The 71,665-nt window shown below is 49.7% G+C and overlaps 1 protein-coding gene across 1 annotated transcript; it reads right to left on the minus strand.

The window, feature by feature from the left end:
- Positions 1 to 3,569: 3,569 nt before the first annotated feature.
- Positions 3,570 to 56,822, minus strand: LOC145339342 (protein arginine N-methyltransferase 8-like). The gene is made up of 10 exons (XM_080183773.1): positions 56,507 to 56,822; positions 37,351 to 37,614; positions 28,234 to 28,389; positions 24,641 to 24,704; positions 22,637 to 22,779; positions 21,561 to 21,648; positions 18,548 to 18,663; positions 16,461 to 16,611; positions 14,127 to 14,248; positions 3,570 to 4,709 (listed from the first exon to the last, which is right to left on the minus strand). Exons 1-10 carry the CDS (start codon positions 56,576 to 56,578, stop codon positions 4,626 to 4,628), a joined length of 1,260 nt encoding a protein of 419 aa, XP_080039899.1. The 5' UTR covers positions 56,579 to 56,822; the 3' UTR covers positions 3,570 to 4,625.
- Between the last annotated feature and the right edge of the window lie 14,843 nt (positions 56,823 to 71,665).

Here is a 71,665-nt window from a genome sequence, read left to right on the forward strand (position 1 = left end):
CACATTGCAGCCTGTGGTGGAGTAGTGAATGGTAGACCACAATTTGAGGATTTTTTGTCTTTGGTTAACAGAGAAAAGCAGAGATGGGGATTATTAGTTGAGAAATTAATAGTGCTTCCTGCATTAAAGCAGTGACTACGCATCTGAAAAATTGCTTCTCTGGTTCCAAAGCAGCAGCTGAATTGTACACAGCAAGATCCCACAATCAATGGTGATAATGACCACGTAATCTGTTTTCGAGTGCCGTTGGTTGAGGGTTAAGTAATAGGTGGGAGCGTTCCCCTGCCCTTTGAAATTGTGCTGTGGGATTTTATTTATTCACCTGTGGTCCAAGGGTGTCGCAGGCTGGCCAGTGAGAACCAACCACATTCGGTGGGCCAGACCATCTAAGGATGGCAGATTTCCTTCCCTAAAGGGACATGAGTGAACCAGATGGGTTTTTAACAATTGCCAATGGTTTCATGGTCGTCAGTAGGTTCTTAATTCCAGATTTTTTTTATTGAATTAAAATTCCACCATCTGCTGTGGAGGGATTCGAACCCCGGTCCCCAGAACATTAGCTGAGTTTCCGGATTAATAGTCTAGCGCTAATAACATTGGATCATCGCCCAGCCCCACCGCCACCACTGAGGGCTGTGGCCGCACCCAAAATTCAGAAAAACATCAACACAAACATGTTAAACTTTGAACGGCTTCGCATTTAGTCCAAACTGAAGTTGTTGTTGGACTTCCACAGGGAGATGAAGGTTGTATATCTGCCCTGACCAACACCAGTGGAATAGGCAGGAGTGAGGCCAGGAATTCCCAACACTCGGATTTTCCACATCAGTGATGCTCAGGTGGATTTCCCCATGACTAACAGTGGAATACCCGGCCTGTTGGTTACTTGCAGTGGGCTCCAGCTGAGGGTTTAGGCTGGATTATGATCTGGAAACCCACCCACCCGAAGTTTTGAGTCCACATTGTAAAATACCGTGCTTACACGATTGTTTTAAGGGACTTTGAAGGGGCACCTGGACAAATACACGAAAAGGAGCAGAATAGAGGGATATGGTCCTGTGGAAGGGTAGGGAGTTTCAGTTGGGCAGCATGGTCGGTGCAGGCTTGGAGGGTCGAAGGGGAATGAAGAGCTTGTCGTATGAGGGATGGTTGAGGACTCTGGGTCTGTATTCGTGGGCACTTAGAAGGATGAGGGGGGGGATCTTATTGAAACTTACAGGATACTGCGAGGCCCTGGATAGAGTGGATGTGGAGAGGATGTTTCCACTAGTAAGAAAAACTAGAACCAGAGGGAACAACCTCAGGCTAAAGGGACCATCCTTTAAAACAGAGATGAGGAGGAATTTCTCCAGCCAGAGAGTGGGGAATCTGTGGAACTCTTTGCCGCAGAGGAGGCCGGGTCATTGAGTGTCTTTAAGACAGAGATAGATAGGTTCCTGATTAATAAGGGGATTGGGGTTATGGGGAAAAGGCAGGAGAATGGGAATGAGAAAAATATCAGCCATGATTGAACGGTGGAGCAGACTCGATGGGCCGAGTGGCCTAATTCTGCTCCCATGTCTTATGGGCCTGTCCCCGTGCTGTAATTTTCTTTGTTCGAATTCAAACCAACCCTGGGTGGGAGCGAGGGAGGGGGGACAGTGTGGGGGGGGGCACCTCAAGTCCACCCCCACCTGGACATGAAAAGCTATGGCAATGGGGGAGGGCTACCCAGGATGGTTTAATTGGGGGGGGGGGGGGTGTTGCTGCCAACGTTTACTGTTCTCATACACATACATGGAAACTCCCTAACCTGAGTGAACAACCCTGGTACGTGGAGATATATGAGAACTCGGAGGAGTCCATTTGGCCCCTCAATCCTCTTCCATTGGAGAAGATTATGGCTGATCTGACTGTGGCCTCAATTACAGTTTACTGTCTGCCCCTCTTTCTCCCTCCTCCATATAACCCTTGACCTTAAATCTGTCCATTTTAGCCGTGAGAGTATAAGTTAAACAACAGCAACTTTTCAAATTGCTTTGACTGCACCTTCCAAACCCAAATCTAGAAGGACAAGGGGCAGCCCGCCACCACCTTCAAGTCACACACCATCCTGAACTTGAATTATCTCAACTTTTCCCTCACTGTCACTAGGTTAAAATCCTGGAACTCTCTTGCAAACAGCACAGTGGGTGTACCTACACCTCAAGGACGGCAGTGTTTCAAGAAGACAGCTCACAGCCACCTTCTCAAGGGCCAAATGTTGACCTGGCCGGTGACGTCCACATTCCACGAACAAATAATAAATAGCACTAAGTTACCATTGCCACCATCCTGAGATGTTTCAGAGGATTATCAAGCAAGTATACATAGTATCTCGAGAAACAATACTTGGCCCAACTGCTCTACGTGAGGCTCTTTCCCATTCCACATTCATCTCATCACACCAACATAGTTCTGCTATTCCTTATGTTTGTCTTTGGAAAGGAACAATGTGTAATGTTATCCTGTTATACGGATGGCAGGTGTTGGGTTGCTCTTTGGACAGATCACCGCCCCTGGATTCCAATGAAAGGGTCACAAATGGTGAAGTTCATAGAATTCCTACAGTGCAGAAGGAGGCCATTCAGCCCATCGAGTCTGCACCGACCACAATCCCACCCAGGCCCTATCCCCATAACCCCATGCATGTACCCTAGCTAGTCCCATTGACACTAAGGGACAATTTAGCACGGCCAATCTACCTAACCCGTACATCTTCGAACTGTGGGAGGAAACCGGAGCACCCGGAGGAAACCCACGTGGACACGGGGGAAAATATGCAAACTCCGCTCAGACAGTGACCCGAGGCTGACATTCTACCCCTCAGCTGGGTGTTGCTACCAGCCAGCTGCTATAAGACAATTTATTGTGGTTAAATTAAGGGGGACTTATGTAGTTTCAAGGAGAACACCATTACTTGAGAATTACCCTCCAAGTCACATACCTGAATTAGAAATATATCTTTCTTTCCTTCACTGTCAAAAAACAACCCAGCACGGGAAACAGGCCCTTTGGCCCAACGAGCCCACGCCACCTTAACAACGTGTTTTTCCTCCTCCATCCTTGACCCATGTCTATGCTTATGGTACCCCCATTGGAAACCAGATTAAGGGGAGAATAATTTAGGAACAATTTGTTACACCAATCAGCCTAAGAGCACATCTTTGGGGTGTGGGAGGAAACCAGAGCACCCAGAGAAAACCCACGCAACCACAGGGAGAATGCGCAAACTCCCACAGACACCGGCCCAAATCCATATATCCGCACAGCAAACAGTGATAGTCACTGAGCTGTCGTGTTGCCCATCTGCTGGTCCAGTTTAAGCGTACACTAACGACGCAAAGTACTAGGCTACTCTCGAAACTTCCAAGAGCAGCCCACGCACGACCCACCGCGTGTACGCCCCTCGTTAGACAACAAGGTGTCGCCGGGTCAAAATCCTGGAACTCCCTCCCTAACGGCACTGTGGGTGTACCTACACCTCGGGGACTGCAGCGGTTCAAGAAAACAGCACTACCAACAAATAAAAACGGAAATACCACCCGTCGTTTCGTTGGCCAATAAATAAATTTATAGCATTTTAAAAAAAGACGTAATTCTTTAACAAAATATATTAAGTAAGTTAAATGACATGACTCGAATAACACAGAACAAACATGAATGAGAAAGGTTACCACCCAACCTTTGGGCAATTTTTTTCCATTGCAGACACGTGCTGTGGTCACTTGGTTAAAACACACACACACACACAAAACACTGTCATTCTCGATTCAACACAGCAACACTAACCACAATCTCTTTCTTCTTTTTAATGCCAGATTCTATCAAGCAACACTTGCAACTTCACTGCGTTCGTTTACAGAAATGTGATAATTAGAAACAAATTAAATTCTATTTTTGTAACCTGCTGTTCATCAGTAACCAAATAATTTACATTCACAAAGTGCATTATACGTGAGAGAATCCCCTCGGCAAAATCAAAACTCAAGGTAAACATTCTGCCCTTTAACATTCAAAAGAAAGCGAGAACTGGGAGATTGAAGATGATTTGAACCTAATCTGAACCGAAAAGCATAAAAAAATAAGCGAGACGGACAAGTGTGTGACCAGTTCTCCCCCAGGGGATGGTGAGAGGAAATTCGCGGGATTTAATTTCTAAGGTTGCGCAGGACACTCGAGTCTTTTCTATTTCTAATCTTGGCAGACGTTGATTCTTTTGGCAAAAATAATTTCAGCAATTCTCACAAGCGGGTGGGAAACAGCCGTTAATATCTGTCTACATGTTAGGTTTCTCCTGGTATCCATTCTGTGAACTCTCCCTGCTAGAAACAGCCAGGCTCTTAAAACAAATAACAGCTTCGCTCAGCAGTGCCAGTCGAGTTCCAGTTGCCGGGACACATTGTCCCGGTGGCGGTACCCAGTGCTGGTTCAATGGAGGGTACCGCTTTGCAATCAAATGGTAGAAAAGGACCCAAGCGGCTTCATCTCGATTTGCAGGAAGGTTGTTGGCTGCAGGATTTCATTGTCTTTAATATTTGTTAAGTCTAGAATCACTTCAAGTGTGACGTCCGGCTCCGGGATGTGACAGTTCCACTGGAGGACTCTTAACGCATTTTGTAATCATGGGATAGAGACGCTTCGCACAGCTGGCCTCTGAAATCCAGCTGCAGGGTGAAATCCAGATCACGCTGCCAAAACAAAAACCAAATTAAGATTCTTTATCTCATCCAATGTAATTATTACAGAACCGCAAAATTGAGTTTTATCCCTCCAATTGAAGCTAAACGACAAGTCTGCGGCTTGTGGGGGGTTGGCAAGCGCGGTAGTGGGCAGTTGGGAAGGCAAATGCAATGTTAGCATTCACGTCTAGAATACAGGAGCAGGGATGTACTTCCGAGGCTGTACAAGGCTCTGGTCAGACCCCATTTGGAGTATTGTGAGCAGTTTTTGGGCCCCGTATCTAAGGAAGGATGTGCTGGCTTTGGAAAGGGTCCAGAGGAGGTTCACAAGAATGATCCCTGGAATGAAGAGCTTGTCGTATGAGAAACGGTTGAGGACTCTGGGTCTGTACTCATTGGAGTTTAGAAGGATGAGGGGGGGATCTTATTGAAACTTACAGGATACTGCGAGACCTGGATAGAGAAGATGTGGAGAGGATGTTTCACTAGTAGGAAAAACTAGAACCAGAGGGGGCACAACCTCAGGCTGAAGGGACGATCCTTTAAAACAGAGATGGGGAGGGATTTCTTCAGCCAGAGAGTGGGGTATCTATGGAACTCTTTGCCACAGAGAAGGCCGGGTCATTGAGTGTCTTTAAGACAGGGGTAGATAGGTTCCTGATTAAGAAGGGGATCAGGGGTTATGGGGAAAAGGCAGGAGAATGGGGATGAGTAAAATATCAGCCTTGATTGAATGGCGGAGCAGACTCGATGGGCCGAGTGGCCTAATTCTGCTTCCTATGTCTTATGGTCAGCTTGGTTGGCCAGGTGTGGTGTAGATTAACAGAGACAATGTTGGTTTAAGCCCCCAAAACCGGCATTGGTAATTCATAAAGGCTTATATCACCTCGCCTTGTCTTGAGCTTGATGTAGAGAGTGGCAGCGGGCTGGAAAAGCCATGATGAAGGTATAGATGCAATGGGATGAGTGTGTCTTTAGTGCTGGATATTGACTATGCAGACTCAATGGGCTGAAGGGCCTTTCCTACACTGTACGACTCTATAAAGCTACCGGTCCCAGCGATGGCCTTCTCTGCCGAATTGTCCGGGAAATGGAAACAAAAATATTGGAAGGGGACAGGTCCCAGTGGTGAGGGAGACCATCCCACCAGCAACTTAGTTCTTTAAGCAACGACGTACCGTTTTAAATGATTCACAACAGTAAAAATAGAACCCCTCTCCTCCAACCTCCATCACCCACTGCCCCTCAGCCCACCCACGCCCAGCACTGCCTCCTGCCACTGTCCAGGTATGACCCTCTTCGCCACCGCCCCCCCCCCCCAATCCCAGACTGATGCAGCCCCCCCAGACTGATGAACCCCCCCCCCCCCCCCCCGTCACTCCTCTCCTGATACGTTTATTCACCATTTCTGGTATCATTCTGATTTACCACCACCACCACCCCCCCCCCCCCCCCCCCCCATGCTGCTGTAGCTCTTTTACAAATAATTTGGTGACCAGGATTGGACTCAGAGGCTGGAATTTTACCGGCACGCCCACCCCGATTCCGGGGGTTGGAGGAGGCTCGGAGAAAGGCATTCTCCTCAGGCGGGATCGTGCGAACTCTGGGTGAACCTGCCAGTAAAATTCCACCGAATATTGCGGACACGGGCGGCACAGTGGGTTAGCACTGCTGCCTCACTGCTCCAGGGACCGGGGGTTCGATTCCCGGCTTGGGTCTATGTGGAGTCTGCACATTCTCCCCGTGTCTGCGTGGGTTTCCTCCGGGCGCTCCGGTTTCCTCCCACAGTCTGAAAGACAGGCTGGTTAGGGTGCATTGACCCAAACAGGCGCCGGAGTTAAGCGACTAGGGGAATTTCACAGTAACTTCATTGTTAATGTAAGCCTAATTGTGACTAACGAATAAATCTGTACTTTTGTGTGGACTGACACTTTTTTTTTGTTAACTGCCATCCAAATCTCCAGTGTCCATCAGGCCCTTGCTTCTGATTAAAAAATACAAAGTGAGAACATGAAAAACATAGAGAGACCCGCGGCATTAACTCTCATGTTTATCTCTGATAACATTGTTCTGACAGTTTGCACTCTCCACAGGCAGTTGCTATCTATCCCTGGCACCCTGACCTTGGTCTCGGGGTGGGGGTGGGTCATTGTTCTCCTAAATCATTTCCAATCTAATTACTCCCTCGGTCTTTGCCAAAATCTCTTCCGTTGCTTCACAACCGCGCCGTTAGTTTTCTCACGGGCTTTGGTTCTCCCTTCTGTCCAAGGCAGTTACCATCCCTCACTTAAGCTTTCTTCCCAATCGCTGCTTCCCTCCTTCCCAGATTCCGGAGAGATCCATTTTTTTGTCATAATTCAGTCCCGAAAGGTTAAAATCTCGGTAAATCCAGCAAGGATGGCAAGGCACTCAACTCTCAGAGTCAGGATTGGTCTCCTTATCTGAGGAAGGATATTCTTGCTCTATATAAATTGATTTATTAGGCACAATTAGGCTTACATTAACGCTGCAATGAAGTTGCTGTGAAATTCCCCTAGTTGCCACACTCCGGCACCTGTTCGGGTCAATGCACCCTAACCAGCATGTCTCTCAGACTGTGGGAGGAAACCAGAGCCCCCGGAGAAAACCCACACAGACACGGGGAGAACATGAGAAGAGAATGAGGATAGCGTTATGCTGAGACTTAGAATCCCTACGGTGCAGAAGGAGGCCATTCAGCCCATCAAGTCTGCACCCACCACAATCCCATCCTGGCCCTATTCCCATAACCCCACATATTTACCCTGCTAATCCCCCTGACACTAATTTAGCACGGCCAACCAACCTAACCCGCACATCTTTCGACTGTGGGAGGAAACCGGAGCACCCGGAGGAAACCCACGCAGACATGGGGAGAATGTGCAAACTCCACACAGACAGCGACCCGAGGCTGGAATTGGCCCTGGGTCCCTGGCGCTGAGAGGCAGCAGTGCTAATCACTGTACCGTCCTATATGGGACACAGGGAGGGTTTAGGTTGTTGGGATGGTGGGACTGGTACAAGGAGAGGAGACGGTTCGGATTATATTCACTGGAGTTCAGAAGAATGGGGTAGTATGAGAGAGTAGCTCAGTGATAATATCACTGGATTTATCTAATAATGTCTGTGATACCCTCCACATGACCAGAAGGACGTGGGGGCCTTGGAGAGAGTACAGAAAAGGTTCACCAGGATGTTGCCTGGTATGGAGGGTATTAACTATGAGGAGAGATTGAATAAACTGGGATTGTTCTCTAAGACGGAGGCTGAGAGGAAGACCTGATAGAAGTTTATAAAATTATGAGCGGTGTAGATAGGATAAACAGTTGGAAGCTTTTTCCCTGGGCAGAAATGACAATTACAAGGGGGGGCAAGTTCAAGGTAAGGAGGGCAAGGTTCAGTGGAGATGTGCATAAGAACATAAGAAATAGGGGCAGGAGTAGGCCATCTAGCCCTTCGAGCCTGCCCCGCCATTCAATAAGATCATGGCTGATCTGAAGTGGATTAGTTCCACTTTCCCGCTTTCTCCCCATAACCCTTAACTCCCCTGTCTATCAAAAACCTATCTAACCGTGACTTAAATATATTTAGCGAGGCAGCCTCCACCACTTCAACGGGCAGAGAATTCCAGAGATTCACCACCCTTTGAGTGAAGAAGTTCCTCCTCAACTCCGTTCTAAACCGCCCCCCCTTTATCTTGAGGCTGTGCCTTCTAGTCCTGTTGTCCTTTCTGAGAGGGAAGAATCTCTCTACCTCTACCCTATCCATCCCTTTCATTATCTTATACGCCTCTATAAGATCCCCCCTCATCCTTCTAAACTCCAACGAGTACAGACCCAGTCTATTTAGTCTCTCTTCATAGTCCAACCCCCTCATCTCCGGTATCAGCCTAGTGAACCTCCTCTGCACTCCCTCCAAGGCCAAAATATCCTTGTGCAAGTGCGGTGACCAAAACTGCACACAGTACTCCAGCTGCGGCCTCACCAGTGCCCTGTACAGTTGCAGGGAAGTTTTTTTACGCAGAGGGTGGTGGGGTTCTGGAATGCACTGCCAAGTGAGGTGGTCGAGGCAGACACGTTAGTGACATTTAAGTCTTACCTGGATAGACAGATGAACAGAGGTGGAATAGAGGGATACAGGTGGTTGGTTAGATAGGTCAATGTGATTGGCGCAGGGTTGGAGGACCTTTGTAGATACAAGTTCTGGAATTTCCCCCTCCAAATATCGATCTGTTTAATTTGAGGAAAGGTTGTGACTGGCGAGAGGTGTTTCAGAAATTTGTTATTACTTTGTCTCCGAATTTTTCTGTCTTTGTGACGGGAATGTCAAATCTGCCGGCACCAAGTAATCCAAACAGTCGGAACTACAACAGCTGCCTTTATTTATTGTGACAAATGGAACCACTTCCTGGCTGTCTGTCTCAGTAAACGGACTGTCGGTGGATTGCCTCAATAATCCGACAGCAATCACTCGCTGCAGAAAGGAAGATTCACCGCTCGCAAACATTCCACGGGAAATAAAGACCCAGGCGTGATATGATTTTGCAAACTTCACCAGATGGTTGTCTCTGGTCTAATCACCGAGTGAGTGGCGGCCTATCCGATCTTGATTAATGAGGGGATCAGGGGTTATGGGGAAAAGGCAGGAGAATGGGGATGGGAAAAATATCAGCCGTGATTGAATGGCGGGGCAGACTCGATGGGCCGAGTGGCCTAATCCTTTAGAACATAGGACACTACAGCACAAATAGGCCCTTCGGCCCACAAGTTGCGCCAATCATATCCCTGCCTACCAGGCCTATCTATAACCCTCAATCCCATTAAATCCCATGTACTCATCCAGAAATCTCTTAAAAGACCCCAGTGAGTTCACCTCCACCACCACCGACGGCAGCCGATTCCACTCACTCACCACCCTCTGAGTGAGAAACTTACCCCTGACATCTCCTCTGTATCTAAACCTGTGTCCTCTCGTAGTGACCATTTCAGCCCTGGGAAATAGCCTTTGAGAATCCACCCTATCTGTACCTCTCAACATTTTATAAACCTCTATCAGGTCACCTCTCAACCTTCGTCTCTCCAGGGAGAAGAGACTGAGGTCCCTCAACCTATCCTCATAAGGCATGTCTCCCAATCCAGGCAACATCCTTGTAAATCTCCTCTGCACCCTTTCTATGGCTTTCACATCCTTCCTGTAATGAGGTGACCAGAACTGAGCACAGTGACTCAGAGAGTAGTAAGGGTGTGGAATGCCCTGCCTGCCACAGTAATGGATTCACCAACAATAAGGGCATTTAAATGGTCATTGGATAAACATATGGATGATATTGGAATGGGGTAGGTTAGATGGGCTTTAGATTGGTTTCACAGGTCAGCACTTCTTCACTCAAAGGGTGGTGAATCTCTGGAACTCTCTGCCCGTTGAGGTGGTGGAGGCTGCCTCGCTAAATATATTTAAGACGCGGGTTGATAGGTTTTTGATAGACAGGGGAATTAAGGGTTATGGGGAGAAAATGGGAAAGTGGAACTGATCCACGACAGATCAGCCATGATCTTATTGAATGGCGGGGCAGGCTCGAAGGGCTAAATGGCCTACTCCTGCTCCTATTTCTTATGTTCTTACAACATCGAGGGCCGCAGGGCCTGTACTTCGCTGTAACGTTCTATGTTCTAATTCTACTTCTATGTCTTATAAATAACAGCCACACATAAGTCACAGCGCGATGGCTTAAATACAACAACTTATATTCATATAGCGCCTTTCACACAATGAAACATTCCACGCTGCTTCACAGGAGTATTACAGGGCAAAATCTAACACGATGGGGTGGATTTTCCAGCCTCGCTTGCCCCCAGACTGGAAAATCCTGCTCGAGGTCAATAGGCCCTTACATGGTCCTTGCCCCGCCCGCTACGTTCCCCGTGGTGGGGGCAGGACAGGATAATTCCACCCATTGTGTCACCAAAGGAGAGATGGGGGTCAGATAACCAAAAGGAATTTCCGTTATTTAATCATTCACGGGATGTGGGTCTCTCTGGCAAGGCCAGCATTTGTTACCCATTGCCCTATGAACTGTCCTGCTCAGGGGACAGTTCACATTGAATGAACCTCACTGTCGCGGATCTGGAGCCTCATTTTTGTTAGTTCATTCATGGAAGGCCAGCATTTATTGCCCATCGCTAATTGCCCGTGAGTGTCACACTTGGCCATGCCAGAGGACAGTTAAGAGTCACCCACATTGCTGTGGGTCTGGAGTCACGTGTAGGCCATGCATCTTTATCTTTTCATATCTTGCCTTATAGGAGAAAAGTAAGGCAGAGACAAAGCGAGATTGAGGGAGGGAATTCCAGAGCTCAGGACTCAGGCAACTGAAGGCACTGCCACCAAGGGTGGGGCTTTTACAACTGGAGATTATCAAGAGGACAGAACTAAATGGGCGCAGAGACCTTGGAGGGTGGTGGGGCTGGAGAGGAGTGAGACCAACAAAAATGTTGTCAATTACTAAGGATTAAGAGCCTGACATGAGGATGGCAGCATGGTGGCACAGTGGTTAGCACTGCTGCCTCACAGCATCAGGGACCCAGGTTCAATCCCCAGCTTGTGTGACTGTCTATGTGGAGTCTGCATGTTCTCCCCATATCTGCGTGGGTTTCCTCCGGGTGCTCCAGTTTCCTCCCACAATCCAAAGATGTGCAGGTTAGGTGGATTGGCCATGCTAAATTGCCCCTGAGTATCCCAAGACGTGTAGGTTAGGTGGATTGGCCGTGCTAAATTGCCCCTGAGTATCCCAAGACGTGTAGGTTAGGTGGATTGGCCGTGCTAAATTGCCCCTGAGTATCCCAAGACGTGTAGGTTAGGTGGACTGGCCGTGCTAAATTGCCCCTGAGTATCCCAAGACGTGTAGGTTAGGTGGATTGGCCATGCTAAGTTGCTGTTTAGTGCCCAGAAATGTGTAGATAAGGGGACCAACAGAGTAAATACGTAGGGTTAAAGAAATGACGTAGAGATGGGCCTGCGCAAGTTGCTCTGTCGGAGAATCGATGGAGATTTGATGGGCTGAATGGCCTCCTTCTGCACTGCAGGGATTCTATGATTATAAAATTATAATTATTCGAAGTAAATTACAAGGATGAGAGACTTTGCAAGTCGAGCACTAGCTGGGCCAGGCCCGGGTTACACACGAGTCATTGTACACCAGGTAGCTTCAACATATGGTAGGATGCAGAAAATAGGTCACTCAGGAATGACCTTGAGTTTTTGAGTTGGGCCCAGGTTCCCATTGAGAGGCTGGTCAGTAAGGGAGACACGCTGAGTCACAAAACGCTCGACAATCTCGCTGCAATGAAACCAAATAGCAAACCTCAACTAAAACCCAAAATACTCAGGGCTGCGACAGAATGAGCGTATAATTGGCAAGTGAATTTCAACATAGATAAATGTGAGGTATTGCAATTTGGCAAGAATAATCAGGAGGTTGGAAGTCGCGTAGAAATTCAGAATCTAAATGGGGAAGCAAAGGAATCTCTCGAGCACAGTTACATCACTCGCTAAAAATAGCAACCACAGGTTGACAAGGCCACAAAAAAATCAAGCCAAGCTCCAGGCCTCGTTTCACGAGGGTTAGAATTGAAATATGGAAATTTTAAAACACTTCTTTCACGGGATATGGGCATCGCTGGCTGGGCCAGTATTCATTTCCCGTGTCTAACTGCCCTTGAGCTCACTCGGCCATTTCAGAAAGCGGTTAAGAGTCACCCACGTTGCCGTGTGCGATACATGTCGGTTGGGATGCATCCTGCCCCTTTAAGATCTTAGTATCCCTACAGTGCAGGAGGAGGCCATTTGGCCCATCGAGCCTGCACCGACCACTGTCCCACCCAGGCCCTTTCCCTGTTACCCCACATATTTACCCTGCTAATCCCCCTGGCACTAAGGGGCAATTTAGCAAAGCCAATCCACCTAATCTGCATGTCTTTGGATTGTGGGAGGAAACCCACGCAGACATGGGGAGAATGTGCAGACTCCGCACAGACAGTGACCCAAGCCGGGAATCGAACCCAGGTCCCTGGCGCTGTGAGGCAGCAGTGCTAACCCACTGTGCCACCGTGTCGCCCATCTGACTACGTCAATCCCGTTTCCCAGCATTTGGCCCACAGCCCTGGAGGCTACGGTCGCGTAAGTGAATATCTAAATATTTCTTAAATGTTACGAGAGTTTCTGCTTTAACCACCCTTTCAGGCAAAGAGTTCCAGACTCCCACCACTGTCTGGGTGAAAAAGATTCTCCTCAACTCCCCTTTTAGCCTTCTCCCCCTCAGTGTAAACCCCGATTAGTGACCTCTCTACGAATGGAAAAGATGCCTCCATCCACTCCCTCATACACCTCGATCAGGTCCCCTCCTCTGCTCCCAGGAAAACAATCCCAACCTTTCCAATCTCTCCTCACAGCTCTGACCCTCCATCCCAGGCAGCAGCCCTGGTAAATCTCCCCTGCGTCCGGTCCACTGCGAACACATTCTTCCTAAATATTATTTCATCGCTGCTTCAACACCAGGACCGTTGCCGAATGTGTTATACCACAGCCCCGAAACTGAACTGGACTGGCCATAAAAATAGCTACCAGAGCAGGTCAGAGGCTGGGAATAACTCACCTCCCCCAGAGCCTGTCCACCATCTACAAGGTACAAGTCAGGAGTGTGATGGAATACTCCCCGCTTGCCTGAGTGTGGCTCCAACAACACTCAAGAAGCTCGACACCATCCGGGGCAAAGCAGCCCATTTCATTGGCACCCCATCCACAAACATTCACTCCCTCCACCACTGACAGGCAGTGGCAGCCGTGTGTACCATCTACAAGACACACTGCCTCGGCTCCTTCAGCAGCACCTTCTAAACCCACGACCACTACCATCTAGAAGGACAAAATCCCGGAACTCCTTCCCTAGCAGTACCCGAGAAAACACTACCACCTGCAACCTCCACTCCAAGCTGAACGATGGTTAGCACTGATGCCTCACAGCGCCAGGGACCTGGGTTCGATTCCCGGCTCGGGTCACGGTCTGTGCGGAGTTTGCACATTCTCCACGTCTCTGCGGGGGTTTCTTCCCTCTTCTAAAGACATGCAGGTTAGATCGATTGGCCATACTAAATTGCCTTCTAAGCCACTCACCATCCCAACTCGGAAATATATTGGCTGTTCCTTCACTGTCACTGGGTCAAAGTCTTGGAACTCCCTCCCTAACAGCACTGGGGGTGTACCTACACTGCAGGGACTGCAGCGATTCAAGAGGGCAGCTCACCACCACCATCTCAGGGGGCAATTAGGGATGGGCAGCAAGTGCTGGGCCCAAATCCTGTGAATGAATGTAAAGATATGTCTGTTGCGCTGAACTGTTTAGATTTAACTTACGTTATTTTTCGCATTGGGATTCATTGCTATGGTGCCACTAATTTCCTCTCCCTGTTTGACCGTCAGGTAGTCTTCTAAGTAAAACACAGTCTGTTTCCAGTGTGTATACGGAGCATCAGGAGCTGTGGAAAAATTACAAGTCAGCAATGTTACTCCCAGTCTTAGTAAACACTCTCCAAAAATGTTTCATAAATAATTAACTGCAATTTATTCAAACAGGCCAGAAATAGAAACAGGACATTTACAGCACAGAAGGACGCCTTTCAGACCATCCTACATATGCTAGCCAAAAAAGAGCGATCCCGCCAAATAACCCTTTCCAGCGCTCGGCCAATAGGTTTTTAACCGCGATGAGGATCCTGCCTCTCCCACCCTTTCAGAGAGTGGGTTCCCATCACCCTCTGGGTGAAAAAAAAACTCTCCTCAACTCCCTTTAATCCTTTCTGCCAATTAATTTATCCACGACCCCTGACCTCTCTACTAATGGGAATATGTCCCTCCCAGCCAGGCTGGTTAGGCGTCTCAAAACCACCCGTGATGCTACTATGCCTTTAAGAAATGTATTTTTATCATACTTCTTGTAAGGGGTATGTTTAAAATTCAGCTCTGTTTTACATGGTGCCAGTTTGTCTGGGTACCAGACAGCTCAGATGTTGACAATACGGGATAATGCCTGATTGCAGCTAAAGGTATATTTGTTTAAATGGAGTTGATGCATTTGTGTTTACTAGGGTTTTTCTTGGGGTTTCAGAGTAGGGTTTTGATTAGGTTGACCAACAAGAAACAGAGTTGTGTGCTAATGGGAGGAGCTAAGCTTGCAGGGATGATACACAGTTTCTCTTTTATTTTAAAACAATCAGGTTTTGCGTGATCCCAAAAGAAACAAGAGGTGCCCCTCTGTCTCGCTCTCTCCGAAGGCTGTTGTTTGGGGCTGTCTGAAGGCAGGTCTTGCTCTGTCTCCCTCTCTCCCTCTCCAGAGGTATTTAAAAAGCTCAAGGACTGTTAACAAGTACAAGCACATAAGCCTGTTTATTGTGAACTGATTTTGAAGAGGGGTTTTAAATCTGTAAGAAGAATTTGCTTGAATTAGAACTCATAGGGATAGGTTAGCAGCTAAGATTTTTCTCTTTTCGTATTAAAGCATTGTTCAAATGTTAAATGTTAAGCTAATTCATTTGTTGTAGTTAAACTGTATGGTTAAATAAAGTTTGTTTTGACAAAAGCTTTCCCGTGTGTCAACAGAATCACACTTGGAGTGAAACACCTTTTCCTTACACTATTGCCAACGTAGCAAATAGTTGGGGTCTGGTCTAACTCCTTAATATATCTTGGGATTTCGGCTCTCATGAGTCCTAACTTCTCCTATCTATCCACGTAACTGAAATTCCTCATCTCTGGAAACACTCTTGTGAATTCTTTTTACACTTTTTCTAATGTCTTGTATTTTCCTTAAACTGTGGCACTCAGAACTGGACACATTCCTGCAGCTGAGGTCTAAGCAGTGTTTTATACAAGTTCAATATAACTTTGCTCTTCTACTGTGTGGCCATATTAAACCGAGGATATTGGATACTTTATTCTCTCAACATGTCCTGCTACCTTCAATGACGTATACACAGAGACACCCAGGTTCCTTGGTACTGCACCCCTTTTTGTATTGTAACTGTTATTTTACATTGTGTCTCCAGGTTCCTCTTAACAAATGGAAGCCCAATCCATCACGCAAACCAACCTCCCATCCATTGTCTCTGTCTATACTTCCTGCTGCCTTGGAAAAGCAGCCAGCGTAATCAAGAACCCCACGCGCCCTGGACATTCTCTCTTCTACCTTCTCCCTTCGGGAAAAAGGTACAAAAGTCTGAGGTCACGTACTAACCAACTCAAGAACAGCTTCTTCCCTGCTGCCAACAGATTTTTGAATGGACCTACCTTGCATTAAGTTGATCTTTCTCTACACCCTAGCTATGACTGTAACACTTCAGCCTGCATTCTCTCCTTTCCTTCTCTATGAGTGGTATCCTTTGTCTGTATAGAGCACAGGAACAATACTTTTCATTGTATATTAATGTGTGTGACAATAATAAGTCAAATCAATATCAAAAAGGAATTCCAAATGGCAATTGGATATGGATTCGAAGGGGATTAACTGGCAGGATCCTGGGAGGAAAGCTGGAATGAGGGATTAAATTGGACAAGTCTCCGAAAGAACTGTATCGACACATGGTGCTATTGAATTCTGCGAATGGGCTTGAGAAAATATTCCGGTTTACCAGGATTCAGAGTTATCCACATTCCATTTCAGTTTGATTAAAGATAACAGTTGTTGAGGATTACCTGTAGAAAATCCAGTCTTTTTGTGGCATTTTGTAAACTCAATGTTAAAATAAGTGACCAAAGCGTGAACATACTCATTCCTCTGCACTTGCAGACAGAACGTGGAAATAAAGGACAGGTCCTCGGGCTTCACGTTGTAGATATCCACCTCCTGCATCAGGAAAGAGTTCAGTTATCAGCACCTCTCTCCAAACAGCAAACCAAACACTTTATCAGCATTTCAGCCCCAAATTACTGGGGGCCATTTGGAGGAAGGGGGTGGGTATAGATGGGTGGAGGGGGTGGGTATAGATGGGCGGAGGGGCGCTGGCCTAGGGAAGGGGCACAGGTGGCAGGGGGCAGATGTTCAGTGGGGTGTTCACATATGATGTGGGGCTGCTGGTGTTGGACTGGGGTAGGCAACAGTAAGAAGTCTCACAAAACCAGGGATGAAGTTCAACGGGTTTATTTGGTATTTCGAGACAAAGGGCTGGACAGTTGCTGTCAGCTCAGCGGGAGAAGAGAGGCTGAGGCTGGCACGAGGCCGTTGAGGGCCAGTCTGGGATACGAGAAGCTGATGTGCGGTGGTGGTGGGGCTGAGGGAGTGGGTGGGTGAGAGGGGGTTGAGTGCGCGAGAGAGGGTGGAGGTGGGTGGTTGAGAGAGGGGGTGGGTAGAGATGTGTGTGAGGGGGGGGGAAGGAGTGAGAGAGGGTGGGTGGGTGAGTGAGAGATTGGGGGGGGTGGGGGCGGCTGAGGTGGTGAGGGAGTGAGAGTGTAGGGGAAGGGGTGGGTGGTGGGGTGAGTGGGGGGTGGGTGGGGGAGGGTGTGAGGGAGTGGGAAGGGGGCGAGAGGGTGAAGGGGTGGGTGGATGAGAGAGACAGTGGGTGAGAGGGGGGGTGGGGAGAGAGGGGGTGGGGGAGGGGGGAGGATGTGAGGGAGTGGGGAGGGGTGAGAGGGTGAAGGGGTGGGTGGAGATGGTTGAGGTGGTGAGGGAGTGAGACTGTAGGGGAAGGGGTGGGTGATGGGGTAGGTGGGGGGGGTGGGTGATGGGGTAGGTGGGGAGGGTGGGTGATGGGGTAGGTGGGGGGGGTGGGTGATGGGGTAGGTGGGGGGGTGGGTGATGGGGTAGGTGGGGAGGGTGGGTGATGGGGTAGGTGGGGAGGGTGGGTGATGGGGTAGGTGGGGGGGTGGGTGATGGGGTAGGTGGGGGGGTGGGTGATGGGGTAGGTGGGGGGGGTGGGTGATGGGGTAGGTGGGGGGGTGGGTGATGGGGTAGGTGGGGGGGTGGGTGATGGGGTAGGTGGGGGGTGGATGGGGGAGGGGGGTGTAAGGGAGTGGGGAGGGGTGAGAGGGTGAAGGGGTGGGTGGGTGAGAGAGGGGGTGGGTGGGTGAGAGTGGATGTGGGTGAGAGAGGGGGTGGGTGAGAGAGGGGGTGGGCGAGAGAGGGGGTGGGTGGGCGTGTGGGTGACTGGGTGGGGGGAGGGGGTCTACTGCTCCTCATGGAGTTCAGATGGACAGGACTGACAGTGACGTCTCCAAGCCCCTCGGCCCCTCTCTCCACAGCCTGTCGCAGAGGCCATGCCGGGGGTGAAATGCATGATGGGAAGGTGGTGACCTCAGCCTGACGGAAACCCCCCCCCACCCACCCACCCACCCCGACCCCTGACCCCCCAGCCGCCATTCCTACTGGAGAGAGGGGTTCAAACCCGAGTCTGAGCTGGAAGTGGGGCTTGGGCATTTCTTACTGAAAGCTCTGATCAGATCTATAGCGATCGAGCAGGTGGTTAAACATTCCCGTGTGTTTTTGCTGATCCAACATGGCGGATGCTAGATTCCCAGCATCCCGGCCAATCACATTGGAGCTGAGTAACAAGCCAGGGGCACGTGGCTCCACTTCCCAACTCTTGGGATTTTGTTTTTATTTGGGATTAGGAAATAAATCCCCGGCCAGGATCGTTCCCCAGATTCCTATCCCGATACCCAGGGGAGGGGGGAATAGGGCAGCGGGTACGGGGTTGGCACAGATCTAACTGATTGCATTCATGTCATGTCTTGCCACAAGCAAAGTGAATCTGATGGGGTTGGGGTTGGGGGGGGCCTCACCGTACCTTGATGAGACAGGCATTGGTAACAACTTGTTTAGGATCCACAATATCCACGAGAGGCTCCTTAATGGCGACATTCCTGATACACGTCATGTCGAACCCATAAACATTTTCCCACCCTAAAGGAGAGAAACAGATCCGGAAAATCAACTCCAACTGTCCAAGTCAAGGGATCAAACACCAACTCACTGGCACATGGGGAGTGGGAGGGGAGTGGGAGGGGTGGGGGGTGGGGGGCGCAGGGAGACTGTATCGGAGGGAGTGAACCACACGTGGATGGGAGAGAGTACGTGAGGGGCGGGGAGAGTGGGTGAGGGGGGTGACGAGGGGGGTGAGGGGGGGGGAGTGTGGGTGAGGGGATGACAGGGGAGAGTGGGTGGGTGAGGGGTAGAGTCGGTGAGGCGGGGGGGAGAGTGGGTGAGGGGGGGTGTGGGTGAAGGAGGCGATTGGGTGAGCGGGTAGGCAGAGAGGAGTTGGGGGGAGAGTGGGCGAGGGCGGCGAGTGGGCAAGGGGGAGAGAGAGGGTGAAGAGTGGGCTTGGGGGAGAGTAGGTGAGTGGAGGGTTGTTGAGAAGTGAAGGGGGAGATGGGGTGCGGGGGGAGAATGGATAGGTGAAGGGGGTGAGGGTTGTGGGTGGGAAGCATAGGTGAAGGGGGTGAGTGGGCGAATGGGGGGGGTGAGGGGATGTGGGGAGAAGGGGAGAGTGTGAGAGGGGGAGAGTGGGAAAGTGGGTGAGGGGAGGCGGATGGGTAGGGAATGAGGAGCTCACTGATTGGGGAACTTTTTCAGCACCAACTGCTGAATTTCCAATTTGCTTCCCACATCTGGTGGCCACTCTGTCCATTTCCACGGCCAGTAATTCCCGGGACGGGTCACTAGTCTATCGCCAGGGGGGTTATAGCAGCAGGGGCACCACTCCCCATCGAGTGTGGCTGTCCAGGCTCTCTCCCACCCGCCACTGGAGCGTTTGGAAGGAATTACAGGGTGACACTCAACCTGTTTGGCCGCATTGTGAACTTTCCTTGGCCACCACGTCCCGGGGATGGGATTCGAAGGCAGAGCCTTCCAGCTCAGAGGCAGGAGTGCTAACCACTGCACCACAACCAGAGCCTTCCGGCTCAGAGGCAGGAGTGCTATCCACTGCACCACAACCAGAGCCTTCCGGCTCAGAGGCAGAGTGCTATCCACTGCACCACAACCAACCGCTCAAATACCCTGGTTCATACAACAGTGACTATCATTGTAAAGTGTCCGATTGACTCGAAATCATCTGGGAAGCTTTGAACGGAATTGCAAACTCTCTCTTTCACCATTCGGGTCTGCATCTGGTGCTGTGGGGGATGGGGTGGGGGGGGCCTTTAATAATGAGAGTTCCCCCTATTAAAGACTGAGATAGGGAGGGTTTCTCTCAGACGGTTGCCAGTGTGTGAATATGTTCCAAGCTGTGTTAGATTTCTGACCTACTCGGGTGTCACACACTGAGGAGGGGGGGGGGGGGGGGGGGGGGGGAGGAGTTGGGGGCGGGGGAGGGCACAGGAAAGTGGAGTTGAGGTCAGAATCAGATCAGCCATGATCTTATCCAGTGGCATAGCAGGCCAGATGGGCCGAATGGCGGTGAGCTTGTGGGAAAGGAGCCAAGCGGAGGGACGGGGGGTGGGGACGGGGGGGGTGGGGTGGGGGCGGGGGGTGGGGGGACAGGGGTGGGGGTGGGGGGGTGGGCGGGGGGAACGGGGGACCGGGGGGGGGGGGTGGGGCGGTGGTGGTGGGAGACGGACAGTGTTTCTGCAATCGCTCTTACCCACCTGCCAGGGTCGTGTACCTCCCCCCCTGGGGTGGGGGATTAAACCTGACCCTCAGGCAGCTCTGAGTGATCAGAATGTAAACCAGTGGTGAAACCGCGGCGTGGGCTGATCTGGCACTGTGTGTACAAAATATCTTGGGGGGGGGGGGGGGAGGGGGGTGGGGGGAGCTTCGCTGGCATGGTGGGAGCCTGATCGAACGCAGACCACCCCCCCCCAGAGCTCGGGGCGTCGCTTTTAATGGGTGCCCCCAACCTGCACTTAAAAAAAATGCAACCCCCACCCCCCCTCCCCACCAGCCCACCCCTCCCATCTCTACAGATACAGGGAACATCCCCTCCCATCTCCGTGGTTACAGGGAACCCCCTCTCCCCCCAAAACAGGCACCAGGGCAATACCCCGCCCCCCCCCCCCAACCCCCCAATGGATATGGGGAACACCCCTCCTTCCCGAATGGAGCCCCCACCCCAACCCCCCGCAGAGGCTGGCCCCAGCCTTGCTCCCTGCTCTTCCCCTCGGCTGTGACACTCTGGGGCAGCGACAAGGCAGTGCTAAGGTGCCGGGGGCACTGCCCTGGCATGTCCCCCCCCACCCCCCTTGGTGGGGGTGGGGAGGATCGGGGTGGGGGGGCTACCCTTACCTGTGTGCCCCCCCCAGCCGGTTCCCTGCCACACATTTTTGAAAAGCAGTTGTAAACCTCGTTGATGTGACAATGACAAGGAGGTGGGGTGGGGTGGGGTGGGGTGGGAGGGGGGAACAGGGAAGCCCGCTAATTATATTAAAATTTATTGAAACGAGGTCCCGCCCATTCTCTCACCGGCGAGGAGCTGGAAAATCAAATCGGAAAATGAGATCTCATAGAGTCATAGAAGCCTACAGTGCAGAAAGAGGCCCTTCGGCCCATCGAGTCTGTACTGATCACAATCCCACCCAGGCCCTATTCCCGTTTGCCTGAGCTGGTCCCCCTGACACTAAAGGGGCAACTTAGCACGGGCAATCTACCCAACCTGCGCCTCTTTGGACCGTGAGAGAAAACCGGAGGAAACCCACGCAGACACGGGGAGAACGTGCAAACTCCACACAGACAGTGAGCCGAGCCGGGGAACCGAACCCAGGGTAACCTGGCGCTGCGAGGCAGCAGTGCTAACCACTGCGCCACCCCGTAGGAGAATGGAACACAGGAAGGTGTGAATGCACAACCTTCAGACGTGATCTTACAGTGGATTTTGAAGTCCTTGTACTGTCGATCTTCAATCGCAACGATGTACAGTGTGGCTCGGTCTGGGAACATCAGCCCTCCCGGTTTCTGTTGGTGAATTTTGGGGAAATGGATCTCGTAATCTATTCACCTGATAAAGACATCACATTTTGAACTGCACGTACAAAGCAGAACCCAACCCGCAACCCTTGCACACTTTCACCGTTAGCTACTCAACTATCACATCCCAGATTTCACTCGTTGAGGGACCCCCCCCCCCCCCCCCCCACAGGCCTCAGCCACGGCACTGACAACGCTTCCCGTTGTTCGCCTGCCTTTCAGATTGGGAAGATAGATCCCTGTTGGCAAAGAAGCCCAGGGGATTTCTCCCAGTATCCTGGCCAACATTCATCCCTCAATCAACATCACGTAAAAGCATATCAGCTGTTTGTGGGATCTTCCTGTGCATCCATTGGCTGCTGAATTTCCAATATTGCAAAACTTAGCGACATATTCCACGGGCTGAGACATCCCAAGGTTGGGAAAGGTGCTTTCATAGAGTCCCTACAGCGCAGAAGAGGCCATTCAGCCCATCAGGTCCGCACTGACTCTCTGACAGAATATCTCACACAGGCTCTCTTTCCCACCCTATTCCCATAACCCACACATCTCCCATGGCTAATCCTTCTAGCCTCAATACCTTGGGACACTAAGGGGGCAATTTAGCACGGCCAATCCACCTAACCTGCACATCTTTGGACACTAAGGGGGCAATTTAGCACGGCCAATCCACCTAACCTGCACATCTTTGGACACTAAGGGGGCAATTTAGCATGGCCAATCCACCTAACCTGCACATCTTTGGACACTAAGGGGAAATTTAGCATGGCCAATCCATCTAATTTACACATCTTTGGACTCCTTTGCCCATCTTTATAAATTCAAGGCTTTCTATTTGTGTCCAAGGCTGAAATTCTCTGTCAAATTTGCCTGCTTTCATTTTGCATTTTATGGTAAGACATCAAAACTCAACACTTCTATGGGGAATGGGACAGTAACGGTCTGTTCTGGGGAATGTTAGATTCCGTGCACTTACCAGCCACTTATCTCGGGCGAAAATGACCGTGTTGAGCATTGATTCGTAGAAAAGGCTGTAACCCATCCATTCACTGATGATAATGTCGACTTTATCCACCGGCAGTTCAACCTCCTCCACTTTCCCATTAAATATTGTGATTACTGCAAAACGCAACAATTCTCTGATTAATCCTCAAAGCACTTTTTAAAACTTTAATCATTTATTCTTTCACGTATCGTTGGCTGGGCCAACACTTGTTGCCCATCCCTTAATTACCCTGGAACTGAGTGTCTCCGTCAGTATTCCAGAGGGCAGTTAAGAGGCAACCACATTGCTGTGGCTCTGGAGTCACATGTAGGCCAGACAGGGTAAGGACGGCAGATTTCCTTCCCTAAAGGGACATTAGTGAATTAGATGGGTTTTTCCAACAATCGACACTGGTTTCATGGTCATTGTTATTGAGACCACGTCTCAATCCCAGATTTTATTCATTAGTTTTACGGTGGGATTTGAACCCGTGTCCCCAGAGCGTCAGCTAGAATCACTAAATTACTGATCCAATCACATCACCATCACACCACCATCTCCCCCACGCCTCAGCCCTAATACAGAATGTACTCTTCAGAATCCTTACAGCGATCGGCAATACAGGGCGGTGGAATTTGATGGTTATGGAGGGGCTGGAAAACACGGTGAGCCATAGATTGACTTTGGCGGGACAGGAAAATCCCGCCGGAGCCAGACAGCCGTAAAATTCCGCCCTGAAGAATACGGACACCGACAGGTTCCTATTAAATATAACCTTAATTAAAAATCAGTTCCTCAATCAGACACAACCAGACTTCCTGTGAGACAAAGAGTGAAATTTTCCAGTCATTCCCACCCCGAGTCTGGAAATTCCTGCCCAAGGTCAATGGGGCTTTAACAGGTTCATCAAATTATGTGTCCCACCCACAGACATTCCCGCAGCCGACGGGACTGGAAAATTTACTCCAAAGATTGTTTTTCAATTTAAAAATCAACTTCTCCCCTCAAAATGTTTACTGACAAAATACATTATTTAAAATATTTAAATTTTAGAAGGGAAATATCTCAAATTAATCTTTTTATTTATTCATTCGTGGGTATGGGTGTCATTTACAATACTTTTCCCTGTATACTAATAAATGTGACAGTAATAAATCAAATTTATTGCCCATTTCGAATCAGCCACATTGCTGTGGCTCTGGAATCACACGTAGGCCAGACCAGGTAAGGACGGCAGATTTCCTTCCCTGAGGGATATTAGTGAATTAGGTGGGATTTTCCCCGATAATTGATATCAGTGTTTCCGGAGTTGAGGGGGTTGAACTATGAGGAGAGGCTGAATAAACTAGGCTTGTACTCGTTAGAGTTTAGAAGAATGAGGGGAGATCTCATTGAGACGTATAAGATGATGAATGGGATGGATAGAATAGAGGTGGAGAGACTCTTCCCGCTCAGACAGGACAGTAGGACTAGGGGGCACAGCCTCAAGATAAAGCGGGGGGGCGGTTTAGAACGGAGTTGAGGAGGAACTTCTTCACTCAAAGGGTGGTGAATCTCTGGAATTCTCTGCCCGTTGAAGTGGTGGAGGCTGCCTCGCTAAATATTTTTAAGACGCGGGTTGATGAGTTTTTGATAAGCGAGGGGATTAAGGGTTATGGGGAGAGGGTGGGAATGTGGAACTGAGCCACGACAGATCAGCCATGATCTTATTGAATGGCGGGGCAGGCTCGAAGGGCTAGTTGGCCTACTCCTGCTCCTATTTCTTATGTTTATGTTCAGTGGTTCTTGATTCCAGATTTTTTTAAATTGAATTCAGATTCCACCATCTGCTGTTGTGGGATTCGAACCCAGAACGTTAGCTGTGTTTCCAGATTAACGGTCTAGCAATAATACCACTAGGCCATTGCCTTCTGGTCAATGCAAGGAAATCCTTTGGTTATTTCAACGCATAGCGTGTAATGTATTTGTAAATGTGGAATTGTTCGGGTCGCTTACTATTGTCCAAGTGGTTTGCTTTGATAATCTTCTCTGAATAGTCGGAGATACTCGAACATTCAATCTGGAGCATTAAAAAGAAACACAAAGTGAGGACAGTCGGGCAGTGAAATGCCCCCTCGGCGTTGCATTTATTTTAGCGCAGGTTCATTTCCTCCGAGACTTTAGAGATAACTTACTCATTCCCACAGCCACACAAGAGTTATTTTTAAACTCTGTAATCATCACTCTGCCGTTAGCGAGCGTGAGTAAAATCAGGGCGACATCCGTAGCCCCAACCCGGTGCAGTCTGCCCGAGTTTATGTGCAGCAGGCATGTTGGAAGAGACAGGAACAGATGCAGGTTGACAGAAATAGCGCCATCAAAGACATCCAGCCTTTCCAGCCAGGCTTTTAAAGGAATTAATGTTCCAGTATCCCCCTCATGCTCAGAAACCATTTTCACACCTCTGAGTAACACTTGTTTACCGCACTCTCCTCTTGCTTGCTTGCTATTTTAATTCACCGCCTTGTTCTCACACTCACATTGCTATCCTGGGCCTGCTGCGACGTTCCAGTGAGGGTAAACATGAGCTCGAGGAACGGTACCTCATCTCCTGATTAGACACCTTCCAGCTTCCTGGACTAAACATCGACTTCAACAGCTGAGGAGTGTGAACTTTGATCTCTGTTCTGTTTCTGTTCTTCCCTCTCACGTGCCAGACTCTCCCCAACTTTTACAGATACACCATAGAAAGCATTCTTTCTGGTTGTATCACAGCTTGGTACGGGCTCCTGCTCTGCCCAAAACCGCAAGGAACTACAAAATGTTATGAATGTAGCCCAATCCATCAGTCAAACCAGTCTCCCATCCATTGACTCTGTCTACACTTCCCGCTGCCTCGGCAAAGCAGCCAGTATAATTAAGGATCCCACGCATCCCGGACATTCTCTCTTCCATCTTCTTCCATTGGGAAAAAGATACAAAAGTCTGAGGTCACGTACTGACCAAGTCAAGAGCAGCTTTTTCCCTGCTGCTGTCAGACTTTTGAATGGACTCGCGTTAAGTCGATCTTTCTCTGCACCCTAGCTGTGACTGTAACACTACATTCTGCACTCTCTCCTTTCCTTCTCTATGAAAGGTATGTTTTGTCTGCATAGCACGCAAGAAACAATACTTCTCATTGAATGTTAATATATCTGACAATAATAAATCAAATCAAATCAGTCTGTATTTTGCTTTTATTCTTTCGAGCACAGTCATTCATTATTCTGCCACTAGAACTTACTAATGTTTTGTCCCTTCACCACAACCACTAACATACCATTTACCTTTTGGTCTGTGAAATCTTTGTCCCTGTCCTTCACCTTTTCCACATCTCCTTTGTGTTCTTCTTTCCTCCTCAGTGGATCAAAACCTACTGAGTTTCTACCTTCCTTCCCTTCCAAAGAACGGTTAGATTTGACTTGATTCTGTTCCCCTCTCCACAGACCAGCTGAGTGTTTCCAGCATTTCTGGTATCGTTCCCTCTCCCTCTGTAATTCTAAATACACCTGGAGTCATTTTCAAAAGAGAAAGTGCTGGAAAATCTCAGCAGGTCTGGCAGCATCTGTAAGGAGAGAAAAGAGCTGACGTTTCGAGTCCAGGTGACCCTTTGTCAAAGCTTTTATGCAGTTTTGAATTTTCACCATGGCATTGATACCTCTCGCTAGTTTCATTTATATCCTTATCACCCACTTTACAAGGTTTTTTTAAAGTTTATTTATTAGCGTCACAAGTAAGCTTACATTAATACTGCAATGAAGTTACTGTGAAAATCCCCTAGTCACCACACTCCAGTGTGCACTGAGGGAGAATTTAACATGGACCTAACCAGCACGTCTTTCTGACTCTCAAAACCTACATTCACCCCAAGTAGATGCAACCTTCACACAGACACATGTCACGGGGTCTAGATTAAGGGAAAGAGAATCAAGACATTAACAGAATCGTAGAATCCCTACAGTGCAGAAGGAGGCCATTCAGCCCATCAAGCCTTTCTCCCCAATCTCACCCAGGCCCTATCCCCCTAACTCCACATATTTACCCCGCTAATCTCTCTAACCTACACATCCTGGGACACTAAGGGGCAACTTAGCACGGCCAATCCACCCAACCCGCACATCTTTGGAGTGTGGGAGGGAACCACAGCACCCAGAGGAAACCCACGCAGACACAAGGAGAACGTGCAAACTCCACACAGACAGTAACCCAAGGACTGGAATTGAACCCAGGTCCCTGGAGCTGAGAGACAGCAGTGCTAGCATTGCCACTCCTTAGTTTGAAATGGGAGTGATTGAAATATGTGGGCTAATATCATAGGAACTTTCTCACCTTTCTCCCCGCCCTCCCCTCCCCGCCCTCCCCTCCCCGCCCCTCCTCCCCCTCCCCTCCGATCTCTGCCTCCTCTAATTCTGGAGCACCCCAGATTTTCATTGCTCTATCACTCACGGCGTGTTTTCAGCTGCCTGGTCTGAACCTCTGGACTCCCAAACCCCTCTATCTCTCTATCACACTCTCCTCCTTAAAACCTACCTCTCTGTCCAAGCTTTGGGCAGCTAATATCACCTTATGTGCCCTGATGTCTAATTTTGCCTCGTAATGATCCTGTGAAGCTCTTTGGGATGTTTTAGGGGTGGCACAGTGGTTAGCACTGCTGACTCAGAGTGTTCAAATCTGGCCTCGGGTCACTGTGGGATCTGCACATTCTCCCCATGTCTGCGTGGGTTTCCTCCCACAGTCTGAAAGATGTGCTTGTTAGATGCATCAGCAATACTAAATTCTCCCTCAGTGTATCCAAGCAGGCAGTAGAATGTAGTGACTAGAGGATTTTCACAGTAACTTCATTGCAGTGTTAATGTAAGCCGACTTGTGACACTAATAAATAAACTTTAAAACTGAAGATGGGAGGTGGGATAAGATTGTGTAACAGATTAAAGATTGGCACATATCATGAGTTACCATGGGGCCATTATGGCAACATCACTGGACTCATGATCCAGGCTAATGCTCAGGGGGAGGGGACAGATTCAATCACGCTGTGTGTGAAAAAGTTTCTCCGGTTTCCTCCCACAGTCCGAAAGACGTGTTGGCTAAGGTGCATTGGCCGTGCTAAATTCTCCCTCCCCAAACAGGCACTGGAGTGTAGCAACTAGGAGATTTTCACAATAACTTCATTGCAGTGTGAATGTAAGCCTACTCGTGACACAAATAAATAAACTTCAACTTTATGTTAAAGGTGCTACATAAGTTGAAGTTGTTGTTGATTTGGAAGCGTGCACAGTGAGCGTCAGTAGTTATCGGACGGATTCAGGGCAGCACTGATTCAGTCCTCAGCAGATGGTGCAACGTGGAGCAGAGGACCCTGGGCTGGCGGATCCTGCCTCCCTTGTTCCTGTCCTGATTGAGACCACACCACAGACATACTGAACGGGAGGGTCGTACGCTGCAGCAAACCGGCATTCTAAAGTTAGTTAGCAACAAACATTTCGAAAGAGAATTGACAGCAGATAGGCGAGCAATGGGAAAATTGTACCCCAAATGGGGAGAACGTACCCCGAATGGGGAGAACGTACCCCAAACACTTTCCTGGCTCCTGCTCTGGCTGCAAACATGGCCAAGATCCCGGTTCCACTCCCCACGTCCAGGACAGTTCTGTCCTTGAACACGTGCTTGTTGTGGTAGACCGAGTTCCTGTACGTCAACGTTCGAATCTCGTCTTTTAACATTTCCTGTGGTTAAAACACACAAACACGCCGGTTACTTTTCGCTATTCCGTCTCACGATGAAACCTGTTTGGCGAGAAATGGCACCGCGGAGGAAAATCTGTCCCAGCAGCATAAAAAGCAAAAGATATTTGGACGGCTGGGGAGTCGGCTTTAAGGGGCATCTGGAAGGATTTGAGAGAGGCGGGGGCAGTAGGCCGGTTTCGGGAGGGAATTCCAGAGACTCGGGCCTTCTCAGTTGAAGACTTGGCCACCAGAAATCGGGACCTCAAGAGGCCTAACTGGGGGAGTGTGGAGATCCCAGGGGATGGAGGGGATCACTGAGGTAGCATGAGGGTAGGCTCAGGAAGGTATACAAACTGAGTGGTTGACGGGGTGGGTGCCAATGTAGGAGCAGTGGGGTGATGGGTGAGTGGAATTTGGCGCACGTTAGGGTGTGGGCAATAGAGCTTTTGGTGGAGGCATATGTCCGCAGATAGGAAGTTCCTCAGCAACAGTTTGGAACTGGAACAGTCAAGTCCAGAGGCAACAAAGGCATTAATGAGGCTTTCAGCAATAAATGAGCTGGAGAGGGGATGGACAATGGAACTGGAAACAGTGGCTTTGTGGTCAACGACTCATCTTGAGGTCAAATATCGGATTAAAAATGGTTTGACCTCATCCCAAGGCCAGAGAGAGGGATGGAGCTGGTGACTAGTGGGGGGCTAAAAGTAATGGACCTTGTGTTTGGCTCACTCCTCCAATTGTGGTCAAGGCTCAGCTGTCAACTGAAAATTTCTTGGGGCATTTTTATTCGTTAAGGGTTTTCAGGGTTATGGGTAAAGTGAACCGAGAGGCAGCTGGAAAATGAATTGATGCAACAGGTTTGACAGCCTGAATGGCCTCCTCCTGTAGCTGTGCTCCAGCTAATGGATATTCAATCTCCACTGACCATCAGGGGTGATGGGAAGGTCATAGGGGGAGAAGTCAGAAGAGCAAAGGCGCAAAGGGAAAATGACCGGGGGGCAAAGGGTAAAGGGCAAGGGGTAATGTGGCAGAAATGGACCCTGGTCTGCGTAAATGATGTGCATATTCCAGATTGGAGCGGGGTCAGAGTGGAGTCAGTGTAGGGTTGGGGGGTGTGGGGGGACGGTGTGGGGATAAAGCAAACTCACAGCGATGTCAGAATGGGGTCGGAGTTTGGGGGCAGTAGGAGTTGGATTGGTGTGGAGTGGGATTGAGATCAGACCCAGGATCAGAGTGAGGCTGGAGTGGGGCATTAGCCATCTACATAATTGTAACTGCCTCCCCTGCCTGGTTGGGGTGGAGGAGAGGGGCGGGGTTGCTGAAATGAAAGAATGAAAAGTACGATCATGATTTCCCAAGAAGCTGTAACAATTCCACTCCAGTTTTCTCAGCTCAGTGTCGTTCCCTGCGGGAACTGGAGACAGATGGAAGGGTTAATGTTAACAGCACTGCACTGATAATCCCACCAGCACAACTCAGGAAATGTTTGCTCCATTGGTGCAATATAACACAAACAGGCGACACAGTGTAACTGAAACATGTGATACAGTGTGACCCAAACACACAATACTGTGTAACCTAAACACATGATACAGTGTAACCGAAACACGTGACACAGTGTAACCCAAACATGTGATACAGTGTAACCGAAACATACAACACAGTGTAACCCAAACATGTGATACAGTGTGACCCAAACACACAATACTGTGTAACCTAAACACGTGATACAGTGTAACCGAAACACGTGACACAGTGTAACCCAAACATGTGATACAGTGTAACCCAAACATGTGATACAATGTGACCCAACCACACGATACAGTGTAACCTAAACGCACAGTACACTGTAACCCAAACATGTGATAGACTGTAACCCAAATTATACACTGTTACCCAAACACGTGATACATGGTAGCACAGTGGTTAGCACTGCTGCTTCATAGCACCAGGGACACGGGTTCGATTCCCAGCTTGGGTCACTGTCTGTGTGGAGTTTGCACATTCTCCCCATGTCTGCGTGGGTTTCCTCCCACAGTCTGAAAGACGTGCTGGTTAAGTGCACCGACCCGAACAGGCACCGGAGTGTGACGACTAGGGGAATTTCACAGTAACTTCATTGCAGCGTTAACATAAGCCTTACTTGTGACTAACAAATAAACTTTACTTTTACAGAGTCCCCCAAACACATGATTCAGTGTCACCCAAACATCTGTGTCAGGTACAACATAACGTGAGCACAGAATGGATCCCGTACAGAAGGAGACCACTCGGGCAGTCATATCTCTGACAGAGCAATCCATCCCTACCTCACAGAAACATAGAAAATAGGAGTGCAGGAGGCAGTTTGGCCTCATAATCCTGCACGTAACCAGATAATAATCCGAGTCCCTCTTGAATGCTTCAGTTGAACCTGTCCCTACCACAGTGAGATGTAGTGTAACACAAACATCTATACCCGATTTACTGTCAATAGAACAAGTGCACTGGGTCTGATTCGATCACTGCTGTTGTTACTTTGTGGAATGATTTTTTTCCAAATTCCCGTGTTTCACCTTGAATTGACAGAGGAAGTTTTGTGAAGTGTACATCACAGGAACCCCCTGCTTTGCCCTGGAGTTTTACCTTATTGCTTTCTATACACACAGCTCTCTGACAACAGTCACAGCTCGAGGCAGAACTCAGTGTGACTTACAGCAAGCCAAATGAGACATGGGTATAAAGACATGCTAAATCCACACAGGTCACAACAGGGCCAAATTCAATCATTTATCTGTGATGGCCAGTGCTGGGATTATGTTAATTGGCCTCAGTCCCTTCAGCCAGGGAGGAGGAAGAAGATTGGATGGATGTTCACTGCCCCCATTACTGTTCAACCAGGTACATGGCGAAGAGAAACCCCCAACCACTGCTTCCTGTAGCAGAGGAACATAGAACATAGAACATAGAACATTACAGCGCAGAACAGGCCCTTCGGCCCACGATGTTGCGCCGACCAGTTTTTTAAAAAAAAACACTGACCCACTAATCTAAACCAATCCCTTTCCATCCATAAACCTATCCACAGATCTCTTAAACGCCCCCAAACTAGGCGCATTTACAACTGCAGCAGGCAGGGCATTCCAATCCCTCACCACCCTCTGGGTAAAGAACCTACCCCTGACATCCGTCCTATAACTACCCCCCCTTAATTTAAAGCCATGCCCCCTCGTGCTAGCTTTCTCCATCCGAGGAAAAAGGCTATCACTGTCCACCCTATCTAAACCTCTAATCATCTTATATGTTTCAATAAGATCCCCTCTTAGCCGCCTTCTTTCCAGCGAAAATAACCCCAAATCCCTCAGTCTCTCCTCATAGGACCTCCCCTCCATACCAGGCAACATCCTGGTAAACCTCCTCTGCACCCTCTCCAAAGCCTCCACGTCCTTCCTGTAATGTGGGGACCAGAACTGCACACAATACTCCAAGTGCGGCCGCACCAGAGTTGTGTACAGTTGCAACATGACGCTGCGACTCCTAAATTCAATCCCCCTACCAATAAACGCCAAGACACCGTATGCCTTCTTAACAACCTTATCTACTTGATTCCCAACTTTCAGGGATCTATGTACACATACACCTAGATCCCTCTGCTCCTCCACACTATTCAAAGTCCTCCCGTTAGCCCTATACTCAACACATCTGTTACTCCTACCAAAGTGAATTACCTCACACTTCTCTGCATTAAACTCCATCCGCCACCTCGCGGCCCAGCTCTGCAACGTGTCTAAGTCACCCTGCAAACTATGACACCCTTCCTCACAATCTACCACACCTCCGACTTTGGTGTCATCAGCAAACTTACTAATCCACCCAACTATACCCTCATCCAGATCATTAATAAAAATTACAAACAGCAGTGGCCCCAGAACAGATCCCTGAGGCACACCACTCGTAACCGAACTCCATGACGAATATTCACCATCAACCACCACCCTCTGTCTCCTATCTGCTAGCCAATTCCTGATCCAAGTACCTAGATTACCCCCAATCCCATACATCTGCATTTTCTGCAGAAGCCTACCATGGTGAACCTTATCAAACGCCTTACTAAAATCCATATATACCACGTCAACTGCCTTACCCCTATCCACCTCTTTGGTCACTTTCTCAAAGAACTCAATAAGGTTAGTAAGGCACGACCTACCTGCTACAAAACCATGCTGACTATCTCCAATCAATTCATTACTCTCCAAATAACTATAAATCCTATCCCTAATAATTCTTTCTAAAACCTTGCCCACAACAGAAGTAAGACTCACCGGTCTATAATTCCCAGGGAAGTCTCTGTTCCTCTTCTTAAACAATGGGACAACATTCACTGTCCTCCAATCTTCCGGTACTATACCAGAGACCAACGATGACCTGAAGATCAGAGCCAGAGGCTCTGCAATCACCTCTCTAGCCTCCCAGAGAATCCTAGGGTAAATCCCGTCCAGACCAGGGGACTTATCTATTTTCAAGCCCTCTAGAATATCCAGCACATCCCCGGTATCAACTGCAATACTTCCTATTTTACACCCCTGCACCCCAGTGTCCTCCTCAGCCACATTCATGTCCCCCTGCGTGAACACCGAAGAGAAATATTGGTTCAATGCCTCTCCAATCTCTTCCGGTTCCACACACAACTTCCCTCTACTGTCTGTAACTGGCCCTAATCTTGCCCTAACCAACCTTCTGTTCTTGACATACCTATAGAACGCCTTAGGATTCTCCTTAATCCTATCAGCCAAAGTCATCTCATGTCCTCTTTTAGCCCTTCTTAACTCCCTCTTCAACTCCCTCCTAGCCAATCTAAAGCTTTCTAATGCACTACCTGAGCCCTCAAGCCTCATCCGAACATAAGCCTCCTTTTTCTTCCTAACCAACGAATCAACTTTTTTAGTACACCACGGTTCCCTAGCCCTACCAAATCCTCCTTGCCTGACAGGGACATACCTATCACAGACCCGCAGTAGCTGTTCCTTGAAAAAATTCCACATTTCGGACGTTCCCAGTCCCTGTAGGAAGCACAAATAATTCTGCCTTTATTCAATTCCCAGCGAGGCATTGGGACCACGCACGTTAATCACCACATTTTAATGAGTGAACACTGTTGCTGCGGTCACAGGGTGCAGTGACCCCCCCCCCCACCCACCAACCCCCACCCCACCCACACCCATCCCCACCCCCCCCACTCCACCCCCACCCCCGTGTAAACCGAGGAAGGGTTTGAGCATTTCACTGGTCACGCTGTATTGTGATTGGTTAGCTCCCAACACCTCACTGGCCCAGGGTCAGGGCACAAACCCCAGTGTGGGGGTGGCCTGGGGTTGGGGCAAACCCCAGTGTGGGGGTGGCCTGGGGTCAGGGCACAAACCCCAGTGTGGGGGTGGCCTGGGGTTGGGGCAAACCCCAGTGTGGGGGTGGCCTGGGGTCAGGGCACAAACCCCAGTGTGGGGGTGGCCTGGGGTTGGGGCAAACCCCAGTGTGGGGGTGGCCTGGGGTTGGGGCAAACCCCAGTGTGGGGGTGGCCTGGGGTCAGGGCAAACCCCAGTGTGGGGGTGGCCTGGGGTCGGGGCAAACCCCAGTGTGGGGGTGGCCTGGGGTCAGGGCACAAACCCCAGTGTGGGGGTGGCCTGGGGTTGGGGCAAACCCCAGTGTGGGGGTGGCCCAGGGTCAGGGCACAAACCCCAGTGTGGGGGTGGCCTGGGGTTGGGGCAAACCCCAGTGTGGGGGTGGCCCGGGGTCAGGGCACAAACCCCAGTGTGGGGGTGGCCCGGGGTCAGGGCAAACCCCAGTGTGGGGGTGGCCCGGGGTTGGGGCAAACCCCAGTGTGGGGGTGGCCTGGGGTCAGGGCAAACCCCAGTGTGGGGGTGGCCTGGGGTCAGGGCAAACCCCAGTGTGGGGGTGGCCTGGGGTCAGGGCACAAACCCCAGTGTGGGGGTGGCCTGGGGTCAGGGCACAAACCCCAGTGTGGGGGTGGCCTGGGGTCAGGGCAGACATGATGTGGAGATGCTGGCGTTGGACTGGGGTAAACACAGTAAGAAGTCTCACAACACCAGGTTAAAGTCCAACAGGTTTATTTGATAGTAATCCCACAAGCTTTCGCAAACGCTGTTCCCTCATCAGGTGTGTGGAAGGTTCTGATCAGAGAAGGGGATATAAAGACACCCACAGTTTACAGAATACTGATTAGAATGCAAGTCTTTGCAGCTAACCTGCTATTCAAGTCTTAAAGGTACAGACCATGTGAGTGGAGAGAGGGTTAAGCACAGGTTAAAGAGATGTGTATTATCTCCAGACAGGACAGTAAGTGAGATTTTGCAAGCCCAGGCAAGTTGTGGGGGTTACAGATAGCGTGACATGAACCCCATCGCCATGTGCCAATCGCCATGTGCCAATCGCCAGTGTGCCAATCGCCAGTGTGCCAAACACATTCAGGCTTCCTATTGGGACACCATCATTTCCAGGTTAGTGACGTCCACAATATTTCCATTTTATTGAACTGGGATATTGCAATGGAATCTATCGGGATGAAACTTCCTGTTTTACAGCCAGCACTGTAACCGGTACCTCGTCATCCCTCAGAGACTGAGACCAACAAGGCATCGGATTTGAAGAAAGAAGTAACGAGCGAAGGGCTGCCATCCCGGCAGGAAGTGACGGCTGCTTCCTTTCGGGATCAGCTGGTCCCAGCTTTTATATTTGCTGGAAATGGGATTGGACGGCACACACCGACCTCAACCAATCAAAGCCCACTCCCTCCAACTATCTCAGCAGTGAAAATAGTGAAATATTATCAACGTTAAAGATCTCGTTATCTCCCCGAAAACTTGTTTTAAACTCATCGGAACCTGAGGGAAAATATGAACTGTTCAAAATGCTGGAAAATCCCAGCAGGTCTGGCAGCACCTGGAAGGAGAGGAAAGAGGTGACGTTTGGAGACCAGGTGACCCTTCCTCAAAGCTAGTCCGGATCTCACCAAGATTCTCACAATCCGGACTCATCTGAGCCATACCGGCATCCAGACTGACCCCTCGTCAGCTCCGACAAAGGGTCACCTGGACTCGAAACGTCGGCTCTTTTCTCTCCGTACGGACACTGCCAGACCCGCTGAGATTTTCCAGCATCCGCAGTAATTCACTTTAATGAACTGTTCAAGTTGTGATTTAGGTTGTTCTGACCAAAGCCTAATACCCCCTCACCACTCCCCTGCCCTTTCTCCCGACACCGTCCCATCTCATCCTCTCATCCCCACACCATCCAACTCCCCCTCACGCCCTCCCCCCTACCCCCTCATCCCCACACTGTCCCACCCTCTTCCCCACTCCCTCCTCACCATTCCCCTTCCCCTCACTTCTCCTCCCCACAACCTCCCCCTCATCCTCACACTCTCCCTCCTCCTCCCCACACTCTCCCTCCTCCTCCCCACACTCTCCCTCCTCCTCCCCACACTCTCCCTCCTCCTCCCCACACTCTCCCTCCTCCTCCCCACACCCTCCCTCCTCCTCCCCACACCCTCCCTCCTCCTCCCCACACCCTCCCTCCTCCTCCCCACACCCTCCCTCCTCCTCCCCCCACATTCCCTCCTTCTCCCCACACACTCCTCCCTCATCCTCACACCCTCCCCCCTCCTCCCCACACCCTCCCCCCTCATCCTCACACCCTCCCCCCTCCTCCCCACACCCTCCCCCCTCATCCTCACACCCTCCCTCCTCCTCCGCCCACATTCCCTCCTTCTCCCCACACCCTCCCCCCTCATCCTCACACCCTCCCCCCTCCTCCCCACACCCTCCCCCCTCATCCTCACACCCTCCCTCCTCCTCCGCCCACATTCCCTCCTTCTCCCCTCACACTCCTCCCTCATCCTCACACCCTCCCCCCTCCTCCCCACACCCTCCCCCCTCATCTTCACACCCTCCTCCTCCCCAGACACTCCTCCCTCGCCCTCACACCTTCCACCTCCCTCCCTCCCACCTTCCCCTCCTCAGTTGTACACTGCTCCATCACTGGTTATTTGCTCATCTTGTTGGTGTCAGTAATTTTACAAACTCCTATAAACGGGAGGCTGTTAAAAGCCGGATTATTTATCAGTGGAAGCTTTTAAGAGAAGTTGTGTGATGAGTAATATATTTTATTTATTTATGTGGGTGTTCCTGACAATATTTATTGTCCATTGAGTGTCTCACTCGACCATTCCAGAGGCAGTAAAGAGTCACCCATGTTACTGCGGCTCTGGGCTCACATGTAGGCCAGACAGGGTAAGGACGGCAGATTTCCATCTCTAAAGGACATTAGTGAACCAGATGGGTTTTTATTTTATGCCTAACCAGCCCGGAATCACTAACCAGCCCGGAATCACTAACCAGCCCGGAATCACTAACCAGCCCGGCATCACTAACCAGCCCGGCATCACTAACCAGCCCGGAATCACTAACCAGCCCGGAATCACTAACCAGCCCGGCGTCACTAACCAGCCCGGCGTCGCTAACCAGCCCGGCGTCGCTAACCAGCCCGGTGTCGCTAACCAGCCCGGTGTCGCTAACCAGCCCGGTGTCGCTAACCAGCCCGGCGTCACTAACCAGCCCGGTGTCGCTAACCAGCCCGGCGTCACTAACCAGCCCGGCGTCGCTAACCAGCCCGGTGTCGCTAACCAGCCCGGCACGGCTGCCGACATCTCCCAATAATTTGAACATTCTCTAGTGAATCTGAAGGATGGATTTTGAATGGTCTTCGAATAGTTAACAATGACACATTTGAGTGGATAATTAAATCCGCCTCTCCACCAAATTAATATAATTAATCTGACCGGGTTATGAAGGAAATGGCAGCAGATGTGTGTGAGAGTGAAAGTGGATGACCTTTATAAAAATTTATCTAATGATCACCCCAACCAGGCTCTGAAACTCTGCATCGTTACAGGAAGGGGAGAAAGGTTACCTCGTGGATGCCAAAATGAGCGTAAGAATCGAAGTAGTAATCTTTCGATGTCATTTCATCGGGAGTCAAGTATTTTGCCATTTTGCCTCTGCCCAGGCAGCTTGTCTGCGCTGGCGTCTGCGCTGGCGTCTGTGCTGGCGTCGGAGCTGGTGTCTGCGCTGGCGTCTGCACTGGCGTCTGCACTGGCGTCTGTGTCTGCTGTGTAGTTTGGACGGATTGAGCTGGCTGTGTGTCGGCCAGGGGCTCAGGTGGGTCACTGGTCACCTGCATCAGGAAAATAACAAGGGTTCTGTTATCAATAATCAAACTGCTGATGTTTCAACAATGATCAGAACGGGGCCAACATAATCATCTCACACACTGGGACAAACAGATAACTGCAAACCTCGATAACAAATACAGATCTGGGGAAGAAAGCTGGGACCTGCGAGACCTAAATGCTCAGACATATGCCTCAGACAGACCAGACAAACAAAGGGTTATTTGGAAATGCAGAAGCAAAAATAACTCTTAAAAAAGTGAAATCCGGAAGAGAAAAAAATCGATATTTCGACCATTAGATCTGCTGCTGAGATCTCTCTCAGTGCGCAGGGTGGAGACTGGTATAAAGTTTTAAAGTTTATTTATTAGTGTCACAAGTGTTAGAAAATAACCGGTAACAACTTTGTACTGTGTACTTTGTAATGTAACCAATGGTAACAAGTTGTAAGAGTCAGCTGACCCAGTAAACCATGGAACCAATTACAGACTGATGTGATGGTCAGCTGACTCACTATAAATAAGAACCTGTTTGGAACTGTGGAGCGCTTGGATTGGCCCAGGGCGAGGCCCCAAGTTTGGAGTAATGAAGTTTCTTTATTAAACCCTTTCTTTAATTTATAAGTTGGAATAAGTTTTGTTATATTTTTATTGTCTGCTTTTGAAGAGTTCCTGCTGAAGAAACAACAAGTCGGCTTACACTAACACTGCAATGAAGCTACTGTGGAAATCCCCTAGTCGCCAACTCCAGTGCCTGTTTGGGTACACCGAGGGAGGATTTAGCACAGCCAATACCAGCACATATTTCACCCTGTGGGAGGAAACCGGAGCATCTGGAGGAAACCCATGCAGACACGGGGAGAACGTGCAAGCTCTGTACAGACACACACTTAGTGGAAAGTCTAGTATTAACTATGGCCAAAGTGAAACAATCTCTCCAGCGCTATCAATCAGCAAACAGTGTTCAGGATTCTTTTTTCCTCTCACCTGGTTTGGTGCCCCTTCTATTTTCTGTTCTTTGTTCACCCACATGGATAAATACAGGACAGAAACACAGACCCAGAGTTACACTTCCGTCACTGAGCCCTGTGTACCCTCAGCTTGCAGACTGAATGAAAGATTAACACACGGTCTTCGGGATCCGTGTAGCTGCAATAAATTGCAGGAATGATTTCTGACCCGGTGTGTCCGTGGCATGGATTTACCGTGGAAGTTCAGGATCTTTCCCGAGGGGAATAATGAAATGGCTTTACATCTGTTCATGGTCCACCGAGCCCCAAGGAGCAGAATGTGGCGTTCTGGTTCGAGTATTGGACTGGCAACATAAAACTCACAAATTGTGCTAATTAGTGACCCGAAATCTGCCCAAAGTCAGCGTCTTCACAGAACATAGCCATTCACCTTTACAAGACTGGTTTAAGCTCGATTCCAGTCTCGCTATACACGTTGCTCCAAACCTCATTTTTCATCGCTTGCTAGACCAGCATTTATTGCCTGTCTCTAATTAACATAGAAACATAGAAGATAGGAGCAGGAGGAGGCCATTTGGCCCTTCGAGCCTGCTCCGCCATTCATCGCGATCATGGCTGATCATCCAACTCAATAGCCTTATCCTGCTTTCTCCCCATAACCTTTGATCCCATTCGCCCCAAGTGCTATATCCAGACACCTCTTGAATACATTCAATGTTTTGGCATCAACTACTTCCTGTGGGAATGAATTCCACAGGCTCATCGCTCTTTGGGTGAAGAAATATCTCCTCATCTCTGTCCTAAATGGTCTACCCTGAATCCTCTACCCCTGGTTCTGGACTCCCCCCACCATTGGGAACATCCCCCCTGCATCTACCCTGAATAGTCCTGTTAGAATTTTATAAGTCTCTACGAGAATCCCCCCCTCATTTGTCTGAACTCCAGTGAAAGCAATCCTGACCTAGTCAATCTCTCCTCATACATCAGTCCCCCCTATCCCCGGAATTATCCTGGTAAATATTCGCTGCACTCCCTCGAGAGCAAGAACATCCTTCCACCGAAAAGGAGACCAAAACAAGGCTTTGGGAGTTACTCATGACAGGATTCCCAGCCTCTGACCTGCTCTGGGATATTTCGCGGGCCCAGTTCAACCTCTGACCACTGGGTGCTGCTGGCGAGAGATTCAGCAATGTCAAGGGGCGAAGGTTAGATTGTGGTGGATGGTCAGTGACTGGCACTTGTGGGGCATGAATGTTACCTGCCATGTTTGGATGTTGTCCAGGTCTTGCTGCACACAGGCACGGACAGCTCCAGCATCTGGAGAGGTGTGATGGTGATGAACACTGTGAAATAATTAGAAAACATCCCCACTCCTGACCTTATGACGTAGGGAAGGTCATTGATGAAGCGACATTTTATAGTGTCCCTCATCGCCATTCATCTGATCGATAAGGGAATTAAGGGTTATGGAATTAAGCAGGCAGTAAATGGAACTGATACACTTCAGATCAGCCATGATCTTATTGAATGGCGGGGCAGGCTCGAAGGGCTAGATGGCCTATTCCTGCTCCTATTTCTTATGTTCTTATGGAGCAGCTGAAGATGGTTGGACCTAGGACACTAACCCTGAGGAACTCTTGCAGTGATGTCCTGGAGCTGAGATGACTGAGCTCCATAACAACCATCCTTCTTAGTATCAGGTATGAGACTACCCAGCAGACAGCTTTCCACCTAATTCCCACTAAGTTCGTAAAGCAAATTACTGCGGATGCTGGAATCTGAAACCAAAAGAGAAAGTGCTGGAAAATCTCAGCAGGTCTGGCAGCATCTGTAAGGAGAGAAAAAGTCCAGACGCTGCTTTGTCAAAGCTGATGGAGTTCATTGTTGGATGGAATCCAAATGGAGTTCATTGTTGAGCTTTGACAAAGCGTCATCTGAACTTGAAACGTCAACTCTTCTCTCTCCTTACGGGTGCTGCCAGACCTGCTGAGATTTTCCAGCGTTCTCCGTTTTGGCCCCACTAAGTTCAATTTTGCTGGGGCTCCTTGATGCCACACTTGGTCAAACGCTACCCCAGTGCCAAGAGGCAGTGACGGAAGCCTGGAGTTTGGACCAAGGCAGTAATGAGGTCAGGAGCCGAGTGGATTTGGCAGAACCCCAAACTGAGCATTGGCACGGCGGTTAGGGTTGAGAAAACGCCGCTTAATAACAACGTTAGAGCAACGAGAGTTGAGCAGTAAGTGTAGCAAGGCCAGTGTTGGCCATGTGCCAAGAATAAATGATAAAGTTTCGGGCAACCTGATCACTACATTCATCTCATTCCATTCCATCTCCATCTCCCCATTATCCTCTAATTGATGCAGACAAGTAAAGTGCACTAAAACTAAGAGTTGCTCCAAGCTCCCAGAGAGCATTGAAATAATATTCCTCCAGTGAAGAAATTCTAGAAGATTCTTACTACACAAAAAGGGCTGTTAAAATATAGCACACGCTCCCATGAATGACTCGGTAAACTAATTCAATCACCCTGTTTAAAATGGAAACATCCACACAGGCTAGTCCCAAAAATCAATGTTATGCAATATTAAGCATCAACACCAACAACAATTTCCACTTATATAGCGCCCATAACACAATGAAACCTTTGAATTCACTTCACAGGAGCATTGTAGAAAAAAAGATTTGACATCAAGCTCTCTCAGGCAATGTGTTAGATCAACCGATCTAAAGCTTAGTCAAAGAGGCAGGTTTTGAGGAGTGTCTTAAAGGAGGAAATCGCGGTGGAGAGGTTTTGCAAGGAAGTTAGGAGCATTGGAAGAGGAGTAGGTCATTCAGCCCATCGAGCCTGCTCCGCCATTCAATACAATCGTGGCTGATTGGACACAAGAAACTACAAAATGTCATGAATGTAGCCCAATCCATCACACAAACCAGCCTCCCATCCATTGACTCTGTCCACACTTCCCGCTGCCTCGGCAAAGCAGCCAGCATAATCAAGGACCCCACGCATCCCAGACATTCTCTCTCCCACCTTCTTCCATTGGGAAAAAGATACAAAAGTCTGAGGTCACTTACCAACCGACTCAAGAACAGCTTCTTCCCTGCTGCTGTCAGACTTTTGAATGGACCTACTTCACATTAAGTTGATCTTTCTCTACACCCTAGCTATGACTGTAACACTACGTTCTGCACACTCTCCTTCTCTATGAACGGTATGCTTTGTCTGTAGAGTGCACAAGAAACAATACTTTTCACTGTATGTTAATACATGTGATAATAATAGATTAAATCAAAGCAACCTCAATGCCCTTTACACCCACTACCCTAAAGAGATGGAACCCAGAAACTAAAGACAGGGCCATTAATGTTTAATTAATTTTATGGGATGTGGACATCGCTGGCTGGCCAGCATGTATTGTCCGTCCCGAATTGTCCTTCAGAAAGGGTCAGTGAGCTGCCATCTTGAACTGTTGCAATCCCTGTGGTGTAGGTACATCCACAGTGCTGTTAGGGAGGGAGTTCCAGGATTTTGACCCAAAAATTAGATATCAAAATTTAGTTAGCGCGAGGGAACAGAATACGAGAAGCGCAAAGATCTGGAATGGTGGTGAGGGGGGAATCGAGGTCACTGCTTGACCAGAGACCAATGTAGGTTCGCGGACACCGGGGCGGTCAGGGTGATAGTGTTAAGACACCGGCAGTTTTGAATGACCCGGAGTGAGTTGGTGTCAAGGTATCGAGGGCACCAGCGAGGGCTGTGAACGGTCTGAGCTGGGGTAAAGTCAGCCAATGTTACTGCGGTGGAAATAAGTGCTCACAATGATGGCAATAACATAAGGCTGGAAAACTCCTTCCTGGATCAAACATCACACCAACACTGTGAACAGATTGACATCAACTCAGACTGTTGCTAGGGAGAGGGATGGAATCGGTTGCTAGGAAATGGATTTTGGAACGGGGACTGAAGGCAATGGCTTCAGCCTTCCCGAGAATTAACTGGAGGACATTTCTGTTCATCCAGGTCTGGATGTTGGATTAACCGGTCTGGTAACTTAGCAACAATGGAGGAGTCAACGACAACAACAACAACTTGGATTTCTATAGCGCCTTCAATGTAGGAAAATATCCCAAGTCGCTTCACAGGAGCAATTGTCAAACAAAAATTAATACCATGAGGAGATCTTACGGGTTGGTCGAAGAGGTGGATTATAAAGAATGTGTTAAAAGTCAGAGAGGTGGAGAGTTTTAGTGGGGTGGGGTTTAGGCACTGCCACCTATGGCCCAGTTGAAGGAATAACGGATATGCGTGTGGGAGAATTGGAGGAGGGCAGATATTCTGAAGGGTTGCCAGGCTGGAGAATGTGCCGGAGACTCGGGGTGTGTGGAGGCCCTGGTGGGATTGGAACTCAAAGAGCTGGAATTGAATTGGCCACAGGCCTCGGGATCCCCAACAACAGGAACTGAAGGGGGAGGGGGTCCTGAGCCCAAACGTGCTGGCAGTGAGACCTACAAGCTTCCAGGAGACCACCTCCTGATTGGCTGCCATCTGGTTAAGGTGGCATTCCCCCATCGGAGGGGTGGCAGAGATCTAGCAGCCACGCTGGGGGCAGGTGAGTATGGCTGAGGTGGGTGGGAGATCGTGAGGAGGGGGGGGGGCTTCCACATGCCGGCGCCCTCCGAGGTATCCAGATAAATAAAACATTGAGAGGGGTGAAACCAATCATGCAGGGAGAGAGAGAAGCTCCTCCAATTTTTTCACTCCAGGGTCACACACAGCAGTGACCTGGAAATAGATCTTCAATCCCTGGAGACTCCTGACCAATCCTGGAGGGTTGGCAACCCTCAGCCCAGAGCTGTGTGGGGACTTTAAGCTTTTTTTAAAGAAGAATAGCCTCTTTTGGTCAGTATCCTATCTCTGGCAGGTCTGGGTAGAACAAACAGCCCTGAGTATCATTGACATCATTAGGATGGAACCTGTTCAGGTACACTGAGGGGCAATTTAGGACGGCCAATGCACCTAAGCAGCACGCCTTTCAGACTGGAGGAAGAAACTGGAGCACCCGGAGGAAACCCACACAGAGAACGTGCAGACTCTGCACAGACAGTGACCCAAACCGGGAATCGAACCCAGGTCCCTGGCGCCGTGAGGCAGCAGCGTTGACCACCGTGCCGCCCTGCATAAAGACCCCCCTGGAGTGTATCTATTGTAAGTTAATTTTCTCTGCTGTAATTTTAAAACAACGAGAACACTCTGCAAAGATTAACTTCAATTCTGCTCCAAACTGTGTAATTATTAGCAATTAAGCACTTTGCATAATCAAATCGTATTCCTGTAAAGCACTAGAGAACAAGTTAACAAATTAATTATATAAGTCCCACAGCAGACTGGTCAGAGGTGTAATTGCTGGATGATGATACTTGGGTTTGATAGAGACACACGACATCATGAGAGGTCTGGACAGAGCAGGCAGAGAAAATCTGTTCCCACTGGGGGAAGGGTCAAGAAGCAGGAGGTCACAGATTTGAAATCATTGACAAAGGAAGCGATGATGAAATGGGGAGATGTACTTCCACACAGCGAGCGTCGCTCCCTGTCCGAGTGTGCGATGGTCCAATCGGGCATCTCAAGAGGGAATTGGATTATTATCTGAAAAGGGAGAGTGTGCAGGGTTACGGGGAATGGCACAAGCTACACTTCTCCTTGGGAGAGCTAGCATTCTCCCCGGGGGAGGCAGCACTCTCCCCGTGCTCCTCCAACAACAACCAAGAAGTCCAAAGATGTGCAGGTTGGGTGGATTGGCCATGCTAAATTGACCCTAGTGTCTGGAGGATTGGCTAGGGTAAATGCATTGGCTTATGGGAATAGGGCCTGGGTGGGATTTGTAGTCAGTGCAGACTAGATGGGCCAAATGGCCTCCTTTTGCACTGTAGAGTTTCTATTCTATGATCTATGAAGAAGTTTGACACCATCTGGGACAAAGCAGTCCTGCTTGACCTGTCCACCAGCTTCACCAACCACTCGCTCCATTACTGCTGCACTCTTGTTACAGTATGGCACCTTTTACAAGATGCTCTCCCAAAACCTCAACATCTACCTTCTAGAAGAACGAGGGTGGCAGACACATGGGAACATCTGCAAGTTCCCCTCCAAGCCACTCGCCATCCTGACTTGGAAATATATCGTCGCTCCTTCACTGCCCCCGGGACAAAATCCTGGAATCCCCTCCCTAACAGCACTGTGGGTGTACCTACACCTTGGGGACTGCAGCAGCTCAAGAAGGAAACTCACCACCACCTTCTCAAGGGCGAATAGAGATGGGCACCAAACGCTGGCACTGCCGTGAACGCGTAAAGAAAGTAATTTAATGAAAAAGTGCAGGAGAGCCACTCTGAACATGCTGGGTTTTATCCCACATGGGAGGGCAGCCAGGGACTCACAAGCCAGCTGTCAATGCTAATTAAAGCGCTTCCAATTAATGCTGGCACATAGAAATCAGATCCCAGGTGTAAAATGGGCCTCAGGGCTTCTGCACACTGATTCCATGTTGGAATCTTGGATGGGATTCATCTGTAGCCAACCAATGCACAGCAGAAATAGTAAAAGGTCACATGCCTGTATTTGAATGACGATAATCTAGTTTGTTAGTTGCCATCTTGTACACCGTCTACACTGCAGGTAAAGTTTATTTATTAGTCACAAGTAGGCTTACATGAAGTTACTGTGAAAATCCCCCAGTTGCCACACTCTGGCGCCTGTTCGGGTTACACTGAGGGAGAATTTAGCACCTAACCAGCACGTCTTTCAGACTGTGGGAGGAAACTGGAGGAACTTTTTCACACAGAGGGTGGTGTGTATAGAATCCCCACAGTGCAGATGGAGGCCACTCAGCCCATCGAACACGCAACAACAACAATCCCACCCAGGCCCCATCCCCGTAACCCCACATATTTACCTTACTAATTCCCCTGACACCTCCCTAATACTAAGGAGCAACTTGGCATGGCCAACCAACCTAACTCGCACATTTTTGGACTGTGGGAGGAAACCCAAGCAGACACGGGGAGAACATGCAGACTCCACACAGACAGTGACCCAAGCCGGGAACTGAACCCAGTCCCTGGCGCTGTGAAGCAGCAGTGCTAACCACTGTGCCATATCTAGAACGAGCTGCCAGAGGTGGTGGTAGAGACAGGTACAATTACAGCATTTAAAAGGCGTTTGGACAGGAAAGACATTCAGACATGGATGAGAAAAGTTTAGAGGCAAATGGGACTAGTTCAGTTCAGGAAACCTGATGTCAGCATGGATTAGTTGGGCCGAAGGGTCTGACTCTGTGCTGTATATCTCTACGAAAGATGTAAATGTGTGAGAATCGGTTCAGAGACTAATGGCAGGGATGGGTGAGTGAAATGGTTAGGCTTGCGTCCACCAGAGTTTAGAAAAGAGGCAATTTGTTTGAAGCCTGAGAGACCCTGGGGAGGGGTGGGGAAGGGGGCGGGGTGCCCTGACAGGGTAGCAGCAGGAAGGGTGCTTTCTCTCGTGGGAGAAGGTAGAATTAGGGATCACTGTTTAAAAATAGAGGCTTGCCCATTTAGGACGGGGAATTTTCTTCTCTCAGGGGGCTGAGAGTCTTTGGAACTCCGTTCTTCAGAAGGCGGTGGAAGCAGAGACTTCAGGAATGTTTAAGTCAGGGGTAGATACCAAGCGGGGTGAAAGGTTATTGGGTGGGAATGTGGGGTTGAGGTTACAATCAGATCAGCATGAAATTATTGAATGGTCGCGGGGCCGAGTGGCCTCACTCCTGCTCCTAATTCATGTGTCCAGTGTCACAGTGAAGGAGAAAGCTATAGAGAAATTGGAAAGTATCCTGGATCACTGAGGAAAATATTTGGGAGCGATCATCAAGGTTCTAGACACAACCCTGCCCTCAAAGTGGGGATGGTGCCAGAGAACCGGAGGATCTCATTCTTGTTCCAATAAGGAAGAGGATAAACCTGGGACCAACCATCGGAATGTCAGTATCAGGGAAACCTTTTGAGAAAATATTCCAAGACCAGATTCATCAGTAATTGAAAGTCTATAAAATCCCTGTGGTGCAGAGGGAGGCCATTCAGCCCATCAAGTCTGCACCGACCACAATCTTACCCAGGCTCTATTCCCATAATCCCACATATTTACCATCTAATCCCCCTGACACTAAGGGACAATTTAGCATGGTCAATCCACCTAACCGGCACATCTTTGGAGTGTTTCAAATTTGAAAGTTTTTTTTTTAAAGTTTATTTGTTAGTGTCACAAGTAGGCTTACATTAACACTGCAATGAAGGTACTGTGAAAATCCCCTAGTTGCCACACTCCAGTGTCTGTTCAGATACACTGAGGGAGAATTTAGCATGGCCAATGCACCCTATCCAGTACATCTTTTGGACTGTGGGAGGAAAATGGAGCACCCGGAGGAAACCCACGCAGACACAGGGAGAATGTGCAGACTCCACACAGACAGTGACCTGGGGAATCAAACCCAGGTCCCTGGTGCTGTGAGGCAACAGTACTAACCACTGTGCCACCCATTGTGGTAGGAAACCAGAGCATGCGAAGGAAACCCATGCAGACATGGGGAGAATGTGCAAACTCTGCACAGTCACCCGAGGTTGGAATTGAACCCAGGTCCCTGGCTCTGTGAGGCAGCTGTGCTGACCATAATGGAACTGTGCTGCCCAGGTCAGTTTGAAGTGAAAAACCACATTTGGCTAAATTGTTTGAGTTCTCTGGTGAGGCTGTGGAAAGGGTTGCTGATCAGAGTGTGGTTGATAAAATACCATGTAATGAACTTGTCAACAATATTAAAGCCTATATGATTAAAGGTGTTTTGGATGCTGTGATCTGTGGACTCTGGGAGTGTTTCTTAGACAGATTTCCTCTGACAATTGCTGAAAACAGGTTTATTGAGACTAAATCTAAATTGGTTACAAAATAAATGTGCCTCTCCTGAACAGAGTGTTCCAAACTCAGAGACAGTCTGACACATGACTGACTAATGTCAGTGATACAACATCTACATCTTAACATTAGCATACCCATTCTGTTAACCCTTACATTGCACCCCTAAGGATCCTATCCGCTTTTCACTAACAAAGTCTGAGCTCACATACCAACCAACTCGAACAGCTTCTTCCCTGCTGCTGTCAGACTTTTGAATGGACCTACCTCGCATTGAGCTGATCTTTCTCTACACCCTGTCCATGACGGTATCACTACATTCTGCACTCTCTCCTTTCCTTTTCCCCCGTGTATTCTGTGAAGGGTATGCTTTGTGTAGCACAAGAAACGATACCTATCACAGTATCCCAGTACATGTGACAACAATAAATCAAATCAAAACAATGTGAAGCAGTAAGAAGTCCCCCATCTCCCACTGGAATTTTAGTGGGCAGTTCCCAGAGAATGTGAAACACGGTCAGGCGGGAATTTCTGGCTTTTAGACCAGCGTGACCAGAGAATTCCACCAAATCTTTTTAACGATTTACACTGCATTCTCCAACCCCCCCTCTTTTTCTTTAACAACTATAGATTCTATCCAATTCCTCACCCTCCCCAAGTCACAGTGCTGATGGATTCAGTCTCCCTCACTATTCCCAATCCTTAGGGAAGATATTTTGGAGATGCAAGCTGCTCTACCTTCCCGTGGATAAGAAACAAGACAGCAGCTCTGCAGCATTGCCGCTGTAGGTTTCAGGACCGCATGGACAGTGAATATTTGGTATTGAAAGACTGACGCAAGAGAGGAGACTGGAGGGCATCAAACTTTGGACTACCTGGAACTAGAAAAGAGTGGGGATTCTCGAGGAATGTGTGGTTCCCTTTGAAGCACACAGCAAAAATCTTTATAAGATGGACAATCTTCAACTCCAATAGGGCCAGTCATCCTAACTCATGGCAGAATGGTCGCAGGAAGGGCACAGACTGTTCAAATAGTGCTGGGATCAACACCACCTTCCAGTTTGTCTTCTCCGGTAGGGATCAGCGACTAGCAAATTCCCACTGACAACACCAGTGTATTCTCCACATTGGTGTCACCAGTGCTGCTGTTGTGACTTGGTTGGTCTCTCTGATCGACATAGGAACTAGGAGCAGGAGTGGGTCATCTGGTCCCTCGAGCCTGCTCCACCATTCAATAAGATCATGGCTGATCTTTTCATGGACTCAGCTCCACTTACCTGCCCGCTCACCATAACCCTTAATTCCTTTACTATTCAAAAATTTATCTATCCTTGCCTTAAAAACATTCAATGAGGTAGCTTCACTGGGCAGGGAGTTCCACACATTCACAATCTTTTAAGTGAAGAAGTTCCTCCTCAACTCAGTTCTAAATCTGCTCCTGCTTATCTTGAGGCCGTGCCCCCAAGTTCTGGTTTCATCCGCCTTCTATCTTATCCATTCCCTTCATAATCTCATATGTTTCTATAAGATTCTTCCTCATTCTTCTGAATTCCAATGAGTATAACCCCAGTCTACTCAGTCTCTCCTCATAAGCCAACCCTCTCAACTCTGGAATCAACCTAGTGAATCTCCTCTGCACCCCCTCCAGTGCCAGTATATCCTTTCTCAAGTAAGGGGACCAAAACTGTATGCAGTACTCCAGGTGTGGCCTCACCAGCACCTCATACAGCTGCAACATAACCTCGCTGTTTTTAATTCCATCCCTCGAGCAACGAAGGACAAAATTACATTTGCATTCTTCGTTACCTGCAAACCAGCGTTTTGTAATTCCTGTACAAGGACACCCAGGTCCCTCTGCACAGCAGCATGCTGCAATCTTTTACCATTTAGGAAATAGTCTGTTTTGCTGTTATTCTCACCAAAATGGATGATCTCACATTTGCCAACATTGTGCTCCATCTGCCAGACCCTCGCCCACTCAAACTATCTATACCTTTCTGCAGACGTTCAGCATCCTCTGCACACTTTGCTCTATCACTCATCTTAGCGTCGTCTGCGAAGTTTGACACTCTCAGTCCCCATCTCCAAATCATCTCTGACCTGTGACCTCCTGCCATGCTCCTGGCTACTGATATCCCTACCTTCCCTTAGACAAACCGTAGTTGTATTCTGATACTTGCTTAAAACAAGTTATTAAAACTAAACTTGAACAGATTATGGAATAGATATGGTGTTCCTGAGAATTGTGTTCTAACCCCTCTCGAGTGTAACACAAGATTGATTGATGTCATAGGAACTGAGTAGGCCATTCAGCCCCATGGAAACCACTGTGCCAATCAATATCAGGCTGATTCCGGGGATGGCGGGACTGATGTATGAGGAGAGATTGACTGGGTTAGGATTGTCTTCGCTGGAGTTCAGACGAATGTGGGGGGATCTCATAGAGACTTATAAAATTCTAACAGGACTAGACAGGGTAGATGCAGGATGGATGTTCCCGATGGTGGGGGGAGTCCAGAACCTTGGATCACAGGTATCAAGGAACATGGACCTAGGGCAGATACATAGAGTTAAGCCACAGATCAGCCATGATCTTATTAATATAGAAGATAGGAGCCGGATGAGGCCATTTGGCCCTTCGAGCCTGCTCTCCCATTTATTACAATCATGGCTGACCATCCAACTCAATAGGATTCGGGGTAGACCATTTAGGACGGAGCTGAGGAGACATTTCTTCACCCAAAGAGCGATGAGCCTGTGGAATTCATTCCCACAGGAAGTAGTTGATGCCAAAACATTGAATGTATTCAATAGGCAGCTGGATATAGCACTTGGGGCAAATGGAATCAAAGATTATGGGGAGAAAGCAGGATTAGACTCTTGAGTTGGACGGTCAGCCATGATCGTGATGAATGGGAGAGCAGGCTCGAAGGGCTGAATGGCCTCTTCCAGCTCCTATCTTCTATATTAATAAGATCATGGCTGATCTGTGGCCTAACTCTATGAATCTGCCCTTGGTCCATTTTCCTTGCTCAATAAAGATTGTCTGTCTCAGACATAAACCTAACAACTGAACTACGTGCCAGTGATAGATCATCATCTATTAGCATATCCATTCTGTTTACCCTCACACTACAGAATCATTGAGGCCCACAGTGCGGAAAGAGGCCCTTCAGCCCATCGAGTCTGCACCAAACACAATCCCACCCAGGACCTATCCCCGTATCCTTACATATTATACCCACTAATCCCACTAACCTATGCATCCCTGGACACTAAGGGGCAATTTCTTAGCACGGCCAATCAACCTAACCCGCACATCTTTGGACTGTGGGAGGAAACCGGAGCACCCGGAGGAAACCCACGCAGACACGAGGAGAATGTGCAAACTCCACACAGACAGTGACCCGAGCCAGGAATCGAACCCAGGACCCTGGAGGTGTGAAGCAGCAGCGCTAACCACTGTGCTACCGTGCCACCCATGTGGGACAGTGGGCTAAAGGACTAAAAACAGACCCAAGTGCATACAGAGTGGTTCAAACTGGAAGGAAATATACAGTGTTTTCCCTCCTCCAGGGGTCATTCCTCCAGTTTTATATTAATGACCCAGGTTTGGGTTTAAAAGATCAGATTTCAATGTTTACAGATAACCAGGAAATAGAGTGAACAGTGAGGAGGAACAGGCACAAGCTGGTGAAACAGCAGGTGAAATTTAAAGCAGTGAAGTGAAACACTTTGGAAGGAAGACTCGAGGCAATATCAGCAGAACGGTAGAATTTTAAAGTGGGTGCAGGAACAGAGATCCGATGAATGTTTGTACTCAGACTCTGGATCCTTTGTATGTTTTTTTTAAAAACAGCCTTCTCAAAGTCTTTAGCATTACAAACGGAGCTACAGAATATAAAAGCAAGGGGGTTGTGTTAAACCTTCCCAGAAACACGAGTTAGGCATCAGGTGGAGTACTGTGTTCAATCTGAGGAAGGAACTCTGGGAAAGATGTCAAGGCTTTGGAGAGGGTGTGGGAGGAGCAGCAGCAGGGAGGAGGATTGAGGGATATCTGTTACATGGAGACACCGAGGAAACTGGAGTTATTCTGCTTAGAGTGGAGGAGGATAAAGAACAATTGGACACGATGCTCAAAATCATTCAGGGTTTAGAGAGGATGAATGAGAAACAGTTTCTGGAGGCAGATGTCTTAAAATAATTGGTTAAAAAAATCAGACGATGAGGAGAGAAAATGGGCAGTTGATCGCTAATGGTCTGGAACGTGGTGCCTGATAAAGCAGAAAAAATACATTCAGTAATAACTTTGCAAAGAGAATTGAGTAAATATCAAAAAGACAATCATTGTAGGTGTTGGAGGAGAGAGATTAACCAAAATACTCTTCAAAAAGCTGGCATAGGCGTGATGGGTAGAATGGCCACCTTCTGCGCCCTAACTCATTACTCTGACTTGGAAATATATTGCCGTTCCTTCACCGTCACTGGGTCAAAATACTGGAATCATGGAATCCTAAAGTACAAAAGGAGGCCATTCGGCCCATCGAGTCTGCATCAATCATAATCCCACCTAGACCCTATCCCCATAACCCCATGCATTTACCCTAACTAGTCCCCCTGACACTAAGGGGTAATTTAGCACGGCCAATCCACCTAACCCGCACATCTTTCAGACTGTGGGAAGAAACTGAAGCAGACACAGGGATGGTGTGCAAACTCCACACCGACAGTGACCCAAGTCGGGAGTCGAACCCGGGTCTCTGCTGCTGTGAGGCAGCAGTGCTAACCACTGTGCCACAATGCCACCCAACTTCCTCCCTAACGCTGATCCAGAAGGAACTCTTCCAATGTAGGCAATAAAAATATAACAAAAACTTACTCCAATTTACAAATCAAAGAATAGGTTTAATAAAGAAACTTCATTACTCCAAACTTGAGGCCTCACTCCGGGCCACTCCAAATCAAAACACAATTCCCAACAGGTTCTTATTTATGATCATCACCATCACTCTGCCATTGGTTACACGGTTTACTGGGTCAGCTGACCCTTACAGCTTGTTACCATTGGTCACACTATAACAGACCCAGTATTATCAGCGGTTACATTCTAACACCTAACAGCACGGTGGGAGTACCTACACCACGTGGACTGCAGCGGGCTCAGGAAGGCGGCTCCCCGCCACCTTCTGAAGGGGCAATTAGAGATGGAGAAGAAATGTTCGCCCCAGCCAGTGATGCCCAGGAAGGAAATGATAAAATACAATGAGGGGAGTTTAACCTTGCAGATTGAAATGCAATTTTTTAATCCCTGCTAATCGAGGAAATCTCAAAATATTTGCAATTCCCACGCATTATGGATACATCCATTTAGACACAAACATTCAAATCCAGCAACATCACCACCTCCAACGCAACTCTGCATCTTGCCAGCAAACCCAATGCACGGTTCCAAACCTGTACATTGCTATTTTTTGCTGAATTTCACTTTGACTCCTGGGGTTAATAGTTTATCCCAGTATTTTTATCCTCTGCCTGTTTGACCCCAGTGGAGACCTGGGTCATGGTTTCTAAGTAAAGGTTACAGATCTGAATGAATGAGCCTTCGATGCTCTGAGTGTGACAGAGGTTTAGTTCCTTGTTCTATTAATAGTCTCCCTGTCCCAGATTCAAGCAGCAGTTTGCAAACTAACGGCCGCTTCCACGTAGCCAGTGGCTTCTGCAGGAAACTGAGAACGCCACAGCCTCCAGCACCCTCCCCACCTGCAACTGTCCCCCAGCTCCTCCACTGCTTCACCCCCCCCCAAGACAAGCGGCTCCACTTCAAACCCACCCACCCCTAACCACATCCACCCATGTGGGGAAAAGCCTCCCCAGGCAGAAAGCTCAACAAAAAGAGTCCTGGGAAAACATCACACCACCCGGGGGGGTGGGGGGAGAGGGACAGAGATCCCCAGGGGGGAGAGAGAGGGAGAGGGACTCACAGAAGAGAGAGAGAGAGAGAGAAAAACCCAGGGGAGAGAAAGAGAGAGAGGGGGGGAGACCCCTGGGGGAGAGAGGGGGGTGGAGACCCCCTGCGAGGGAAAGAGAGAGAGAGAGAGAGAGACCCACAGAAGAGAGAGTCCCGGGAGAGGGAGAGAGACTCCCGGGAGAGAAACCCCCAGGAGGGAGACCCCAAGGAGAGAGAGACCCCCAGGAGAGAGAGACCTGAGAGAGAGAGAGAGAGAAATTACAGGGGGAGAGAGAGAGAGAAACCCCTGGGGGGGGGAATGAGAGAGAAAGCGAGAGACCCCCAGAAGAGAAAGTGAGAGAGAGAGTAACCCCATGGAACAGAGAGAGAGAGAGAGAGACCCCAAGAGAAAGAGAGGGAGAGATCCCAGGAGACAGAGAGAGAGATCCCAGGAGACAGAGAGAGAGCGAGAAAGACTCCTGGGGGGATAGAGAGAGAGACCCCAGGAGACAAGAGAGAAAGAGAGAGACCCCCGGGAGAGAGAGAAAGAAGGACACCCCTGGGAGAGAGAGAGAAAGAGAGAGAACCCTGGGAAAGAGAGAGAGGGAGCAACCCACAGGAGAGAAAAAGAGAGAGACCTTCGGGAAAGAGACAGAGAGACTCCCGGGAGAGGGAGAGAGAGAGAGATTCCAGGAGAGAGAGACTCCGGGAGGGAGAAAGACTCCCAGGAGAGGGAGAGTGAGGGGCTCCCGGGAGAGGGAGAGAGAGAGAAACTTCAGGGAGAGAGAGAGAGAGAGTCCCAGGAGAGAGGGAGAGAGAGACCCGGGAGAGAGAGAGAGAGAGACTCCGGGAGAGGGAGAGAGACCCGGGAGAGAGAGAGAGAGAGACTCCGGGAGAGAGAGAGAGACCCGGGAGAGGGAGAGAGAGACCCGGGAGAGAGAGAGAGAGAGACCCGGGAGAGGGAGAGAGACCCGGGAGAGAGAGAGACCCGGGAGAGAGAGAGAGAGAGACCCGGGAGAGAGAGAGAGAGACCCGGGAGAGAGAGAGAGAGAGAGACTCCGGGAGAGAGAGAGAGACCCGGGAGAGAGAGAGAGAGACCCGGGAGAGAGAGAGAGAGAGACTCCCAGGAGAGAGGGAGAGAGAGACCCGGGAGAGAGAGAGAGAGAGACTCCCAGGAGAGAGGGAGAGAGAGACCCGGGAGAGAGAGAGAGAGAGACTCCGGGAGAGGGAGAGAGACCCGGGAGAGAGAGAGAGAGAGACTCCGGGAGAGAGAGAGAGACCCGGGAGAGGGAGAGAGAGACCCGGGAGAGAGAGAGAGAGAGACTCCGGGAGAGGGAGAGAGAGACCCGGGAGAGAGAGAGAGAGAGACTCCGGGAGAGGGAGAGAGAGACCCGGGAGAGAGAGAGAGAGAGACTCCGGGAGAGGGAGAGAGACCCGGGAGAGAGAGAGAGAGAGACTCCGGGAGAGAGAGAGAGACCCGGGAGAGGGAGAGAGAGACCCGGGAGAGAGAGAGAGAGAGAGACTCCGGGAGAGGGAGAGAGAGACCCGGGAGAGAGAGAGAGAGACCCGGGAGAGGGAGAGAGAGGGGCTCCCAGGAGAGAGAGAGAGAGTCCCGGGAGAGGGAGAGAGAGACCCGGGAGAGGGAGAGAGACTCCCAGGAGAGGGAAAGAGAGAGGCTCCTGGGAGAGGGAGAGGCAGAGAGACCCGGGAGAGGGAGAGAAACTCCAGGGAGAGGGAGGGAGAGAGAGAGAGACCCGGGGGAGAGAGAGAGGGAGAGAGACAGAGAGAGAGAGTCCCCATTCCCTTTCCCAGTCTATCCCTGCCTCTATCCCCAATCCCAGCTCCTTGTACTGTCTCTATCCTGGTCCCTAACCTGGATTATATCCCTGCCTTTATCCCAATCCTGGTTCCTTGTCTATTCCGGCTTCTATCCCTGTCTTTCCCAGTCTCTATCCCAGTCTATCCCCCGGTCCCTATCCCAGTCCCTATCCCGGTCTATCCCAGTCCATATCCCGGTCTACTCCAGTCTGTCCCGGTCTATCCTTGCCTCTATCCTGGTATTTCCCAGTCTCTATCCCGGTCTATCCCTGTCTGTCCCAGTCTGTCATGGTCTGTCATGGTCTGTCTCAGCCCCTATCCCAGTCTATCTGGTCTGTCTCAGTCTATCCCAGTGAGTCCTGGTCCATCCCAGTCTCTCCCTGCCCCCTATCCCAGTCTGTTCCAGTCTATCCCGGTCTGTCCCAGTCTCTATCTTAGTCTCTATCCCATCAATCCGGTGTGTCCCAGTCTCTATCCCAGTCAATCCCGATCTATCCCAGTCTATCCCAGTATATCTCGGTCTGTTCCTGCCCATATCCCCGTCTATCCCGGTCTGTCCCAGTCTCTATCCCAGTCAATCCCAGTGTGTCCCAGTCTCAATCCCGGTCTATCCCAGTATATCCCGGTCTGTTCCTGCCCCTATCCCAGTCTCTATCCCGGTGTATCCCGGTCTGTCCCAGTCTATCCTGGGCTGTCCCTACCCCTGTCCCAGTCTATCCTGGTGTATACCAGTCTCTATCCCAGTCTATCCCTGCCCCTATCCCAGTCTATCCCAGTCTATCCCTGCCCCTATCCCGGTCTATCCCAGTCTATCCCTGCCTATCCCAGTTTATCCCAGTCTGTCCCTGCCCCTGTCCCAGTCTATCCCGGTGTGTACCATTCTCTATCCCAGTCCCTATCCCGGTCTATCCCGGTCTATCCCAGTCTATCCCTGCCCCTATCCCAGTCTGTCCCGGTGTGTACCATTCCCTATCCCAGTCCCTATCCCGGTCTATCCCAGTCCCTATCCCGGTCTATCCCAGTCCCTATCCTAGTCTATCCCTGCCCCTATCCCAGTCTGTCCCGGTGTGTACCATTCCCTATCCCAGTCCATGTCCCGGTCTATCCCAGTCCCTATCCCGGTCTATCCCAGTCCCTATCCCAGTCCCTATCCCGGTCCCTATCCCAGTCCCTATCCCGGTCTATCCCAGTCCCTATCCCGGTCTATCCCGGTCCCGGTACCTCGGTGCTGTCGCTCTCGGTGATTTTGGCCGCCCGGCGGAGGAGGCACCGACTCGAGTGTTTGGTTCCCATCAGCTGCCGCCTGCCTGGTCCCGGGGAGCGGCTCCGCTCCCGGCGCTGCCCCGCTCCGTCTGCCGCCCCTAACACTCCCTCTGCACCGGCATCAGATCCGCTCCGCGTCCCAGCTCCACATCCAGCCCGCCTCGGAGACTGGGAAACAGAGTGTGAGAGGGAGAGAGAGATAGAGTGTGAGAGAGAGGGAGAGAGACAGAGTGTGTGTGAGAGAGAGGGAGAGAGACAGAGTGTGTGAGAGAGGGAGAGAGATAGAGTGTGTGAGAGAGAGAGAGAGACAGAGTGTGTGAGAGAGAGAGGGAGAGAGACAGAGTGTGTGAGAGAGAGAGGGAGAGAGACAGTGTGAGAGAGAGAGGGAGAGAGACAGAGTGTGTGAGAGAGAGAGGGAGAGAGACAGTGTGAGAGAGAGAGGGAGAGAGACAGAGTGTGTGAGAGAGAGAGGGAGAGAGACAGAGTGTGTGAGAGAGAGAGGGAGAGAGACAGTGTGAGAGAGAGAGGGAGAGAGACAGAGTGTGTGAGAGAGAGAGGGAGAGAGACAGTGTGAGAGAGAGAGGGAGAGAGACAGAGTGTGTGAGAGAGAGAGGGAGAGAGGCAGTGTGAGAGAGAGAGGGAGAGAGACAGAGTGTGTGAGAGAGAGAGAGGGAGAGAGACAGAGTGTGTGAGAGAGAGAGAGGGAGAGAGACAGAGTGTGTGTGTGAGAGAGAGGGAGAGAGACAGTGTGTGAGAGAGAGAGGGAGAGAGACAGTGTGTGAGAGAGAGATAGGGAGAGAGACAGAGTGTGTGAGAGAGAGAGGGAGAGAGACAGAGTGTGTGAGAGGGAGAGGGAGAGACAGAGTGTGTGAGAGAGAGAGAGGGAGAGAGACAGAGTGTGTGAGAAAGGGAGAGGGAGAGAGACAGAGTGTGTGAGAGAGAGAGAGGGAGAGACAGAGTGTGTGAGAGAGGGAGAGAGATAGAGTGTGTGAGAGAGAGGGAGACACAGTGTGTGAGAGAGAGAGGAGAGAGACAGAGTGTGTGAGAGAGGGAGAGGGAGAGAGACAGAGTGTGTGAGAGAGGGAGAGAGACAGAGTGTGTGAGAGAGAGAGGGAGAGACAGAGTACGTGAGAGAGAGGGAGACACAGAGTGTGTGAGAGAGAGGGAGAGAGACAGAGTGTGTGAGAGAGAGAGGGAGAGAGACAGAGTGTGTGAGAGAGAGAGGGAGAGACAGAGTGTGAGAGAGAGAGGGAGAGAGACAGAGTGTGTGAGAGAGGGAGAGGGAGAGAGACAGAGTGTGAGAGAGAGAGGGAGAGACAGAGTGTGTGTGAGAGAGAGGGGGAGACAGAGTGTGTGAGAGAGAGAGAGGGAGAGAGACAGAGTGTGTGTGAGAGAGAGAGAGAGAGACAGAGTGTGTGAGAGAGGGAGAGGGGGAGACAGAGTGTGAGAGGGAGAGTGTGAGAGAGAGAGACAGAGTGTGAGAGGGAGAGAGTGTGTGAGAGAGAGGGAGAGACAGACTGTGTGAGAGAGAGAGGGAGAGACAGAGTGTGTGTGAGAGAGAGGGAGAGACAGAGTGTGTGAGAGAGAGAGGGAGAGACAGAGTGTGTGAGAGAGAGAGGGAGAGAGACAGAGTGTGTGAGAGAGGGAGAGGGGGAGACAGAGTGTGAGAGGGAGAGTGTGAGAGGGAGAGACAGAGTGTGAGAGGGAGAGGGAGAGAGTGTGTGAGAGAGAGAGAGGGAGACAGTGTGTGTGTGTGAGAGAGGGAGAGACAGAGTGTGTGAGAGAGAGAGAGGGGGAGACAGAGTGTGTGAGAGAGAGAGAGAGACAGAGTGTGTGTGAGAGAGAGAGAGGGAGAGACAGAGTGTCTGTGAGAGAGAGAGAGGGAGAGACAGAGTGTGTGTGAGAGAGAGAGAGGGAGAGACAGAGTGTGTGTGAGAGAGAGGGGGGGAGACAGAGTGTGTGTGGGAGAGAGAGGGGGAGACAGAGTGTGTGTGAGAGAGAGAGGGAGAGAGTGTGTGAGAGAGGGAGAGAGTGTGTGAGAGAGGGAGAGGCAGAGTGTGAGAGGGAGAGACAGAGTGTGTGAGAGAGGGAGAGACAGAGTGTGAGAGGGAGAGTGTGAGAGAGAGAGACAGAGTGTGAGAGAGGGAGAGAGTGATACAGAGTGTGTGAGAGAGGGAGAGTGATAGACTGTATGTGAGAGAGAGGGAGATATAGAGTGTGTGAAAGAGAGAGAGGGGGAGACAGTGTGTGTGTGAGAGAGAGGGAGAGACAGAGTGTGTGAGAGAGAGAGAGGGAGACAGTGTGTGTGTGAGAGAGAGGGAGAGAGTGTGTGAGAGAGGGAGAGACAGAGTGTGTGAGAGGGAGAGGGAGAGGGGAGACAGAGTGTGTGAGAGGGAGAGGGGGAGACAGAGTGTGTGAGAGGGAGAGGGAGAGGGGGAGACAGAGTGTGTGAGAGGGAGAGGGAGAGGGGGAGGCAGAGTGTGTGTGAGAGAGAGAGGGGGAGACAGAGTGTGTGAGAGAGGGAGAGGGGGAGACAGAGTGTGAGAGGGAGAGAGTGTGTGAGAGAGAGAGGGAGAGACAGAGTGTGTGTGAGAGAGAGGGAGAGACAGAGTGTGTGAGAGAGAGAGAGGGAGAGACAGAGTGTGTGAGAGAGAGAGAGGGAGAGAGACAGCGTGTGTGTGAGAGAGAGAGGAGGAGACAGAGTGTGTGAGAGAGAGAGGGAGAGACAGAGTACGTGAGAGAGAGGGAGACACAGAGTGTGTGAGAGAGAGGGAGAGAGACAGAGTGTGTGAGAGAGAGAGGGAGAGAGACAGAGTGTGTGAGAGAGAGAGGGAGAGAGACAGTGTGAGAGAGAGAGGGAGAGAGACAGAGTGTGTGAGAGAGAGAGGGAGAGAGACAGTGTGAGAGAGAGAGGGAGAGAGACAGAGTGTGTGAGAGAGAGAGGGAGAGAGACAGAGTGTGTGAGAGAGAGAGGGAGAGAGACAGTGTGAGAGAGAGAGGGAGAGAGACAGAGTGTGTGAGAGAGAGAGGGAGAGAGACAGTGTGAGAGAGAGAGGGAGAGAGACAGAGTGTGTGAGAGAGAGAGGGAGAGAGGCAGTGTGAGAGAGAGAGGGAGAGAGACAGAGTGTGTGAGAGAGAGAGAGGGAGAGAGACAGAGTGTGTGAGAGAGAGAGAGGGAGAGAGACAGAGTGTGTGTGTGAGAGAGAGGGAGAGAGACAGTGTGTGAGAGAGAGAGGGAGAGAGACAGTGTGTGAGAGAGAGATAGGGAGAGAGACAGAGTGTGTGAGAGAGAGAGGGAGAGAGACAGAGTGTGTGAGAGGGAGAGGGAGAGACAGAGTGTGTGAGAGAGAGAGAGGGAGAGAGACAGAGTGTGTGAGAAAGGGAGAGGGAGAGAGACAGAGTGTGTGAGAGAGAGAGAGGGAGAGACAGAGTGTGTGAGAGAGGGAGAGAGATAGAGTGTGTGAGAGAGAGGGAGACACAGTGTGTGAGAGAGAGGGAGACACAGTGTGTGAGAGAGAGAGGAGAGAGACAGAGTGTGTGAGAGAGGGAGAGGGAGAGAGACAGAGTGTGTGAGAGAGGGAGAGAGACAGAGTGTGTGAGAGAGAGAGGGAGAGACAGAGTACGTGAGAGAGAGGGAGACACAGAGTGTGTGAGAGAGAGGGAGAGAGACAGAGTGTGTGAGAGAGAGAGGGAGAGAGACAGAGTGTGTGAGAGAGAGAGGGAGAGACAGAGTGTGAGAGAGAGAGGGAGAGAGACAGAGTGTGTGAGAGAGGGAGAGGGAGAGAGACAGAGTGTGAGAGAGAGAGGGAGAGACAGAGTGTGTGTGAGAGAGAGGGGGAGACAGAGTGTGTGAGAGAGAGAGAGGGAGAGAGACAGAGTGTGTGTGAGAGAGAGAGAGAGAGACAGAGTGTGTGAGAGAGGGAGAGGGGGAGACAGAGTGTGAGAGGGAGAGTGTGAGAGAGAGAGACAGAGTGTGAGAGGGAGAGAGTGTGTGAGAGAGAGGGAGAGACAGACTGTGTGAGAGAGAGAGGGAGAGACAGAGTGTGTGTGAGAGAGAGGGAGAGACAGAGTGTGTGAGAGAGAGAGGGAGAGACAGAGTGTGTGAGAGAGAGAGGGAGAGAGACAGAGTGTGTGAGAGAGGGAGAGGGGGAGACAGAGTGTGAGAGGGAGAGTGTGAGAGGGAGAGACAGAGTGTGAGAGGGAGAGGGAGAGAGTGTGTGAGAGAGAGAGAGGGAGACAGTGTGTGTGTGAGAGAGAGGGAGAGACAGAGTGTGTGAGAGAGAGAGAGGGGGAGACAGAGTGTGTGAGAGAGAGAGAGAGACAGAGTGTGTGTGAGAGAGAGAGAGGGAGAGACAGAGTGTCTGTGAGAGAGAGAGAGGGAGAGACAGAGTGTGTGTGAGAGAGAGAGAGGGAGAGACAGAGTGTGTGTGAGAGAGAGGGGGGGAGACAGAGTGTGTGTGGGAGAGAGAGGGGGAGACAGAGTGTGTGTGAGAGAGAGAGGGAGAGAGTGTGTGAGAGAGGGAGAGAGTGTGTGAGAGAGGGAGAGGCAGAGTGTGAGAGGGAGAGACAGAGTGTGTGAGAGAGGGAGAGACAGAGTGTGAGAGGGAGAGTGTGAGAGAGAGAGACAGAGTGTGAGAGAGGGAGAGAGTGATACAGAGTGTGTGAGAGAGGGAGAGTGATAGACTGTATGTGAGAGAGAGGGAGATATAGAGTGTGTGAAAGAGAGAGAGGGGGAGACAGTGTGTGTGTGAGAGAGAGGGAGAGACAGAGTGTGTGAGAGAGAGAGAGGGAGACAGTGTGTGTGTGAGAGAGAGGGAGAGACAGAGTGTGTGAGAGAGAGAGAGGGAGACAGTGTGTGTGTGAGAGAGAGGGAGAGAGTGTGTGAGAGAGGGAGAGACAGAGTGTGTGAGAGGGAGAGGGAGAGGGGAGACAGAGTGTGTGAGAGGGAGAGGGGGAGACAGAGTGTGTGAGAGGGAGAGGGAGAGGGGGAGACAGAGTGTGTGAGAGGGAGAGGGAGAGGGGGAGGCAGAGTGTGTGTGAGAGAGAGAGGGGGAGACAGAGTGTGTGAGAGAGGGAGAGGGGGAGACAGAGTGTGAGAGGGAGAGAGTGTGTGAGAGAGAGAGGGAGAGACAGAGTGTGTGTGAGAGAGAGGGAGAGACAGAGTGTGTGAGAGAGAGAGAGGGAGAGACAGAGTGTGTGAGAGAGAGAGAGGGAGAGAGACAGCGTGTGTGTGAGAGAGAGAGGAGGAGACAGAGTGTGTGAGAGAGAGAGGGAGAGACAGAGTGTGTGAGAGAGAGAGGGAGAGACAGAGTGTGTGTGAGAGAGAGAGGGGGAGACAGAGTGTGTGAGAGAGAGAGGGAGAGACAGAGTGTGTGAGAGAGAGAGGGAGAGAGTGTGTGAGAGAGGGAGAGACAGAGTGTGAGAGAGAGAGAGGGAGAGACAGAGTGTGAGAGAGAGAGGGAGAGACAGAGTGTGTGAGAGAGAGAGGGAGAGAGTGTGTGAGAGAGGGAGAGACAGAGTGTGTGAGAGGGAGAGGGGGAGGCAGAGTGTGTGAGAGAGGGAGAGGGGGAGACAGAGTGTGAGAGGGAGAGTGTGAGAGAGAGAGACAGAGTGTGAGAGAGGGGAGAGAGACTGGGTGAGAGAGGGAGAGAGTGATACAGAGTGTGTGAGAGAGAGGGAGAGTGATAGAGTGTATGTGAGAGAGAGGGAGATATAGAGTGTGTGAAAGAGAGAGAGAGAGATACAGAGTGTGTGTGAGAAAGGGAGAGATACAGAATGTGAGGAAGAGAGACAGTGTGTGTGAGGGAAAGTGTGAGAGAGAGACTGAGAGAGATAGAGTATGTGTGTGTGTGAGAGAGAGGGAGAGAATGTGTGAGAGAGACAGAGTGTGTGTGAGAGAGGGAGAGAGATGGAGACTGAAAGAGTCTGTGTGTGTGTGAGAGAGAGAAAGTGTCTCTCTCACACATTCTCTCTCCCTCTCTCTTTCTCTCTCTCACACACACACACTCTGTCTCTGTCTCTCTCTCTCACAGAGTATGTGTGTGAGAGAGAGGGAGAAAGGCAGGAAGAGTATGCGAAAGAGAGTGTGAGAGAGAGACAGATAGAGAGAGTGTGTGTGAGAGAGGGAGAGGGGCAGAGAGAGAGACAGAGAGTGTGTGCATGTATGAGTGTGTGAGGGAGGGGCAGGGAGAGTGTGCGAGAGAGAGTGAGAGAGAGGGAGGCAGAGAGGGTATGTGAGAGAGAGAGACACACACAGAGGGAGGGAGACTGAGAGACAGAGAGAATGTGAGAGAGAGAGGGAGAGTGAGAGAGGAGGAGACTAAGTGAGACAGAGTGTGTGAGAGAGAAATAGAATGAATGTGAGACAGAGACTGCGAGAGTGAGAGAGAAACAGAGTGTGTGCATGTGAGAGAAAGGGAGCCTGACAGACAGAGATAGGGAGACTAAGAGACGGAGAGTGTGTGAGAGAGACTGAGAGACAAAGAGTGTTTGAGAGAGAGAGTGAGAGTGTGTGAGAGAAGGAGACAGAGAGATATAGAGGGAGGCTGAGAGACAGAGACTGTGTGTGAGACAGAGAGTGAGAGAAACAGGGAGACTGCGAGAAAGAGAGACAGAGTGTGTGTGTGTGTGTGTGTGTGTGTGTGTGTGAGGGACAGGGAGAATGTGCGAGAGAGTGTGTGAGAGAGAGGGAGACAGAGAATGTGTGTGAGAGAGAGTGTGTGTGTGAGAGAGAGACAGAGGGAGGGAGAGGGAGAGACAGAGGGAGGGAGAGGGAGAGACAGTGTGTGTGTGAGAGAGAGAGAGGGAGATAACAGGGAGGCTGAGTAAGAAACTGAGAGATAGGCTGAGTGAGAGAGATGATGTGGAGATGCTGGCGTTGGACTGGGGTGCACACAGTAAGAAGTCTCAATACCAAGTTAAAGTCCAACAGGTTTATTTAGAATATCTGGAGAGAGAGACTGAGGGTGAGAGAGAAAGGTTGTGAGAGAGTGAACCCGAGAGAAACAGAGTGAGACAGACAGAGTGTGTGTGTGTGTGTGAGACAGAAGGAAAGTGAGGGACAAAGAGAGAAAGAGAAAAAACAGAGAAACAAAGTGTCTTTCTGTGAGAGAGAGGGAGACTGAGAGAACCAGAATAGAAACTGATAGATAGAAAGAGATTGAGAGAGAAACAGAGAGACTGAGATAGAGAGACAGAGAAAGTGATGTTGTAAGCTGTCAATGAAACTAGTTAACTGCTCTGCCCAAGAGTGCAAGAAACTACAAAGGGCCATGAATGCAGCCCAATCCATTACGCAAACCAGCCTCCCATCCATTGACTCCGTCTACACTTCTCACTACCTCAGCAAAGCAGTCAGCATAATTAAGGAGCCCAGACATTCTCCCTTCCACCTTCTTCTGTCGGGTAAAAGATACAAAAGTCTGAGGTCATGGACCAGCCAACTCAAGAACAGCTTCTTCCCTGCTGCTGCCAACTGACTTTTGAATGGACTTACCTTGCACTAAGTTGATCTTTCTCTACACCTTAGCTATGACTGTGACACTACATTCTGCACTCTCTCCTCTCCTTCTCGATGAATGGTATGTTTTGTTTGTACAGATGCAAGAAACAATACTTTTCACTGTATGCTAATACATGCGACAATAATAAATCAAATCAAATCAATAACTTTGGTAAGCTGTCTCTGAGGCCAGTTAACCTGTCAATAACTTTGATAAACACAGTACGAAGTCTCACAACACCAGGTTAAAGTCCAACAGGTTTATTTGGTAATAAATGCCACGAGCTTTCGGAACGCTCCTCCTTTGTCAGGTGAGTGGGAGAGAAAGGTTGACGTAGGAGCTCCACCTGATGAAGGGGCAGAGTTCCAAAAGCCAGTGGTGTTTACTATCAAATAAACCTGTTGGACTTTAACCTGGTGTTGTGAGACTTCTTACTGTGTTTACCCCAATCCAATGCCGGCATCTCCACATCATGAATAACTTTGGTAAACAGTCGCTGAAGCTCGTTAACTACCAATAACTTCAGTAAGCTGTCACTTTGTCAAGTGTTACTGGAGTTGATAGATGGGCCCAGTGGTTTCTCTCTCTTGTCTATTAGTAAAACCCAGTGTGACACGCCCACTGGAACTAATACCATCTCCTTGGCAATGTGGCAGCCCAGTGATCACGTAGCTCAGAAGACAAGCTGCAGTTTTGGGTTCCTCTCCCACCCTGTGAGAGGGAAAGGGAGCTGGTGTCAATCAACTTGGGGCCGGGAGATTAATCTCCGTACCCGGAGACTGTCACCGTCAGGGATCAATGCAAAATAAATGTCAAATTGTCTGTGTGGTGAGAAAAGGATGGTGGGCACTGGCGTCCCCTCCCCCCGCGCCCCCCTTGAAACCTTCAGGGAACTCAAAACTGTGGGTGATTGAAAACCTTATATCTAGGGATATGGGGGTAGGGCCTGGGTGGGATTGTGTTCGGTGCAGACTCGATGGGCCGAAGGGCCTCTTTCTGCACTGTAGGGTTCTATGATTCTATGTGACTCCAGACCCACAGCAATATGGCTGACACTTGACCGCCCTCCGAAATAGCCAAGCAAGTCACTGAAGAGGGCAGCACATCCCTCGGGAATGGAATCAGGAGGATGGGGACAATGTGATGATGGTCACTGGGGCAGGGGGTGAGAGGGATGGGGTTGTCCGTAGGGTGAGGAGGGGAAGGGTGGTGGGATGGGGCTCAGTGGGGGGAGGGGTTGGTGGGTCGGGGTCTTGGTGGAGTGGCGGGGGTCAGTGAGGGAAACAGACCAGCAAAATAAATCCAAACGAGGGCGCGAGTTATGACATGTGGCTCTCAGCAAAGCTTTTGACGAGGTCCCACATGGGAGACTTGTAAAGCAGTTAAATTCACATGGGGAAACATGGGATAAAGTGGATTCAAAACTGGCTTAATTGGTGAAGACAGAGGGTGGTGACAAAAGGCTGCTTTAGTGACTGGAAGCCAGTGTCCAGTGGCATTCTACAGGGATCTGTGTTGGGCCCCCTATGATTCGTCATTTTATATAAACAACATAGATGACTATGTGGGGGGTAAGATTAGTAGGTTTGCGGATGACACAAAGATTGGCTGGGTGGTGAACAGTGAGGCGGAGTGTCTTGGGCTACGAGAAGATATAAACAGAATGGTTAAATGGACAGATAAGTGGCAGATGGAATTTAACCCTGGAAAGTGTGAGGTGATACACTTTGGAAGGAGTAATTTGACAAGAAATGAATGGTCAGACACTAGGAAGTTCTGTGGAACAAAGGGACCTTGCTGTGTTTATTCACAGATCTTTGAAGGCGGAAGGGCATGTTAGTAGGGTGGGCACATGGGTCACTTGCCTTTATCAATCGAGGCTTAGATTATAAAAGCAAGAAAGTCATGTTGGAGTTGTATTGAACTTTGGTGAGGTCACAGCTGGAGTACTGTGTGCAGTTCTGGTCGCCACATTATCGGAAGGATGTGATTGTACTGGAGGGGACGCAGAGGAGATCCACCAGGATGCTGCCTGGGATGGAATATTTAAGTTATGAAGAGGGGTTGGGTAGACTTGGGTTGTTTTTGTTGGAGCAGAGAGACTGAGGGGCGATCGAGGTGTACAAGATGGATGGCACAGTAGCACAGTGTTAGCACTGCTGCTTCACAGCTCCAGGGACCTGGGTTCGATTCCTGGCTTGGGTCACTGTCCCTGTGAAGCTTGCATGTTCTCCCCGTGTCTGCGTGGGTTTCCTCTGGCTTCCCCGGTTTCCTCCCACATTCTGAAAGACGTGGTTGTTAGGTGCATTGACCCAAACAGGTGCCCGGCTGTGGAGACAGGGGGAATTTCACAGCAACTTCATTGCAGTGTTAATGTAAGCCTTATTTGTGATTAATAAACAAAATCTTTAGACAGTATATGGACAGGTTGGATAGGGACCAACTGTTCCCCTTAGATGAAGGGTCAGTCACGAGAGGATACAGGTTCAAGGAGAGTGGGAGGAAAATCCTTTTTACCCAGAGGGTGGTGATGGTTTGGAATGCGCTGCCTGGGAGGGTGGTGGAGGTGGGATGCCTCACATCCTTTAAAAAGTACCTGGATGAGCACCTGGCACATCATAACATTCAGGCTATGGGCCAAGTGCTGGCAGATGGGATTAGAATTCAGAGAGTCCCTACAGTATAGAAAGAGGCCATTCGGCCAATCGAGTCTGTACCGACCACAATTCCACCCAGCCCCTAACCCCATATTTACTCACTAACCCCTCTAACCCACGCATCTCAGGACACTAAGGGCAATTTTGGCACAGCCAATTAACCTAATCCGCACATCTTTGGATTGTGGGAGGAGAGCAGAGGAAACCCATGCAGACACGAGGAGTCTGTGCAAAACTCCGCACATACAGTGACCCAAGTCGGGAATCGAACCCAGGTCCCTGGAGCTGTGAAGCAGCAGTGCTAACCACTGTGCCACCGTGCCGCCCCACAGGGTGGGAGTTTAGGTTGTTTCTAATGTGTTGGTGTGGACTTGATGGGCCGAAGGGCTTCTTCTGCATTGTATGATTCTATGATTCTCACGACGTTTGAACTCAATGTTGAGTTTTTTCCAAAAATATTCGCAAGAAATGTGTAAGAACATAGAATCCTATAGCGCAGAAAGAGGCCATTTGGCCCATTGAGTCTGCACCAATCACAATCTCACCCAGGCTCTAGTCCCATAACCCCATGTGTTTACCCTGCTAACCCCCCCGACACTAAGAATCAACTTAGCATGGCCAATCCACCCAACCCACACATCTTTGGAGAGTGGGAGGAAAACAGAGCACCCAGAGAAAACCCACGCAGACATGGGGAGAACATGTAGACTCCACACAGACAGAAACACAAGGCCAGAATTGAACCCAGGTTCCTGGTACTGTGAGGCAGCAGTGCTAACCACTGTACCATCCAACATCACAAACATTCCAAAATTCCACAACAATAATCTCTTCCTCAATGTCAACAAAACAAAGAAGATTGTCATTGATTTCAGGAAGCTTAAAAGAGAACATGCCCCTGTCTACATCAACGGGGACAAAGTAGAAAGGGTCGAGAGTTTCATGTTTTTAGGTGTCCAGATCACCAACAACTTGCCCTGGTCCCCCCCAAGCCGACACTATAGTTAAGAAAGCCCACCAATACCTCTAGTTTCTCAGAAGATGAAGGAAGTTTGGCATGAGAGCTATGACTCTCACCAACTTTTGCAGATGCACCGTAGAAAGCATTCTTTCTGGTTGTATCACAGCTTGGTATGGGCTCCTGCTCTGCCCAAAACCGCAAGGAACTACAAAAGGCCGTGAATGTAGCCCAATCCATCTCGCAAACCAGCTTCCCATCCATTAACTTTGTCTACACTTCCTGCTGCCATGGCAAAGTAGCTAGCACAATTAAGGACCTCACGCACCCTGGACATTCTCTCTTCCACCTTCTTCTGTCGGGAAAAAGGCACAAAAGTGTGAGGTCACGTACCAACCGACTCAAGAACAGCTTCTTCCCTGCTGCTGTCAGACTTTTGAATGGACCTACCTCGCATTAACTTGACCTTTCTCTACACCCTAGCTATGATTGTAACACTGCACTCTGCACTCTCGCATTTCCTTCTCTATGAACAGTATGTTTTGTCTGTAGAGCAAGCAAGAAACAATACTTTTCACTGTATGTTAATACATGTGACGATAATAAATCAAATCAAATGGTCAGCACACAAAAAGCAATAATATTCACTTTGTTTAACAGGTAACATTTGGAGATGTTTCGGTACAATGAAGGAAAAGTTTCAGATGTTTTACGATGGTCTTACTGATGTTGCGATGTTATTTTAAAGTGATCGAACACAATGTTTAGTCCAGAGGCTGTAAAATGTCAAATCGTGAGTTATTCCTCAAGTTTGGATTGATCTTCACTGAGACACTACAGCAGGCCAAGGACAGCGAGGTCAGAGTGGCAGGAAAGTAGAGGTTAAAACGCAATATAATTCACATTTTTATTATTTAAAAATCTGTTCAAAGATTCATCCAGTTCTGCAATAACATCCAAACACCACTCTCGCTGTAAGGAAGGCTGAGAAAACCTCTCCTGATTCCCCTGTACCTTTACATCTGTGAAATAATCTGTCCTGTTGTTTATTGGCACCTCAAATGCCTCATCAACCTGCAAAAAGCCAATGTCTACTTCCTTTTCCCAGGTGCGATGTACAGCAGAAACTTGTGATACTGGGATCCATCCACACTCCCACCACCTTCCAGCCCGAACATTCCCTTGTTGGTGAGGCTTCCCTGAACCCGTTGGAAGGATACAGTCATCGAGTGGAGTGATGTGTGTATCCACCACCCCCACCGCCCACCGCCCCCCCCCCATCCCGTCAATGCAAATATCCATGGACATTCCTGCAGATAATGTGATTCTTGTTGCTGGTGCCCTAGCTCTCTCAGATCAGAATGGCTGCCAAGGTGCTGGGCGTGGCACGGTGGCACAGTGGGTTAGCGCTGCTGCCTCACAACGCCAGGAACCCGGGTTTGATCCCCGGCTCGGGTCACCGCCTCTGTGGAGTTTGCGCATCCTCCCCGTGTCTGCGTGGGTTTCCTCCCACAGTCCTCGGGGACATCGGTTTAAGGAGTGAGGGGCAAGGAGGTGTACGAGGCACATTTTTTACACAGAGTGTGGTTGGTGCCTGGAACGTATTTCTGGGGGAGACAGCGGCAGCAGATATGAGAGTGACTTTCAAGGGGTGTCTTGACAAATACGTGAATAGGATGGGGATATGGTCCCGGGAAGGGTAGGGGGTTTTAGTTCAGTCGGGCAGCATGGTCGGTGCAGGCTTGGAGGGGCCGAAGGGTTTGTTCCTGTGCTGGAATTTCCTTTGTTCTGTGATGTGTGGGGTTAGGTGGATTGGCCTTGGTAATTTGTCCCTTAGAGTCAGGGAGTCTAGCTAGGGTAAAATGCATGGGGTTATGGGGATAGGGTCTGGGTGGGATTGTGGTCAGTGCAGACTCGATGAACCAAATGGCCTCCTTTTGCACTGTAGGGATTCTATGAACACAGAAAGTTCCTGGAGACCGAATAATTGGATATCCCCCCCGGCCCCACCCTGGAAACTGGGGGAAGATGTTATAACTCCTGCTCCAATGTTAAAAAATTCAGATCAGGGTGAATGGATTGGGTGGAATGGAGTTCCGAGAATGATGGAACTGTGAAACGAATGCATATTAAACTCAAACTAAAATTAGTTTTTGCCCGTAGGGCTTATTGTGAGCTAACAGTATCGTCTCCAAATCCAAAATCCCTGAATCAGTCTTTCCTGTTTCCCTGGTGTTAGGTTCTTGTCAGCAGGCTGTTCAATACAGTCAGATATTCTGAAGTGTGTACCAGACCAGAGTGGGGAAGGGAATAATTGGCAGTAAAATCAGACAAACACATGGAGGAAAGAACCATGTGCAGCGAGGCGCTGTGTTCCAGCAGCGGTGATGAGGTCACAGACAGAGCCGGTCAGGGTCATGCACGTTGATGTTGCGTATACAGAATTTGAAAAGATGTTTGAGGCAGCACCGCACTTGTAATTGAACCCCCTGGGGATGAAGGGGGCACTGTCAGCGCACATTCCCAATATACACAGTGCCAGAAAGGAGGATCTTGAACGTAGAGACAGAAAATGCTAGAAGTGCTCAGCAGCTGGGTAGCACCTGTGCAGAGTTAAGCAGAGTGGCACAGTGGTTAGCACTGCTGCCTCACAGCGCTCAGGGTCCCAGGTTCGATTCCGGCCTCGGGTCGCTGTCTGTGTGGAGTTTGCACATTCTCCCCGTGTCTGCGTGGATTTCCTCTGGGTGCTCCGGCTTCCTCCCACAGTCCAAAGATGTGAGGGTTAGGTGGACTGACCATGCTAGGGCGGCACGGTAGCACAGTGGTTAGAACTGCTGCCTCACAGCGCTCGGGACCTGCGTTCGATTTCCTCGCTTGGGTCACTGACTGTATGGAGTCTGCACATTGTCCCCGTGTCTGCGTGGGTTTCCTCCAGGTGCTTTGGTTTCCTCCCACATTCTGAAAGATGTGCTGGTTAGGGTGCATTGACCCAAATAGGCACCGGACTGTGGCGACTGGGGGAATTTCACAGTAACTTCATTGCAGTGTTAACGTAAGCCTTACTTGTGACTAATAAATAAGCTTTATTTTACTTTAAATTGACCCTGGTGTCAGGGGAATAGCAGAGTAATTACGTGGAGTTGCAGGAAAAGGGCCTGGGTGGGATTGTGGTCAGCACAGACTCGATGGACCAAATGGCCTCCTTCTGTACTGTGGGGATTGTATGATCCTGAGGTTCACTGATCTTTTGTCACATGTCTAGGACTCCAGATCTAGGACTGCACGGGAAAGATGATCACTAATAAATGTAATGAAAATTTCAGTTGAACCATCCTTACCCTGGAGTAGGTGGAACTGGTGTTCTGTGCCACAAGGAGTTATTGTGTAAAAATAAATATGAAGTCCCTTGGCAAAATCTGTTCCAAGTGCAGAGCTGACTTGGTAACAGTTACAATTTTATTTAAGCATCATTAAAACTTTTACTGTTTTTAAATCATTCCGTGGGTGTTACTGACTGGGCCAGTATTTGTTCCCAATCCTAACTGCGTTTGAGCTGAGTGGCTTTCTCTGCCATTCCATAGAATCTTACAGGGCAGAAGGAGGTCATTCGGCCCATCAAGTCCGCACTGACCACAATCCCACCCAGCCCCTGTCCCCACATTCCCACGCATTTACCCCAGCCAGTCCCCCCCGAGACTATGGGACAATTTAGTATGGCCAGTCCACCTAACCACACATCTTTTGGGGGGGCAGTTGTGAGTCAACCACATTACTGTGGCTCTGGAGTTACATGTAGGCCAGACCAGGTAAGGACAGTGGATTTCCTTCCCTAAATGAGCATTAAGTGAACCAGATAGGTTTTTTTAAAACAACAATCGCTGTTAGTTTTATGAAGGTAAATTACTGCGGATGCTGGAATCTGAAACAAAAACAGAAAATGCTGGAAAATCTCAGCAGGTCTGACAGCATCTGTGGAGAGAGAATCGAGCCAACGTTTCGA

This window comes from Carcharhinus amblyrhynchos, unplaced genomic scaffold, assembly GCF_965287045.1.
Source record: "Carcharhinus amblyrhynchos unplaced genomic scaffold, sCarAmb.v2.hapA scaffold_410, whole genome shotgun sequence".
Taxonomy (NCBI): Eukaryota; Metazoa; Chordata; class Chondrichthyes; order Carcharhiniformes; family Carcharhinidae; genus Carcharhinus; species Carcharhinus amblyrhynchos.

What these genes read in the sequence shown, in the direction of transcription:
- LOC145339342 (XM_080183773.1), bottom strand. Translation starts at nt 56,578, where the DNA reads ATGGGAACCAAACACTCGAGTCGGTGCCTCCTCCGCCGGGCGGCCAAA. An exon ending in CCGAGAGCGACAGCACCGAG is followed by an intron (nt 37,615 to 56,506) that starts GTACCGGGACCG and finishes TTCCTGATGCAG; the next exon opens with GTGACCAGTGACCCACCTGA. An exon ending in GAGCCAGGAAAGTGTTTGGG is followed by an intron (nt 24,705 to 28,233) that starts GTACGTTCTCCC and finishes TTAATGCTCCAG; the next exon opens with ATTGAATGTTCGAGTATCTC.